At 46.4% G+C, this 51,350-nt stretch overlaps 2 protein-coding genes across 2 annotated transcripts; both read left to right on the plus strand.

Annotated features, from left to right (window-relative positions):
* Positions 1–751: 751 nt before the first annotated feature.
* Positions 752–13,740, plus strand: TBPL2 (TATA-box binding protein like 2). The gene is made up of 7 exons (XM_063118223.1): positions 752–802; positions 2,964–3,355; positions 7,164–7,251; positions 9,787–9,878; positions 10,724–10,891; positions 12,001–12,095; positions 13,661–13,740. Exons 1-7 carry the CDS (start codon positions 752–754, stop codon positions 13,738–13,740), a joined length of 966 nt encoding a protein of 321 aa, XP_062974293.1.
* Positions 13,741–17,621: 3,881 nt separating this feature from the next.
* Positions 17,622–47,643, plus strand: ATG14 (autophagy related 14). Its single transcript, XM_063118504.1, has 10 exons — positions 17,622–17,848; positions 28,335–28,397; positions 29,848–29,890; positions 31,435–31,516; positions 35,692–35,929; positions 38,141–38,370; positions 40,029–40,146; positions 41,052–41,142; positions 41,258–41,343; positions 44,289–47,643. Exons 1-10 carry the CDS (start codon positions 17,622–17,624, stop codon positions 44,593–44,595), a joined length of 1,485 nt encoding a protein of 494 aa, XP_062974574.1. The 3' UTR covers positions 44,596–47,643.
* Positions 47,644–51,350: the final 3,707 nt, after the last annotated feature.

A 51,350-nucleotide genomic window follows, 5' to 3' on the forward strand; every position in this document is an offset into this window, starting at 1 on the left:
CCTGCTGCCATGATCCTGTTTTGCTTTTACTTTTCTCCCTGCTCTATAAGGGGTTGCTTATTATCATACTAATCACTATAGATTAAACTGCTGTTATAGGCAGCTCCTGGAACTCTTAAATATCAACACTCCCAGTTTCAAGCTAGTTTCAAGCCTCTTTTAACTATCTGGCTCCCCTCTGAGGAATGCTGGAAATTGCGGTTCTGTAAGGATACAATTCTTACAAGTCCCAGAATTCCCCAGCCAGCCACAGGGAATGCTGGGACTTTTTTCTGGCTAAATATGCATAGGATTGCATCCTAATAGGGGTTTTAAACAATACCTCCCAGGCTGTACTGGAGAGGACCTTGCCTTTGAATCCTGTTTAACATTAGAGCATACATGTATGACTTTAGTCGATTCCCCACCATCAAATGGAAGTCAGTTGTGTACTGTGGTGTAGGAGCAACACAGATTTTTCTAGAAAATCCTAATGAATGGGTTTTACCTTCTCGCTCTGGTTAACTTTCAAGCATTGTCAGGAGAATCCTCCAGGTGGCTTTTGTTTGCTTCTTACCTAATTAGGTTCTTCAACCAGGTGTATTGATTTACTTTAATACCTCCAGATGGAAAGACGATGTCTGAGTTACAATTTCTAGGTTCTTTCTGCTCCAAAAGGACTTTTGGGGGGGGGATTTGCTTAGCTCAATGACTGAAGTGGAAGCAGTGTCAATGTGTTCTTCTGCTATATTATGAAGCAGAGGACTGCGCCATGGACGGGGAATTCTCGTTGGAAAGTTACCTTGATCAGTGCACAAGCCAGGTAAATTTAAGGATGCTGGATTTAGTCAACTCTGAGAGGGCTTTAGAGAAGTTGGTTTTCTATCTCTAGTGTTGTCAGGAGGACTCAAGGAATAATTGTATGTCCTCCTGATCAGAGCCTCAGCTATCGTGCGGTATCAAAATGCAATAAACACATACATTAAATTAAATACTGCCCTTCGTAATCAGAGTGCTAGCTGCTGTTTACTGTGGAACTCACAAGACTCACAGTTATACTAAAGGAACAGGTTGAGCAAATGTCTTATTGCCGTATTTATTTTGCTTCATTCTGGTTACACTGTTTTCTGTAGCACTTCTGCTTATTATAATGTTTAGCATTTATACAGGCCTAAGTAAGGTGGGTCTGTGTAATTATTCCCAAATTGCAGATGTGAGACTGCAGCTAAGAGATAGTGAGTTTTCGGTCTATGGAGTCAACAGAGAGAGGAGAGATTTGAATTCGTGGCCCACGGCGCCATCATCACACTGACTGCGCGCTTGCTTTCATGAAGGCATGATAGCAGGAGACAGGACAGCACTCTTCAAATACTTGAAAGTATTTGTCATACAGAGGAGGGCCAGGATCTCTTCTCGATCCTCCCAGAGTGCAGGACACGGAATAACGGGCTCAAATTAAAAGGAAGCCAGATTCCAGCTGGACATCAGGAAAAACTTCCTGACTGTTAGAGCAGTACGACAATGGAACCAGTGACCTAGGGAGGTTGTGGGCTCTCCCACACTAGAGGCCTTCAAGAGGCAGCTGGACAACCATCTGTCAGGGATGCTTTAGGGTGGATTCCTGCATTGAGCAGGGGGTTGGACTCGGTGGCCTTGTAGGCCCCTTCCAACTCTGCTATTCTATGATTCTTTCTAATTGTTCCAAGTGTGTTAGGCTTGTCTTTGCTCTTCTCTCCATAATTCTCTGAATTAGGCCATTGGTATTCCTGTTATAAAGATCAGAAAGATGGTGAGGTACCTCCGATCATCAAGTAAATTTCCTGGTTCAGCAATTCATCATATTGCAATCTTAAATCAGTTTACGTGGATGTAAATCCAGCTATGTTCAGTAGGGCTTAGTCCCCAGTAAGCATCAAGCAAGACTTGGCAAGGAGAAGCAAGGTAGAACTCTGGAGATGAGAGCACACGGAAGGCATGAAGCTTGAACCTCAACCTCTAAACAGGATGAGGCAACTTGAGCCTGTAACTTTCTGTAACTTCGAGCCCATTATTCCATGTCTTGCATTCCGGGATGATCGAGAAGAGATCCTGGCCCTCCTCTGTGTGACAACAACTCAGTGAACAGGGAAATTGAACTTTGCATATGTTCAGAAGCACATGTCAGTAATGCTTACTTCAAGTGTTCCAGGGCTAAAGGTGCAATCTTAAGCATGTTTAGACAGAGAAAAGGTCTACAACTCCCAGCATGCCTGAGCCAACCATGTTGGCTCAGGCATGCTGGGAAATGGAGGCGTTTTCTCTGTCTAAACATGCATAGGATTGTACCTTAAACTTCTCCATGGAGCCCCTGCCTGTGACCCGTACTGAGAGTCCACTAGTAAACTGTTTAAAGATGCTGATATTACCATTAAAAAAACCAAGGTTTTTTTGCCGGGGGTGGTGGTAATATTAGATCTCTACTATTCTATACTTCAGCTACTCACTGTTGCAATAAACGGGGCCCTGTGAGAAAGCCGCGTTGTTGCTAGGGTTCTTCTCCGTGAGCCCCTGACAAAGGAAGTGAGGCAGGTGGCTACCAGGAGGAGGGCCTTCTCTGCTGTGGCACCCCGGCTGTGGAATGAGCTCCCTAAGGAAGTTCGCCTGGCACCTACACTATATTCGTTCAGATGCCAGGTGAAGACCTTTTTAGTCTCCCAGTATTTTAACAGTCTATAAATTAATTTTAACTTTGCTGTTTTAAATTTGTATTTTAAAATTGTATTTTTGCATTGCTGCTATTTTGCATTGTGCTTTTATATTGTATTTTTTGTTATGGTTTTATACTGTTGTTTTATACTTTGAATGGTCTTAATTTTGTGAACCGCCCAGAGAGCTTCGGCTATTGGGCGGTATAGAAATGCAATCAATCAATCAATCAATCAATGGGATCCATAAACACTAAGTAACAAATGTTTTTCTCCCCCTGTTTGGCTGTTGTTGTGAAGGATGACTTCCCATCAACCAGCCTGCAAAGGTACACTCCCATGAGTCCCTTTGGGACGGATTTGCCAATTTCCTCAACTCCAGATGCATCATTTAGTTCTCAGCTTGACCAAACAAAAGATTTCTCTTCGGTAGACCTCAGCTTCCTGCCGGATGACTTTTGCCAGGATGACAAAGATGGCGGCAGCGTGCTGGGAGGTCAGCTTGGCTCTCAGCTGGGAACGCAAGACAGCGGAGTGTTCTTTGATGACGGAGACCTGTCCCAACAAAGGGATGAAAATGCAACTGAGCCGTTGCCTGAGTCATCTGGGGCTCGTCCCCCCATGACCCCGATGACTCCTATGACCCCGATAACCCCCTCTTCAGAAGGTTCTGGCATCGTTCCACAGTTACAGTAAGTCAAGCCAAAGGTTGGTTGGTCCGTTGCATTTGAATACCCGGTCCTAAGTCTGTGTCAAGGGGACACTCTCTCTCCCTAGCACAGCCTTCCTCAACCTGGGGCGCTCCAGATGTGTTGGACTGCATCTCCCAGAATGCCCCAGTGAACTGGCTGGGGCATTCTGGGAGTTGTAGTCCAACACATCTGGAGCGCCCCAGGTTGAGGAAGGCTGCCCTAGCACATCTGTTTAAGGGTAATGGAACTTCTAGTACCACATTACTGGAAATGGGGCAAAACAGGTTCATGGAACAGTATCTTTTTCAGCAAGAGAGGAGGGGCCAAGCTGCACATTGAGACTGTAGACCCATGTGTAAATCCTGGAGTGCTGTCATATCAATACCAAAGGACACCATCCTGATCCCAAACGTTATTTCATATCTATATGAAGCCATTGGGAGTGGTCATCAGGAGATTTGGGGCAAGGTGTCACCAGTAGGCTGATGACACCCAGCTCTATTTCTCTGTGACAACTGAATCGGGAGAGGCCGTGCATGTTCTGGATGCAGTTATGCCTTGGATGAGGGCCAATAAACTGAAGTTGAATCCTTGTGGGTTGGTGGTTCCCAGGTCCTGGAATTGGGGTGTTTGCCTGTTCTGGATGGGGTTGCTCTCCCTCTGAAGGAGCAGGTCTATAGTTTGGGGGTGTTCCTGGAGGCCCAGGTGACCTTGGTGGTCTAGAGTACCCATTATCAACTTCGGTTGGTATGCCAACTACAGCCATTCCTGGATAGGGATAGCCTAGCCAAGGTCATTCATGTACTGGTAACCTCACGACTAGACTACTGTAATGCGCTCTACGTGGGGCTACCCATGTGTGTGGTTCGGAAGCTGCAGCTAGTGTGGAACGCAGCAGCTAGGATGCTCACAGGGACACCTAGCTCTGCTCATATAAAACCTGTGTTAAAAGAACCACACTGGCTGCCTGTTAGCTACTGAACCACATGCAAGTTCATGTTGTTATCCTATAAAGCCCTAAACAACTTGGGACCAGCATACGTAGCAGTCCGCCTTCCGTTATATACACCCAGACCGCAGTTACGATCCTCAGAGGAGGTCCTACTGGCCATTCTGAGACGAACGGAATGTCGCCATGATGAAGAACCTCTATGCCGGGGCCTTCTCTGTAGTGGCACCCACCCTCTGGAGAACCTTCCCTCATGCAGTTCGGGAGGCAAAAAATGTAACATCCTTTAAACGCCTCCTGAAAGTGTACCTTTTCACACAGGCTTTCCCTGGGCTGTAAGTTATCAGATTTTATATTGCGTTTGTAAACATTTAACGTTTCAAATTTGTTGTATATTTTATGGCTTTAATTGGGCACTACACAGAGAGCCTCGGCTATTGGGCTGTATAAAAATGTAATAAATAAATAAATTCAGTGGGGTGGGTGAATGGGGGTGCAATTTAAAACACAGCATGGATACCTCACAGGACCACCTAACCCTCCCCCCGCCCACCCGGCTTTGTCCCATTCTCTTCCCCTCTTGTTAAACCAATAAAATGTCCAACCAGGAGCTGCAGCGAGATTTCTAAATGTGAAGGGATGGGACAAAGCAATGGACCCAGCGTTGAAGGGGAGGCAAGGACAGTCTGCATCCATGCACAGTCTTCATCACTTCCCCGAGCACCAAATGTCTAGGATTACTCCACAATTAAAGGACGCAGACAAGCTAGAGCGGGTTCAGAGGAGGGCAACCAGGATGATCTGGAAACAAAGCCCTATGAAGAGAGACTGAAAGAACTGGGCATGTTGAGCCTGGAGAAGAGAAGATGGAGGGGAGACATGATAGCACTCTTCAGATACTTGAAAGGCTGTCACACAGAGGAGGGCCAGGATCTCTTCTTGATCCTCCCAGAGTGCAGGACACTGAATAACGGGCTCAAGTTAAAGCAAGCCAGATTCCAGCTGGACATCAGGAAAAGCTTCCTGACTGTCAGAGCAGTACGACAATGGAATCAGTTACCTAGGGAGGTTGTGGGCTCTTGCACACTAGAGGCCTTCAAGAGGCAGCTGGACAACCCTCTGTCAGGGATGCTTTAGGGTGGATTCCTGCATTGAGCAGGGGGTTGGACTCGATGGCCTTGTAGGCCCCTTCCAACTCTATTGCTATTCTATGATTCTATGAAATCTTCTAACAACCTTCTGGGGCTTAAACACGATTGCCCTGCTTTTCTTTGAACCCCATGCTTCAGATTTTTGCAAACTAGCAATGCTTTGTGAGATTTCACAAAGCCAAATGAATAGGCGGGTGGTCTTGAGGGGGGCAGAAATGAAGCTAAATGCTGGATATTTCTCTCTGCAAGATGAATGCAATGTTTCCTGGGGCTTGTCTTTATGCCTTGTTTACCCCGACATAGTTGCGCATATTCTCATTTTAGGACACACGAGTCAGCCGTCCATTCGCAGTAACATCGCATTTTAACTGTGACAATGTGCATATTTGTATCAGCGATTTACCGTGATTTTTCGATCATGTCCAATTTGCTCTGCATTATGGTTATGTCTCGTTGGGGGAGTTAAACCGCATTTTGACAGGTGGGCGGAGCTTTGAGGGTAGGAGAATGTGATTGGCTGGTTTCCCCTTTTCCCACCTATCAGCTGGCGCTTTTTTCCACGCCGTTTTTAGGTTGAACACTCTGATCCTACGGAGCTCTGCATAAACAAAGAGGCAGAAATGCGCTTCCAGAGAGCTTCGGTTATTGGGCGGTATAAAAATGTAATAAATAAATAAATTCCTCCTCTGCAGCCTCGTTCCTTCCCCCACCCACCCCACTCCGGTTTTGCTGTTATATCAATCTGCGGAGCGCCGCATATAAACTATATCACTTCACTCGTCTCCATAGCATCGCATATCCCATAATGCGACAATGCGCACGTGCGCATTTACAACTGCACTACAAAAAAAAATTACTGGAGATAAATCGTTGTTGCTGCTGCAGTGTGACGCTCGTTACCTAGATTCAAATCAACGAAAAATCAGGTTTATATTTAATGAGGAGCCATCCCGCTGTCGTACAGACGAGGGCCTGAACTTTTTGTAGCTTTCTGACAATTCCAACGCTTGCTGCAATGTTCCCATGACCCTCTTCCAGTGGGAAATAGGGCGGTGTAAATTCTTCCTGTGCCCAAGTACTGAAAGGTACAACAGGCAGCAATGAATCATACTGTGCTCTGTTTTACTTCCGCTGTTGTGCTGCCTCCTCAATGAGATCCCTAAGCGCGTCATATGGCTTGGGTCCAGGTTATTTGAAAGACCGTATTCTCCCTTATAAGCCTGCCCATGCTTTAAGATCTTCTGGAGAAGCCCTTTTTTCAGTTCCACCATCTTCACAGGCATGCTTGGTGGGAACATGGGAGACGGCCTTCTCGGTGGCTGCTCCGGTGCTCTGGAACTCTCTTCCCGGGGAAGCTAGACTGGCTCCCTCCTTGATGGGCTTTCGGAAGCAGGCTAAAACTTGTTTGTTCCAGCAGGCCTTTGGAGAGCAATTTGGTCCTCCATCTATGTTAATGACTTATATTTTTGTAGTGTATTTTAAACTATTATTATTATTATTATTATTATTATTATTATTATTATTATTTTATTTTTACATTTCTTTTCCTATGTTTTAAAATGTATGTTTTAAACTTTGTAATACCGCCTTGAGGCCCAGTATTGAGCAAAAGGCGGGATACAAATAAATATAATAATAATAATAATAATAATAATAATAATAATAATAATAACAATTTTTTAAAAACCCTTTTCTCTTGTTCTCCCAGGAACATAGTGGCCACTGTAAACCTGGCTTGCAAACTGGACCTCAAGAATATTGCTCTTCATGCCAGAAATGCAGAATACAATCCAAAGGTAAGCAGCACTGGCCTTTTCTTTGAGCAGTGTAGCCGCTTATGAAGAGGAAATACATTGCCAAAAAAAAAAAGAAGGCAGAGATTTGAGGGCGCGCCTCTCCCTATATATGCCCGCCTGAAACTTGAGATGTGTTGGAGAAGCCCTCCTCCGCATGCCACCAACGTGAGACATATGCTATGCTGGGACGTGGGAGAGGGCCTTCTCTGTGGTGGCACCCCGGCTGTGGAATGCCCTCCCCTTGGAGGCCCGACCAGCACTGGAGCCTGCCTCATTTCAGCCCCAAGTTAAGACATGGCGTTTTAACAAAGCCTTTGATGGCTCAATTCACCAAGCTTGCCCATAGTTTCACTTGGTTTTACTGCTTTTAAATTCGATACTGATTTTAGCTTGATTCGTGATTTAATTTGTTTTTAGCTGTGTATTTATTGTTTTATGTTTGTTTGATTTGTATCTGTACACCGCCCTGAGATCCCAGTGATATCAAGCGGGATACCAATGTTTTAATAAATATGTGTAGATGGACATCTAGAAATTACTATAATTTAAATAGAAATCCAGTATATTTCACCATTGTGTGGAAGACTGTGACCAGGTGATCAGGAAAAAGTGGACATCAGGAAAAACTTCCTGACTGTTAGAGTAGTACGACAATGGAACCAGTTACCTAGGGAGGTTGCGGGCTCTCCCACACTAGAGGCCTTCAAGAGGCAGCTGGACAACCATCTGTCAGGGATGCTTTAGGGTGGATTCCTGCATTGAGCAGGGGGTTGGACTCGATGGCCTTGTAGACCTGTTCCAACTCTACTATTCTATTATTCTATGATCTGTGTGCCTGCCTCTTCAATCTGCTATTCAGGTGCTCATGGTTGATGGACAACAGTTTTTGTGGTTCTCTATCTTTACATCGGAATTGACTAAAAGAGCCCCCTTAAAACAGAGGAGGACTGTCCTCTGCAAAAGAGGGCACATGGCCATACTGCCTCTAATGAGTTTCCTCCCTTTTTCTGGGCTGCCTCCTTTCAAGATTCTGGTTAGGCCCAGACTTGTAGAACTTTAGACATGGAGCCACCTGAGGTGCCTCTGGGCTGCTGTCTGTTCCAAGAGGGCTACCTCCAAATGTACCTGTTCTAAATAGGCATCATCATCATCATCCCATAGCTGGTGACAACCTTCATTCTGAAGGTGCTTCCACGCTAGATGTTTAGAGCTTCTCCACATGGGGCTTATATCATGTGATCAAGACTGGTTACTCATGGAAGTTTTCAGGTTCTTTAGAATAATAGAATCATAGAATAGCAGAGTTGGAAGGGGCCTACAAGGCCATCGAGTCCAACCCCCTGCTCAATGCAGGAATCCACCCTAAAGCATCCCTGACAGATGGCTGTCCAGCTGCCTCTTGAAGGCCTCTAGTGTGGGAGAGCCCACAACCTCCCTAGGTAACTGGTTCCATTGTTGTACTGCTCTAACAGTCAGGAAGTTTTTCCTGATGTCCAGCCGGAATCTGGCTTCCTTTAACTTGAACCCGTTATTCCGTGTCCTGCACTCTGGGAGGATCGAGAAGAGATCCTGGCCCTCCTCTGTGTGACAACCTTTTAAGTATTTGAAGAGTGCTATCATGTCTCCCCTCCATCTTCTCTTCTCCAGGCTAAACATGCCCAGTTCTTTCAGTCTCTCTTCATAGGGCTTTGTTTCCAGACCCCTGATCATCCTGGTTGCCCTCCACTGAACATGCTCCAGCTTGTCTGTGTCCTTCTTGAACTGTGGAGCCCAGAACTGGACACAATACTCTAGATGAGGCCTAATCAGGGCCAAATAGACGGTGATGACATCGTCAACCTCCGGGGTTGTTCCCACAGTTTATGACCTTTATCCCGCTTTCAAAAAGATTGGAGATAACATGATAAGGGATGTTAATTCCATCTATTGGCTGTGTGGAATGACGGTGTTGCGCTATAATCACAGCACCATCTAGTGGCTGTAAAATGAAACATATCAAACTTGCCAAAGAAGGACTGTCCTTGATTCAAACGAAATGTCCGCCCGTGTAAAGGAGCTCATCTTAATCCCGCAAAGAATCTGGAAGCAGGAAGCCTTGGATAGCTCCTTTAGAGTTCTATTTGATTCTGACTGAAAGACAGAGAGGATTCACGGCCCCACTGTCATCGGAGCCAGCATCCGCTGCCTTCACACTCTATAGTTATATTGACCTTCAATTTCACAATACCTACTCTAAAAATCAGACATTTGCATGAGTGATAATGGATTTTACCCTTGGGAATAATATCTTTAAATAACAACAACACTAAAGTTCATCCATCTTAAAATATTTATGTTTTCTTTCACAAGTGGAGACCCTTGAAAGATGTAAGTTTTTCCCTCGTTGAGAAATTTTCTTGCAGTCCATTGGAAGCCGTTCCAAACTCAAAAAAAATCCAAGAGCTTACATTTGTTGGTTTTAAGAATAAATTGTATATGATCAAAGTTGTTTACTCAAGGTAGTAATCTCTCCCTGCTCCCTCCCATGAACTTTAGAGGTTTGCTGCTGTCATCATGAGAATCAGAGAGCCAAGAACGACAGCCCTTATATTTAGTTCCGGCAAAATGGTCTGCACGGGAGCAAAAAGGTAGGACTACCTGGCATTACTGTGAACCCAGAAAAAATGTAGCACACGGGCCTCTTCCTCCTGATGATCAGGGAGCGGGGAATCGACTTCTATATTGCTAAAAACAAACAAAAAAACCACTTTTGGGAACAAGATTGATCCAGAACAGGCTTACAAGAATGATCAATAGATAATCTGGCTAGATTATCATCAAACCTGGGCTGTTCACACAACATGCTAACCCATGATCAGCAGTTGAGTGTTCATTGCTGTTGGACTGTGGGTTAGTGTGTTGTTTGAGCCCAAGTCATTTTCTGGAGGTTGCCTTGTATTTTATATATTATGGTTTTATACTTTTGTTTTGAATTGTCTTAAATTTGTAAACCGCCCAGAGAGCTTCAGCTAAATGCAATCAATCAATCAATCAAAAAACAAACCATGCAGTGTGACTTGTTAACCACCCTGAACAAACCAACAACAAACCATGGGTTCCCGAGGTGGCTTAATTGAGAAAAATAAGACAGAATGGTTGACAAGTCAGCCTGTGAAAAATGTTCAGAGTTCTGATAACACGATAGCCTGAGGTTCAACAATAACCCACGGTTCAACAACAACCCACAGTTCAACAACAACCCAGAGTCTATGACTGAGTATGGGTTAGTGTGTTGTGTGAATGCGCCCACTGTATGCAGAGTTAGACTGCTTATATCCCATGACTGGTATCCCCTTGAATAGCGGCTAAATTAAGCCACAGTGGGCTGTTGGGTCATGCGAACAGTTCCTATGTTCTGATGTTCCTAATTCATAGCCCTGCTTAACGCTCTGCTGTCTGGCTTTTTGTTCTTACCCTTTGTGCGAATCTGCAGTGAAGAACAGTCACGCCTGGCAGCCAGGAAGTATGCGCGTGTGGTGCAGAAACTCGGGTTCCCTGCGAAATTCCTGGACTTCAAAATACAGAACATGGTGGGCAGTTGTGATGTGAGGTTTCCCATCCGGCTGGAAGGTTTGGTCCTAACGCATCAGCAGTTCAGCAGGTAGGTCTGTCCCCGCCTTAACCGTGGAGGAAATCAAGAGACAGGACACAGCTTTGCCAGATATTAATGGACGAGAACTTCTCATCACCCCTGACCGTTGCTGCTACTGGCAGTGGATGAAGAAAGTTGAAAAGCTCCATCCCACGAGCGTTTTATTGCACGCTCGTTACTGGGCGCTCACGGATTCCTCGCAGGTCGCTCACATGAATTCATCCACCTCTCGTGCCCCTTCTGGCCTTCCTTGCGCTGCAAGAAAAACGACGAAATGTTTTTTAAACCAGAAGTTGCCGCTCTCTCCTGCTGTGTGTGGGAGAAGCCGCGCGTTCACAAACAAGCGACTGAAGGGCTCCCATGCACCTTGTTTACTTCCTGTCTGAAAACCGGAAGTAACTGTGTGTCCACGGAGAAGCGACAGTAGCCAGCGTGTCTTCCAAGGAGTGATAGAGCTTATTGTCTAAGCACACCTGGGGACTCAAGGTTGGGAAAGGCACGCTGCAGGAAATGAAAAGAAGCATTTCCGTTCATAGCGTGGAGACATTTTTAAAATGGCCTTCATTGCTGCTGAATTGTGAAACACTGCGTCCTCTGGTCTCACGGCTAAAAAAACAACCACCAGCTTTCTAGTCTTCAGACGCTTTTTGCCTCTTGTAAGCAAAGATGCAATTAATCAATTGAATTTGCAGCCCTTCTACCATGATTCTGCTACTCAGCTACTGTATAAACTCTCTTGAGATATTCAAATGGTCTAAGAGGGTGAATAATGTCCTCTTTGTATGCAGGGGATCAGACCCATTAAAGGAGCAGAGAATATACAAGCCAAGGTGAAGGGCTACATGTGGTGCTTAAAAGCAGCGTAAGCCCAAAAGCCACACAACAGGCCCCGTTCAGACAACACGCTAAACCACAAAATGGTTAAGGGAATGCATTAACCTTAATGCATTCCCTTAACCATTTTGTGGTTCAGCAGCATGGTTTAGCGTGTTGTCTGAACCAGGCCAAAATGACATTTAAGAAATCCTCTGCGAAAATCACCTGCTAACTTTGCAGCCAATAAACTTTGTGCGTTTCAGTTCTTTGCCAAGCCAGGTAATTTTGTGTTTTAATTGCAGCTATGAACCGGAACTGTTTCCTGGCCTTATTTATAGAATGGTCAAACCGAGGATCGTATTGCTTATTTTTGTGTCTGGAAAAGTTGTATTAACTGGTAAGTGATGGCTTTACTTCGCTGCACAGTCTTTAGCTCTTAAGTCATTCTTTTTTGTGTGAAGAGCTTCGGCTATTGGGTGGTATAAAAATGTAATAAATAAATAAAAATAAAGAAGAAAAAAGACTTCAGTCTGATGGGAACAACTCCAGGGCCAGCCCTGATAAAACACCGGGGATCTCTAAAGCAAATGAAGTCCAACCTCCAGATGTTGCTGGACTCCAACTTCCATCATCCTTGCCCATTGGCTATGCTGGCTGGGGCTGATGGGAATTGGAGTGCAACAACGTCTGGAGGGCACTACCACAAGATGTAGTGATGGCCACCAATCTGGATGGCTTTAAAAAGGGCTTGGATAAATTCCTGGAAGCGAAGGCTCTCCATGGCTACTAGCCCTGATGGTTGTGTGCTATCTCTAGTATTCGAGGCAGTAAACCTGTTTGCACCAGTTGCTGGGGAACATGGGTGGGAGGGTGCTGTTGCACCATGTCCTGCTTGTTCATCCCTGGCCGATGGCTGGTTGGTCCCTGTGTGAACAGAGTGCTGGACTAGATGGACCCTTGGTCTGATCCAGCATCAGGGCTCTTCTTATGTTCAATGCACATTCATGTCTCTGACAGCACAACCCTATACATGTCTACTCAAAAGTAAGTCCCACTTAGGTTTCTCCATTCCCTCTTTAAAACCAACCAATTTGGTGGCCATCACTATATCTTGTGATAGTTTTGGAATTCCATAGATTTGGATTATGGGCATTGCAGTCATAGAATCGTAGAGTCCAACCCCCTGCTCAATGCAGGAATCCACCTTAAAGCATCCCTGGAAGATGGCTGTCCAGCTGCCTCTAAAATGCCTCTAGTGTGGGAGAGCCACAACCTCCCTAGGTAACTGGTTCCATTGTTGTACTGCTCCAAGAGTCAGGAAATTTTTTCTGATGTCCAGCTGGAATCTGGCTTCCTTTAACTTGAGCCCGTTATTCCGTGTCCTGCACTCTGGGCTGATCGAGAAGAGATCCTGGCCCTCCTACATGTGGCAATATTTCAAGTCCTTGAAGAGTGCTGTCATGTCTCCCCTCCATCTTCTCCTCTCCAGGTTCGACATGCCCAGTTCTTTCAGTCTCTCCTCATAGGGCTTTGTCCAAAATATCTGGAGTACACCAGGTTGGGGAAAGCCGTTATAACTTATTGTTCTGATAAGAGAACCTTTCTTTGGCACGCGGGGTGGGGTGGGGGCAGTGACTCTCTTTCTGCCTCTCTTGTACAGAAGTGTTGTGCCAGGTGCAGGTTTTTGGGCAAGGCATGAGTCCATCTTCTCACTGCTACTGATACCAGCTGTTCTTCCTCCTCCTCTTCCTCCTCCTCTTTGCTCCCACTTCCTTGCTTAACAGGCAGAGAGCCATGGAGCAAGCAGGCAGTGGTACCTCCTGCTCCTCACTGTTGTCTGGGTCAGAGCCAGAGGCAAGAAAAGAAGCCGGGAGTCCTTACTTTCGGTGCCAGCCATGCACACACGCCATAAGAACTCTCGTGAATGTTATCAATGCTAATTCTTAAACCATCTTTTCCTAGGTGCCAAAGACCGTTCTGAAATATATGAAGCGTTTGAAAACATCTATCCAATCTTGAAGGGTTTCAAGAAAGCTTCTTAATCTTTGTGTGTGGCAGATTATCGAGATCAGATAGGTGTGTAATGTAAATGTTTCATCACGTCTTAAGCACCAAGTACACATTCTCAGACCTCAAATTGGTGATTGATGGACGCTTTTTGTGTCTCGGTCTGTTTTATCGTATTCTTCTTGTTGTGAATTGTTTAAACAGAGCAGAATTCTTTAAATATATCAGAAGCAGGAAACCAGCTAGGGGGAAGGAGTTGACCATTAGATGACAATGGAGTTAAGGGAATACTAAAGGACGATAGGGAAATTGCAGAGAAGCTGAATGAATTCTTTGCCTCAGTGTTCACTGCAGAAGATACAGGACAGATGCCTGGGCCTGAACTGATGTTTTCAGGAAGGGAGTCTGAGGAACTGAGGCAAATAGTGGTGACAAAATATGAAGTTCTCAACCTTATTGACAAACTGAAAGCAAATCACCAGACCCAGATGGCGTCCATCCTAGAGTTCTCAAAGAACTCAAATATGAAATTGCGGTCCTCCTCACAAAAAATGTGAAACACGTCCCTAAGCTCAGCCTCTGTACCAGAGGACTGGAAGATGGCCAATGTAACACCAATGTTCAAAAAGGGATCCAGGAGGGCATCTGGAAGAAATTTCAAACCGCTTAGCTTGACGTCTGTTCCAGGTAAATTGGTTGAAAGCATTATTAAAGACAAAATTAGTAAGCATATAGAAGGGCAGGTCCTGCTGAAGAAGAATCAGCAAAGGCAAGTCCTGTCTTTCTAATCTACTAGAATTCTCTTAGTGTCAACAAACATGTAGACCAGGGTGATCCGGTGAACATTGTTTACTTGGACTTTCAAAAGGCTTTTGATAAAGTCCCCCACCAAAGACTCCTGAACAAACTTATTAGACATGGAATAAGAGGAGAGGTCCTCTTATGGATCAGTAACTGGTTAGAGAACAGAAAACAGAGTAGGAATAAATGGTCAATTCTCCCGAGGAAGTAAATAGTGGAGTCCCACAGGGATCGGACCAATTCTTTTCAACTTATTCATAAATGATCTGGAATTAGGAGTGAACAGTGAAGTGGCCACGTTTGACGATGACACCAAATTATTTAAGGTTGTTAAAACACAAAGGGATTGTGAAGAGCTACAAAGGGATCTCTCCAAGCAGGGAGAGTGGGCATCCAAATGGCAGATGCGGTTCAATGGAAGCAAGTGTAAGGTGGCGCACGTTGGGGCAAAAAAACCCCCAACTTCAAGTATAACCTGATGGGATCTGAGCTGGTGGTGACCAGACAAGAAAGAGGTCTTCGGATTGTGGTGGACAGATGGATGAAAATGTCCACCCAGTGTGCGGCCGCTGTAAAGAAGGCAAACTCCATGTTAGGCATTATAAGAAAAGGAATTGAGAATGAAACGGCCAGTATCGTACTGCCCTTATACAAATCTATGGTGCGACCACACTTAGAATGCTGTGTACAGTTCTGGTCACCACACCTAAAAAGGATATTATAGAGCTGGGAAAAGTGGAGAAAAGGGCAACTAAAATGATTAAGGGGCTGGAGCATCTCCCCTATGAGGGAAGGTGACATCAACTGGGATTGTTTAGCTTGAAAAAAAGGAGGCTTAAGGGGAGACGTGATAGAAGTGTACAAAATTATGCATGTTATAGAGAATGTGGGCAGGGAGACATTTTTCTCCCTCTCTCAAAATACTAGAACCCAATGGGGTCATCCCATGAAGCTGATTGGTGGGAGATCCAGGACCAATAAAAGGAAGAACTTCTTCACACAGCGCACAGTCAAATTATGGAACTCACCACCAGAAGATGTAGTGATGGCCACCAATTTGGATGGCTTCAAAAGGGGGTTGGATAAATTCCTGGAGGCAAAGGCTCTCAATGGCTACTAGCCTTGATGGTTGTGTGCTATCTCCAGTATTCGAGGCAGTAAGCCTGTGTGCACCAGTTGCTGGGGAACATGGATGGGAGGGTGCTGTTGCACCATGTCCTGCTTGTTGTTCCCTGGCCGATGGCTGGTTGGCCCCTGTGTGAACAGAGTGCTGGACTTGATGGACCCTTGGTCCAATCCAGCATGGCATTTCTTATGTTCTTGATGCGTTTTGAACAGAATTGTTCATATGTGTGAAATACAAAAAACATTCTGTTCAAATATTTTAGGGGTTTAGGTTAGCGTCTTAAGAACATAAGAAGAGCCATGCTGTATCACACTATCTAGTCCAGCACTCTGTTCACACAGTGGCCAGCCAGCCGTCGGCCAGGGGTGAAAAAGCAGGACATGACTGTAACAGCACCCTCCCACCCATGTTCCCCAGCTACTGTATTATTATTATTTATTTATATAGCACCATCAATGTACATGCACAGAGGATCTTGAAATGCTATACAGTAGATTTAAATATTATATGTTCTCAATTCAATAACTTATGTTTGTCTAAAATAGAGAAACTACGCAATTTATAGTTTTTTTAGTGATATTTAGACATGTTGCTGTCTAATTACTTATTGATTTTTAAAAAAAATCATGGACACTGTAATTCTTGTCAGTGCTAGGTTAAGATGTTAAGCCTACTGTTCTATTGCACCTGGTTTGGTTTTGAGTAAATACAGTTAGCATGACAATTTAAAGTGTATATAGAGGCTAAAATTTGAATTACTAATTGCAGGGAACAATATCATGATAGTTTTAGTTTGTTAGAGTCCAAAGTGCCTCTCAATATAGAAGTATTACTTTATGATGAAAAGTGGCCTTTTATATAAAATTATTTTAATGAAAAAGAATTTTTATAACATTTTAACGATAAACAAATTTAAAATTTCATAAATAATATAGTAAAACATAACTTTATGAAGACCTAGCGAGCAAGCCCACTTATGCACAACCCAGTGTGCAAGCTTTTATGTCTAGCAGATCTCCTCTACAGGTTAGTTGCCTTTTCAACAAAGGTTGGGGGGGGCGGGGAGTGAGGAAAGAACAAGGTTGCTGGAGGTGGCGGAGGCGACTCTGGGACACAGTATGTTCTTCAACATCCCCTGAATTGAACAAGAGTTCTGCTGAACTGAAAAGCTTGCTCATTGGTGTGTGTATTTGACCCTATCTTTTCTTGCCCCTGCCTCCCTGCTATTCTTTATCGTAATGACGGTTTCTTTTCCTTTACATTTCCTCGTACTGTCCTCCTTACAAATATTACACACACTCTGTGGAGGCCTTGGACAACAACCTCCATCGCCCCCAGCCAGCATGCTTACAGTGGGTAGAATCAGGCTTTCCACGACTAGGCGCCCGGAGGCGGCCTTGGACTACCACCCCCATCGTCCCCAGCCACCACGCTTTCCACGACTGAGCGCCCTGCGGAGGCCTTGAACTACCATCCCCATCGCCCGCAGCCACCACGCTTCCAACGACTGAGCGCCCTGCGGAGGCCTTGGACTACCACCCCCATCGTCCCCAGCCACCACGCTTCCAACGACTGAGCGCCCTGCGGAGGCCTTGGACTACAACCCCCATCGCCCCCAGGCACCATGCTTTCCACGACTGAGCGCCCTGCGGAGGCCTTGGACTACCACCCCCATCGCCCCCAGCCAGCATGCTTCCAGGCGGTAGAATCAGGCTCCCCCCATCGGGCGCCCTGCGGAGGCCTTGGGCTAACAACCCCCAAGCTGGCTGGGGAGGATGGGGGTTGTAGTCCACGGCCTCCGCAGGGCGCCCGAAAGGCGGCAGTAGAACGCCTGCCCAGGACTGGGCGTGCCCCCTCCAGCCCCGCCCCCTGGCGCGTCACCCCTGGCTTAGCCCCGCCCCTCCGCCCTGCTTGTTGTTTTTCCCATCATGCCCCTGATGGAAAACAAAGTCCCACGTGACAGCCGGGCGCCGCGAGCCCGTCCGCAACATGGCGTCTCCCAGGGGCGGCGGTTGGTCGGGCCCAGGCCGGCGCCGGCCGCCCCCCGGCGCAGTAGCGGCGGTGGCGGCCGAGGGCGCGGAGCCCGCCGGGGCCGAGGGCCTGTACGTGGCCGTGGAGCGCTGCCCGCTCTGCAACACCACGCGCCGCCGCCTCACCTGCGCCAAGTGCGTCCGCGGCGGAGACTTCGTCTTCTTCGACGGCCGCGACTCGGAGCGGTGGGTGCCGGGGGAAGGCGGGCGGGAGGACGGGGGCCGGGCTGAGGCCTTGGGGAAGCTTCCCTTCGTCCCACCGAGGCTCTGAGGCGGGGCTGGGGATCGTTGAACGTTCCCCCAAATGCCCGTGTGGGTGTGTGAGAGAGAGAGAGACTCTGCACATGCTCAGAGGCACACACCACTAGGACCTCCCACGTTTTGGTGCCGACTCCACAAAGGTCCAGGGCTAAACCTGGCTATCCAGGTTTTCCCTCCCTCCCAACGCCTTTTACTTTTGTGTCTTTTTTCTTTTTAGGTTGTAAGCCAGTGGACAGGGACTGCTTTCAGAAATATCTTTGTAAACCGCTTTGAGGTCTTTTTTGGCTAAATGGCTGGATAAAAATGCTGTGATAATAATATCTGGTCCACCTGCTCCCTTACTCTTTTTTGTTATTGTTGGTATCATCATCGTTATTATTACATTTATATCCTGCTTCCCTCTCTCAAAATACTAGAACCCAATGGGGTCATCCCATGAAGCTGATTGGTGGGAGATTCAGGAAAAATAAAAGGAAGGACTTTTTCACACAGCGTATAGTTAAATTATGGAACTCACTGCCACAAGATGCAGTGATGGCCACCAATCTGGATGGCTTTAAAAAGGGGTTGGATAAATTCCTGGAGGTGAAGGCTTTCAATGGCTACTAGCCCTGATGGTTGTGTGCTACCTCCAGTATTTGAGGCAGTAAGCCTGTGTGCACCAGTTGCTGGGGAACATGGGTGAGAGGGTGCTGTTGCATCGTGTCCTGCTTTGTTGGTCTCTGGCCAACGGCTGGTTGGCCACTATGTGAAAGAGTGCTGGACTTGATGGACCCTTGGTCCGATCCAGTCCAGCATGGCATTTATGTTCTCGATGTGTTTTGAACAGAATTGTTCAGACGTGTGAAATACAAAAACATTCTGTTCAAATACTTTAGGGGTTTGGGTTAGCATCTTGAAATGCTATACAGTACGTTTAAGTATTATGTGTTCTCAGTTCAATAATTTATTTTTGTCTAAAATAGAGAAACTACACAATTTATAGTTTAGTGATATTTAGACATGTTGCTATCTAATTACTTATTGACATGAACTCCAGGCAGCTTACATGAACCTCCTTTTCTCCATTTTATCCTCACAACAACCCTGTGAGGTAGGTTAGGTTAAGAGTCAGTGACTGGCCCAAAGTCACCCAGGGTTCTTCATGGCTGAGTGGGTATTAGAACCCGGATCTCCTGAGTCCCAGTCCAACATCCAGTTACACTGCACTGACTGTCTATACCAACAGTTATTAGCTTTAGGGCATAATCCTGTGGCCTTGTTTAGACGGCATGCCCCAGCCAGTCTAAATGTGCATAGAATTGCACCCAAAGTTTGTTTCGGGATAGGTGTTCCTTGGAAAAACCAAAGCTGCAAATGCTAGCACGTGGAGATATAAAAGCATTTTTTAAACCCTGCTGATTTGGAGAGCAGCTTTTATTGTGATTGTATCCTCTTCTGTCTCCATTTGGTTAAGGTTCCCAAATAGAATTTATAACTGATCCGCCATAGGTTACTTCTTCTCCCTGTGTGTTTTGTGGAATATGTGGCCTGATTCATTATTCACGTTCACCCTGCAAAGCTTGGGAATGTGGGCTCTGACTTCTGTTCTCTTTAAGTGTTTCTTCTAGGAGCCAAAATCATCCCCAGCAGAGTCCTCAATGGAAGACTGGGCACCTTTTTCTTTCTCACTATATCAAATACTATGTTCATTATTTGCCTCTGAGTTTAATTAATTTTTTAAGAGTGCAAGCCTATGCATGTTAGGCAGAAATAAGTCCTACATTCTCCCTACATCTGCTGGGGAATGCTGGGATTTGTCAGACTTATTTCTGTCTAAATATACATAGTATTGTATGCTTAAATAAAATGCTTAAATAATATTGTCCATCTTGTAACAGTTACAAGATGGGGAATATTTGGCTCAGCAATACTACAAACGAGAAGGATCTTGGAATTGTTGTAGATCACAAGCTGAATATGAGCCAGCAGGTTTATGTGGCTGCAAAAAAAGCAAATGCTATTTTGGACTGCCTTAATAGAAGTATAGTTTCCAAATCGCGCAAGGTACTGGTTCCCCTTTATTCGGTCCTGGTTAAGCCTCATCTTGAGTATTGCGTCTAGTTCTGGGCTCCACACTTCAAGAAGGATGCAGACAAGCTGGAGCGTGTTCAGAGGAGGGCAACCAGGATGATCAGGGGTCTGGAAACAAAGCCCTATGAAGAGAGACTGAAAGAACTGGGGATGTTTAGCCTGGAGAAGAGAAGATTGAGGGGAGACATGATAGCACTCTTCAAACACTTGAAAGGTTGTCACACAGAGGAGGGCCAGGATCTCTTCTTGATCCACCCAGAGTGCAGGACAAGGAATAAAAGGACAAGGATATCAGGAAAAACTTCCTGACTGTTAGAGCAGTATGTCAATGGAACCAGTTACCTAGGGAGGTGGTGGGCTCTCCCACACTAGAGGCCTTCAAGAGGCAGCTGGACAACCCTCTGTCAGGGATGCTTTAGGGTGGATTCCTGCATTGAGCAGGGGGTTGGACTCGATGGCCTTATAGGCCCGTTCCAACTCTACTATTCTATGACTGGCCCCTTAGCATTGTGACTTGTTGGTACCATCTCCACTGAGATGAAAAATGGTAGGGATTCTATGTCTCAGTAGAGCCTAGTAGCTGTAGTTTGTAAACTTTGCAAATGGCTTTTATTGGGCTTGTTGTGCCCTTTTGCTGGTATTGTGACCCTTCTGCTACTAGATTTTTTGAACAGCTATGTCTAATCCTTTGCATGTTTACTCAGAAATAAGTTGGGGGCAGAGATCAGTTGTAGACGACATGTATTGTATGCAGAAGTTCCCAGGTTCACCCCTAGCATCTCCAGTTAAAAAGATCTAGTAGCACTCTGTCTGAGACCCTGAAAAGACACTACCACTTAGGAGTAGACACTTAGGAGTAGACATCATTGATCTGACATGCCATAAGAACTCAGATGTTCATGGGTTTCATAGTGAGCTCTATGGAGCTTATACCCAAAAAGTATGCATGGGCTTGCTCTTAGTACGTGGTTGTCATTCCTGCTTCTTAACCGTATGCTTCATAGCCCTCCAGGTTGCATGTTCCTTAATAGGATTTAAACGTGTCCTCCTTATTAGTCTCCTAAATTACACTTCATCCTGAAATGCAGTGTGTGCTTCAGTAAATATCCTTCCTATTCCGTGTGTGTGATGAAGTTTGAACTTGGTTAACATTTAATTAGCAATGAATCAGTGTGGCAGGAAGTTCTACAGTCAATAAAAAACAGACGTGTCCTCTTACACTTGATTTGTGCAATGTGTTTTTAGTATTGCAGCATAGTTACGGGAACAACATCAGGGAACTGGGAGAATTATTTCCAGGAGGTAACAAGATGAGTGTTGTGTCATGGCTAAAGAGTGTGAGTAGGGAAGACAAGTTTGCATCAACCAGGAACAGCATAGGTGGCCTTCTGCAGGCCCTCTGCAAAATGGGGTGTGTGATAATACTGAACAAGCTGGAGCATGTTCAGAGGAGGGCAACCAGGATGATCGGGGGTCTGGAAACAAAACCCTATGAAGAGAGACTGAAAGAACTGGGCATGTTTAGCCTGGAGAAGAGAAGATTGAGGGGAGACATGATAGCACTCTTCAAGGACTTGAAAGGTTGTCACACAGAGGAGGGCCAGGATCTCTTCTCGATCCTCCCAGAGTGCAGGACACGGAATAACGGGCTCAAGTTAAAGGAAGCCAGATTCCGGCTGGACATCAGGAAAAACTTCCTGACTGTTAGAGCAGTACGACAATGGAACCAGTTACCTAGGGAGGTTGTGGGCTCTCCCACACTAGAGGCCTTCAAGAGGCAGCTGGACAACCCTCTGTCAGGGATGCTTTAGGGTGGATTCCTGCATTGAGCAGGGGGTTGGACTCGATGGCCTTGTAGGCCCCTTCCAACTCTGCTATTCTATGATTCTATGAAATCTAACAACCTTCTGGGGCTTGTTGAGGTTGTGGGCTCTTGATTCTATGGGCTTTTGATTCTATGATTCTATGAAATCTTCTAACAACCTTCTGGGGCTTCTGGAGGTTGTGGGCTCTTGCACACTAGAGGCCTTCAAGAGGCAGCTGGACAACCCTCTGTCAGGGATGCTTTAGGGTGGATTCCTGCATTGAGCAGGGGGGTTGGACTCCATGGCCTTATAGGTCCCTTCCCACTCTACTCTTCTATGATTCTATGACTTACTTGACTGGGCTTTTGTAAAGCTTACTGTGTTTTGTTTGTTTCACTTGTAACAAATATTTTTTATCTACCTCTCTGGCTGTCCACAGGCCTTCAACACAGCTGACAATAAGTGAAAATTAATACATTGTAACCTAGTGATGTTCTATGAAAGCTTTGTGGTAGATAATGATGGGAAATGTTGGGAGTGGTGGTGCAGGTTGTTTCAGTTTCTGGAACACAGTATCTGTGAACCACTTTGAACACTTGAAGTGTGCTATATAAACACTGCTTATCACTATTAAGAACAACAACAAAATCTTGGCAGTCATTAACTTCTTGGAGATGCATTTCATAAATCCAGTATATCTTTGGTAGCAAGTCTTTAATTTGTACAGGAGGGCTGCCAGAGCTAAGCACCTGGTCAGTATCAGTTTCCTGGAGGGTCACTTTCTGTCCCCCAGAGCAGCCTGCTGGGAAATCCTGTTGGCACAGGTGCCGCTCTCTCCGTGATCCCTTCAAGCTTCTGGGATAACAACGAGAGGGGGGCGGGAAAGCCATCCTTATGGGCCTGCATTTGGCCTAAGGCCTGTTGTTGGGCCACTGCTTATTCTAACCAATGTGCGGCACAGTGCTTTGCACGTTCGGTGGGTCTTATTCCCTACTTCGCATCCTTGGGATTGCAGCCTTAGTTTTTCTACTCCAAGTTCATTAGGCTTGGAAAAGTTGAGATATCAAAATTCAGCTGTTTCTTGTTCGTCTGGTCTCAAACCTTCTACAAATCCTTTGAGAGCCTTTGAGCTCCCCCTGCCCCTTTTTGGAATTGTTTGCTGAAGTCTAATTGTACTGCCTGTACCCTCTTACATACACAGGCAGTTTTTTCATCAAATGCCACTTATACTAAACATATATATATATTCCTTAGTTATGATCATACCCTGCCTTTTCCTGTAAATTGCCTCAAGGTTGCTGAAGCACATTCATAAAACATAACAATTAGCTGTTTCTTTTTCATATTTACTCAGAGGTAAGCACCGCTTTGCTCAATGGGCTTACTCCCAAAAGTGAGCGTGCGTAGGTTTGTGCAATCCTGTGTACATTTATTTGGGAGTGAGACCCGTTGAACATTGTGGAGTTTACTTGCATAGGCTTGGACTGCCCAAAGCATTATAGAAAATTACTACTGTCCTTCGTCATGCAAATTTTTAATAGTAGGTGGTGTGAACAGGTTAAAAATTTCAGCCAGTTAATTATCCTGCTGATCAGAGAGCCTGTGTTGAGGAATGGCAGGGAGGTGTGACCACCTTCAGTAAACAGAAACCCTGCATCATGGCTTTTGCGCAGTTTCTGTGATGGTTGTGTCAGGCATTTGTATGAAAGTCCAGCAAACAAGTGCAGTACCTGTTACGTCACATGTTTTCAATCCATTCTTCTTTCAGACTATATATATTCCTGCTGTTGAGGTAGTGTGGGATTGGTCATTGGGTTAAATCATGCAATAGAGCCAGGAGATTGTCATCACTTTAAAAGACCAGTAAGGGCCCAACCCCATCGATTCCTGTGCCCTGCTGGGCTGAAGTCAGCAGGGTGGGAAGAGCGGCAGAGACAATCTTCGCTCTTCGCTTCCCTGTCCTCCATCTTTGCTGATTTTCACTAGACAAGCTTTTCAGCCCATCTAGAGAGGGTGCTTTGGACTGGGAAGGGAGGAGGCTAGAGGAAGCTCAGGATCCGTTGTATCCTGGCCTTTGGTCTCTTCCCCTCCCCCTGTGACACCCCTTTTTCTCCTCCTCCAGGATCACTTTTCAGACCTTGGGGTTCAGCCAGCACAGCTCTTTCTGCCCTGGCTGTAAGGGGGCGGGGTATGGAGGAACTGAACCTCTGACTCCCCCTTCCAAAGTCAGACCCCTGATATTTTCCCCCCAAGAACGCCTGTGGCCTCTGAGACACTCTCCCATGGACCGTATGGTTGCGCTCTCCACTACTTTGCCTAGGGGGCACTTCTAACATTTGGATGTATATTGGAATTGGAATGATTTCATATGTAGTAGAACCTTTTGTGATTTCCCAAACATCTGAGAGCTGCAGCACAATTTCTTCCTGAATTAAAAATCAAAGCATTCCTTTCTCTTCCACAGTCTAAAATTAAACCTAATTGTGCGTATAAGAGCAGGAATTCCCCACTCCTATATTTTTGCATAACTCACTGTTCTAGACATGCCTTTGAATTGGAAGAAGGCAAGCCTGGAGCAGGGGCTCAGGCAGACCCCTCTGGGAGTTGGGCATTCCTATCGTTCATCTGCCTTAAGTGCAGTTGGACTGTTCCATCAGATCAGATGCAAGGATGCAGCAGACATGACCCATCCGCAGTGAAGGCTGATTGGAAGGAAACAAAGCCAGAGCACTGACTCATGCAGGGACGTAGTAGGCATCCTCTTTTTTGTAGCAGGATTCTTCAGGTTCACAGGAGCACTGAACAATGTAACAGATTATGTTACGTAATGTGTGTGACATTAATGTTTCCCATGTTTTGTTTTATTTATTTATTTATTTATTTATTACATTTCTATACCGCCCAATAGCCGGAGCTCTCTGGGCGGTTCACAAAAATTAAAAACATTCAAAGTATAAAACAAACAGTATAAAACCATAATATAAAATACAATATATTTTCCATGTTTTGGAATTATTTATATTTTCCATGAGATAAGAAGAGCCCTGTTGGATCAAATCAAAGGCTTATCTCGTCCATCATCCTGTTTTTCACAGTGGCCAACCAGATATCTGTAAGAGGCTTACAAGTTGAGGCCATTATACCTCTTAATTCTGGAAGTACTATAGAGCTAATATGACTAGTAACCTTTTACAGCCCAATCCTCCATGAATTTATCCAACCCCCTTTTAAAACCGTCCAAATTGGCAGCCATCACCACATCTTGTGGTAGCGAATTCCGTAGTTTGGATATGCACTGTATGAAGAAGTACTTGTCTCTGAATCTCCCACAACATGGGATGACTCCAGGTTCTGTTATTATGGGACAGGAGAAAAGTGTTTCTCTAGTCCAATGCTGATTTGACTTCCGAACAGTTTTGGGCTTGAAATATATGGATGGAACCCATAAATACTAGTCCAGGGGTACAGAGGGTCGGGGGGAGTTATTGAATACCACTGAATTGGGGAAATTTCGTAGCAAATTAGATAAAGGAAATTAAGCCTATTTTCATATCAAAAAACGCCCACGTGTAATGCTCGAAGTGTCTGATCTTTTATTTGAGTTTTTAAAAGTTGGTTTTGAGGGTTGTTTCCTATTTTACAAGGAAGAAATAACAAAGAGGGCAGAATGAACAAGTGCCCTAAAAATTAATACACAGAACCTCAAGCCCTACAAATTATTTCACTCTTGACCCTTAACAATGAATTCACGAAGCCTAGAGCTGTACCTAAGCCATAAAAACTTATTCACAGGGTCTTGGCCCTTAAAAATTAATTTACAGAGCCTAGAACTGAATCCTAGTGACGCGCACAAAATTTAAAAAACTTTCCTACTTCCTGGCTGAGGCTGCTGTCTGCTGAGGGTCTAGAAGGGTTCAAGTCGGCTGCCAGGTTTGCAGGCTAAACACCCCCCGGACTCACTTACACAGAATTCAGGAACAAAAATTAAACAAGCACACACACAGAGAGAGAGAGAGAGACTGACTTCTTAGCCACTTTTTGTTGCTACCTCAGCTCCAGACTCTGCTCTCTGTGAGTCTGTATCCAGAGTTTGGCTCTGGCTGCATATGCCAGCCATATGATGCAGATGCTGTACTTTGATATGGCCATGCATTCTCCTGACCGCCTGGTGTTTCCAGATGGACGTATGGTCGGAATGGAGTCCTCCAGGAGAAAAGCCTTCATTGTGGTGGCCCCCTTTCTATGGAATTCCCTGGCTTTGGTGGTGTTGTGTTGCTTCCAGCACCTCCTGAAAATATTGTTGTTTCAGGAAGCTTTCCTTGAATGACCAGCCGCGGTTTTATCAGAACTCTGTTCTTTTAAAAATAGTAATTTGTAATGCGGTGTTTTTTATTCTTTTATTTTATTTCTTCATAGAATCATAGAATAGCAGAGTTGGAAGGGGCCTACAAGGCCATCGAGTCCAACCCCCTGCTCAATGCAGGAATCCACCCTAAAGCATCCCTGACAGATGGTTGTCCAGCTGCCTCTTGAAGGCCTCTAGTGTGGGAGAGCCCACAACCTCCCTAGGTAACTGATTCCATTGTCGTACTGCTCTAACAGTCAGGAAGTTTGTCCTGATGTCCAGCTGGAATCTGGCTTCCTTTAACTTGAGCCCGTTATTCCGTGTCCTGCACTCTGGGAGGATCGAGAAGAGATCCTGGCCCTCCTCTGTGTGACAACCTTTTAAGTCTTTGAAGAGTGCTCTCATGTCTCCCCTCAATCTTCTCTTCTCCAGGCTAAACATGCCCAGTTCTTTCAGTCTCTTCATAGGGCTTTGTTTCCAGACCCCTGATCATCCTGGTTGCCCTCCTCTGAACACGCTCCAGCTTGTCTGCATCCTTCTTGAATTGTGGAGCCCAGAACTGGACGCAATACTCTAGATGAGGCCTAACCGGGGCCGAATAGAGAGGAACCAGTACCTCACGTGATTTGGAAGCTATACTTCTATTAATGCAGCCCAAAATAGCATTGTCCTTTCTTGCAGCCATATCGCACTGTTGGCTCCTATTCAGCTTGCGATCTACAACAATTCCAAGGTCTTTCTCGTTTGTAGTATTGTTGAGCCAAGTATCCCCCATCTTGTAACTGTGCATTTAGTTTCTACTTCCTAGATGTAGAACTTGGCATTTATCCCTATTAAATTTAATTCTGTTGTTTTCAGCCTAAAGGCCTGAGGAAGGGTGTGGGCTGCTCTGTCTTCCTCATTGTCTCCAGCTTGCTGAAACCAACGAGGCCACATCGTAATAGCAGCCTTTATAACCTAAATGCTATTCAGCTCAGTATTTTTAAAACAGACATGCCTTTATATCTCTAGCATCAAAATGTTCTCATGGAACCCCTAATCACATCACATGGAACACAGGGGTCCTCCGAACACACTTTGGAAAACACTGCTGTAGTCTGTCCTATGGCTTTTATTTAATGAATTTGTATACTGCTGACCATATTTTAAAATATCTCTAAGCAGATTGCAAGAAAATGAAATACATTAAAATACATTATGCTATACATTAAAAAACATAATTGCTAAAGCATGTATAATTGCTGAAAGACGTATATATAAACATTAAAACAATACAACCCCGTAATTACAAACAAAGTGAGCAGCTGACTCATTCGGGGAAGACTTGGGTAAAGAAATTAGCCTTTAATCGATGCCTAAAGCTTAATAGAGTTGGAGTGTCGCAAATAGCAGCAGAAGTCGTTCTGTAAGGTGGGTGCCACCACAGAGAAGGCCTGCTTCCTGTTGCTACGAGATGGCAATCTTCAGGCCACGGTCTGACGGTCTTAATGATCGCACAGGTCTATATTGGGGAAGGCGATCTGCCAGGCAAAGTGGTCCCAAGCTGTTCAGGGCTTTCTGTGCCAACAGCAAGACCTTGTTCTTGGCTTGGTGGCTAATAGGGAGGCCGTGCAGTGGCTTCAACACCAGCGTAATACGTGCATGGCCAGGCATGCCACTCAGCCTCATGGCTGACACATGCTGTACCAGCTGCAGAATAATACTGGATAATATGAAGCAAGAGGGGCATATTCAGGTTCCCTTAACAGTTAAATCATAAGTAGTAATCTGGGTTCATTGATCCTGGATCTGCGTTCTTGCTCAAGAGCATGAAAAGTACCTGGCTGAAATAGGCGCTGATCAATGTCAGGGACCCATGAATAACCTTCATAGAATAGCAGAGTTGGAAGGAGCCTACAAGGCCATCGAGTCCAACCCCCTGCTCAATTGACTGTTAGAATAAATTGACTGTTAGAGCAGTACGACAATGGAACCAGTGACCTAGGGAGGTTGTGGGCTCTCCCACACTAGAGGCCTTCAAGAGGCAGCTGGACAACCCTCTGTCAGGGATGCTTTAGGGTGGATTCCTGCATTGAGCAGGGGGTTGGACTCGATGGCCTTGTAGGCTCCTTCCAACTCTGCGATTCTATGATTCTATGACTATGTATCAGTCTAGAATATCCAAATTCACAACCTTACTCTTTTGCAGGTTTTCCGAAAAGAAGGAGAGATTAAAGCACCTTAGAAGCAAACAGCATGAATTCCAGTCCCAGTAAGTCCAAGTTCCTTTTTTAAAAATCTTTTTTTGTTTGGTTCAATCACAGGCCTAATCTACGCCAAGCAGGATATTGCAGTATGGAAGCGGTATATAAAAGGCAGGAGCCACACCAAGCACTATGAAAGCGGTATGAAAGTGGTATATGGTCTGTGTCCATGGGCCCCAACAGTTGTCAGTGCATATCAGTACTGCTATAGAGCAGTAGTGTGGCTCCTGCCTTTTACATACTGCTTTCATAGTGCATTTATTTATTTATTTATTTATTACATTTCTCTACCGCCCAATAGCCGGAGCTCTCTGGGTGGTTCACAGAAATTAAAAACATTCAAAGTATAAAACAACAGTATAAAACCATCATATAAAATACAATATAAAAGCTCAACCAGATAAAAACAGCAGCAATGCAAAATTACAAATTTAAAACACCAAGTTAAAATTTATTTATAGACTGTTTATTTATTTATTTATTTATTTTTATTTATTTATTACATTTTTATACCGCCCAATAGCCGAAGCTCTCTGGGCGGTTCACAAAAATTAAAATCATCATAAAACAACCAACAAGTTAAAAATACAAATACAAAATACAATATAAAAAGCACAACCAGGATAAAACCACGCAGCAAAATTGATATAAGGTTAAAATACAGAGTTAAAACAGTATAATTTAAATTTAAGTTAAAATTAAGTGTTAAAATACTGAGTGAATAAAAAGGTCTTCAGCTGGCGACGAAAGGAGTACAGTGTAGGCGCCAGGCGGACCTCTCTGGGGAGCTCATTCCACAACCGGGGTGCCACAGCGGAGAAAGCCCTCCTCCTAGTAGCCACCTGCCTCACTTCCTTTGGCAGGGGCTCACGGAGAAGGGCCCCTGTAGATGATCTTAAGGTCTGGGTAGGTACATATGGGAGGAGGCGTTCCTTCAAATAACCTGGCCCCAAACCGTTTAGGGCTTTAAATGTCAATACCAGCACTTTGAATCGGGCCCGGACCTGGACTGGCAGCCAATGAAGTTGTAAAAGGACTGGCGTAATGTGATCTCGCCAGCCAGTCCCTGTTAGTAAACGGGCTGCCCTGTTTTGTACCAGCTGAAGCTTCCGGACTGTTTTCAAAGGCAGCCCCACGTATAACGCATTGCAGTAATCCAAACGAGAGGTTATCAGAGCATGGATAACTGTAGCTAGGCTATCTGTTAAAATGCTGAGAGAATAAAAAGGTCTTCACCTGGCATCTAAAAGCATATAATGTAGGTGCCAAGCGAACCTCCTCAGGGAGCTCATTCCACAGCCAGGGTGTCACAGCAGAGAAGGCCCTCCTCCTGCAATCCCCTGCTTGGTGTAGATTAGGCCACAGAGAGATAATCTTTGTAACCTCTGATGTTTGCTAGAAGCCTGATTTTGGTTGCCAGATAATCTCCTGTTCCTTTCCCCTCCCTGTTTCTTGTAGGTTGTTAAAAGCTATGGAGGGGAAAAAGATAACTGACCAACTGGTGAGTCCTTTGGAAGGCTTCTAATTTACATTTAACGGGTGCTGCTCTCCCGTTGTGCACCCTTCCCCAACATGGTGCCCTCCGGATGTACTGGACTACAAACCCCATCATGCCCAGCCAGCATGGGTGTGTGCGTGCAACACTCTTAATTGGCCTTGCCCATGTGCCTTTCCTATGCAGTGGCTCCCATGGCAATGCAGATGGCCATGATTTTGCCCAAATCGCACAGGTGCCTCACATGCATTGGGCAAAACATTTATTCTACCTGGGTGAATTGCGTGCTCTACTGCATGAGGAACTATCGCATAGGTGGACGTTGTTCTGGAATATCAGAATACTCCAAAACTCTCTTCGTTAGTGGAATTTTTATTTAACCTTCTATTTCACCTGAATTTAAAGTATCAGGCCCCCTCAGTCTAATAACAGTAACATTTAGCATGTATGCAGCATTTTTTCTAAGGTGTTCAAAGCACAATACATGCATTGTCTTGGTAATCTGCACAACTATCCTGTAAGGTGGATCCCTAAACCTCACTCCGAAATCCATTTTGGGCATTTAAATAAAATAAAATGAATAATAATAATAACAATAATAAAGAGGAGGGAAAATATAAACAGATTTACTGAGTTCAGTGCCTTATAATGAGAGTGTTGAACAGTATTGCAACAATCCTACATTTCAGAAAGGGAGACTGGATACCCTTTAATTGATGGATACCTTGGCCTTGTTAAAAGTGTTGTTTGCTAAGCTTGACATGGAACCTCTATCCAATACAGAGCTTATCAGGTGACGTTCCTGATTTCTAGTGGAATGAAATGATCAGCGCAGCCCAGCCAGTATTTGTTTCTGAGGCAGTGCCCATATACCTGGCAAATAGCCAAGGCCTATGACTTAAGCTAAAGGACAATTTGGTTGGAAGAAAATGGTGGATTCCTGCATTGAGCAGGAGGTTGGACTTGATGGCCTCATAGGCCCCTTCCAACTCTACTATTCTATGATAACTCCGTAGTATAACTTCCTTCCAGAAGGTTGATGACTCATGGGCAAAAGCAAAATGCAGCTTGTTCACTTAACTCTAGCACAGCCTTCCTCAACCTGGGGCGCTCCAGATGTGTTGGACTACAACTCCCAGAATGCCCCAGCCAGCTGGCTGGGGCATTCTGGGAGATGCAGTCCAACACATCTGGAGCGCCCCAGGTTGAGGAAGGCTGCTCTAGCACGACACTAGCCCAAGGAGAAGTCTAAGGCAGCCTTCCCCAATCTGTGCCCTCCAGATGTGTTAGGTTGCACATCTGGAGGGCACCAAATTGGGGAAGGCTGATCAAAGGCACCTTAGCTTTTTAATGCTTGCCTTCTCAGCAGCTCCAGAAACCTCTGGCCGGCTGCTGCTGCTGACAGCCAAATGCGTTTCAAGACACAGTCAGGGGTCTAATAGCCAAGCGTTGCAAGTGGCTGTCATTTGGGGGCCTGAAGCAGAAGAGCTTTTGTGATATTAAGAATGCTGATTGCGGACAGCATCTGCCAGTTACTCGGTTTCTTTCAGAGATGGAAAATAATGTCTTGCAAGATGCGGATTGAGCAACTGAAGCAAACAATTTGCAAAGAAAACGAAGAAATGTCCAGAAGTAAGTGATGGCCATGCGGTCGAAGAATTGGCTTCTCCCAGCAGGGGCCCAGGGGCGTAGGCTTCTCAATTCCCCACGGGCGGGGGCATTTTTCCTCCAAGGAACCCAAGGCAGCATACATAATCCTCCTCCTCTCCATTTTATCCTCACAACAACAACCCTGGGAGGTGGGTTGGGCTGAGAGTCTGTGACTGGCCCAAAGTCACCCACTGGGTTTCCCTGGCCAAGTGGGGACTAGAACCCGGGTCTCCTGACTCCCAGTCCAACACTCTAGCCACTACACCACACTGGCTCTCACTGGCATGGGTCTAAACCTACGAAAGGGGTGGTAGTTGGCTTATTCGTTTACTTTTATGTAGATACCCTATTTCTTCGATTCTAAGACACACTTTCCCCCCCATATAAACATCTCTAAAAACGGGGTGCGTCTTAGAATGGCGGGTGTGTCTTAGGTTTTTTTCCCCTGTTGGTGGTACTGAAATTAGTGTGCGTCTTCCAATCGATGGCGTCTTCCAATCGAAGAAATATGGTACTTCCATTTCTATTTCTGGAAACCGTCCTTCATCAATGGATCCTAGAATGTTTAAAACCACATATTAAAATAACCAGTACTCAACAAAAATACTGCATTTTAATTATCATATTATGATCGTTTACACACTACCCCACCATCCATAGTCCTATCCAGTATACCATCCAGGTTGAAGCCCAAGATAAAAACCAACCAACTCTTTTTATGAATTAAAACACATTTATTATAGCTAACCCGAGGGAGCACTGAAGGGTAGATAACTAAACAGATCACCGCGGAGAAGAAATACGTTCAGGAGACGCGACTGTTGCCAGCCAGGCTGTGAGCTTACTGATGTTACCTGGTTGACCATTGCCCCTCTGGGAAATCTCGGAGGGGGCCTGAACCGTGCCCTCCCCCTCTGTAGTTTACACCACTGGCAGGGGCACGTCTCTTCCCATAGCCGAGACCAGCCCAGTGGATTTGCAACACCTGCGGTGTAACCTTTGCGTTACTCAGAACCTACTTGGGGCTTCTTTGAGAAGAAGATCAGTAATGGTGTGAAAGGGCTGGAAGGACAGATTGTCCTCAATAGCTGATCTTACCCCGGCAATGGACTAGTATTAGGCATATTCTAGGGCAGCCTTCCCCAACCTGGGGCCCTCCAGATGTTTTGGACTTCAGCTCCCATCGGCCCCAGCCAGCATAGCCAACAGTCAGGAACCTTGGGAGTTGTAGTCCAAAGCATCTGGAGGGCACCCAGTTCTAGAGTGTTCTAGAGTGTACTTCCAGTTTGCATAAAATTGATTCCCCCCCCCCCCCCCCAGCCAGCCTGAACCCTCAAACATCTCCCCAGAATCCTCTGCTACAAGGCAGAAGGAGGTTCACGGAGGATTTGAAAACTACTGTTCTGGCCCAAAGAAGAGATTTTGTTGTTTCTGTAGTAAATTTCCAAAATCTGCGCCCTCTTCTTCGTAAGTGAAAAGTTTAGACGTGTATGAGGGTTGTTGTTGTTTTTTACTACAGATTTATTTAGTTATTAATTTTCACCTATCGTTTTGTATTTTAAAAAGAAACGTGGTTTAACGTGAAATCTTAAAGAAACAATTGTCTGTGTGGGGAATCTTCACAGCACGGTCATTCCTATACTGGTTTGATAGTAGGAGCCAGGGATGAGCGCACATGGGGGTGTAGGGGGTGTATCTGTATCTTGCTAGAATCCTCCACTGATCTCACCTTGATGAACTTATACTCCCATTTTATATCCAGCCGCCTAAACTCCGCCATGTGTTCAGCTCTGAAATTATTAATATTTACAAGTCTGCTAACTGATCAGCATAGATCATTCATTTCCGTCTCATATGGAAGACGTTGTTTTGCTTCGTTACTACCATCCTTCGTTTCCGGAAGGTTCTGGACACTTCTTACAGCCCCGTCTTAAGCGTGTTTACTCAGACTTAGATTCCACTCTGTTCAGTAGATCTTATTTCCAAATAAAGGGTGAATAGTATCGAAACCTCAGCCGTCAAGTAAGTCATCCTGCTTTGCATCCTTGCATGGGTACCTGACCTGCCTATAAGCAGATGCAAATCTACACCCCGAAAGGTGTGTGGGTTGCAATGGCCGAAGGTGTGATATTATGCCTTTCGGTTTCCTAAAGCTTCTACTCAGGTGCAAACAAGTATCTCCTAATGGCTAGAATGTGTGTTTGATGAGGAAATAACATGAAATTCAAAAACGGGAGGCTTGATTTTTAATTGCTGATTTAAATTAGCCTTTCTTAGTTTGGTATGTGGAGGGATCCAATAATGGATTAACTCCCCCTGTTGTCTGGAGAGGCAAGGAGCGCTTGACCTAGATTTTTCTCTCTGGGGTTGGTACTAGGAGATCTCCATGTTAGGCATCATTAGAAAAGAAATTGAGAATAAAACTGCCAGTATCATACTGCCTTTATACGAATCTATGGTGAGACCACCCTAACCCTAATACTGCGTGGGAAACTCGTCAGAGGTTCAGTCTCACGACGGGCTTTGTAATTCAAGGTGGGGCTGGAGGTTGGACCCAGGCCTGTCCGCGTGCCAAGCACGCCCTGCCCCCACTGAGCGATGGGCCACCTCCACTGTGTCGGTGTCAAGGTTCAGCCCTAGAGCCTCCCTATGAAGTAGCAATGCCCTATGTCTGGGATTACTACCTATACTGGCATGTTCCTGTGCTCTTCTGCCATCACAGTGAGTCCCAAACCGGGGTGGGTGGAAGGTAACTTCAGCTAGCCTCACAAGCAACACCCTCCCCTCGCCCTGCCACATGCGCACAGCTACACCTGGGAGTGCTAGCCAACTTGCCCACGGAACACGATGCAACCACACTTTGAGTACTGTGTACAGTTCTGGTCACCGGACCTAAAAGAAAGATATTGTAGAGCTGGAAAAAGTGCAGAAAAGGGCCACTGAAATGATCAAGGGGCTGGAGCATCTCCCCTATGAGGGGAGGTTATATCAACTGGGATTGTTTAGCTTGGACAAAAGGAGGCTGAGGGGAGACATGATGGAGGGGTACAAAATGATGCATGGTGTGGAGAAGGTGGAGAGGGAGAGATTTTTCTCCCCTCTCCCATAATACTAGAGCCCAACGAGTTCAACCCATGAAGCTAATTGGTGGGAGATTCAGGACAGATAAAAGGAAGGACTTTTTCACATAGTGCAGAGTTAAACTATGGAACTCACTACCACAAGATGTAGTGATGGCCACCAATTTGGTTGGCTTTAAAAGAGGGTTGGATAAATTCCTGGAGGAGAAGGCTATCCATGGCTACTAGTCCTGCTGGCTATGTGCTACCTCCAGTATCAGAGGCAGTAAAGCTATGTATTCCAGTTGCTGGGGAACATGGGCGGGAGGGTGCTGCTGCACTTTGTCCTGCTTTGTTGGCCCCTGGCCGATGGCTGACTGTCCACTGTGGGAACTGAGTGCTGGACGAGATGGACCCTTGATCTGATCCAGCATCAGGGCTCTTCTGATGTCCTTATGCTGCCAGACGTGGCCTCAGTTCTTTCTCTTGCCGTCGCCCAGGACACATTTCTGCTCTTCAGCTCCTCGTGTTTTACACTCTCTGGTTGCTTCTGTTCATGTAGCTTCTCCTGATTTACCAATGAACCCCTGACAGAAAGGTTTAGGGCTGCCACACAGAACATACCTAGCACCCTCACTAAATTCTACAGATTGTACCCCGCTGCCGAGTGCTAGAGCACATTCTTTCTCCTGCATAGTTTTAGCCACTGTCCCCCTCCCTAGCTTGTGTGCACCCCATTGTTGAACACCTCCCCGCACTAAACTGAGCATGAAACATTGGACACTTACTGGCCCGGTTCGGATGTAACCATGGGTTGTTGGGGCCATGTGGGAGCAAGCGTGCCTCACATGCTGCCTCACATGCTCCCCCTGCTTCTGCTTTGCATGTGGTTCCCCAGACGACCCAAGAGCGCCCCTTCTTGTTGGATTAAAACTCTGGGTTGTTTGTCTCTCACAAACCCAGAGTTCTGGGTTCTGACATCACATCGAACAACCCAGGGTTGGTTCCCCCCCCCCCCCCATAATAACACATTTGAGTAAGCAATAAAACCAGCACTGTTCTGAGGACAATTTTAAGAGGTTGCCTTTTCCGTCCTAGATTCTGAGTGGCTTCTTCGAATTAGAGATGAGAACCAGAAGCTTTACCGCAGGGCGCAGCGCCATCAGGAGAAGAAGGAGAAGATCCAGAGGCACAACCGCAAACTTGGGGAGGTGGTGGAGAAGAGGAACTACGACCTGAGAGGCCAGCACGAGCAACTGGCCAACCTCCGGCGATCACATGTCCTGGAACTGACCTCGATCATCTTCCCGATTGAGGAGGTCAAGATTGGCATGAGGTAGGGATGCCGTGCAGCTGATGTGGGGAACCGCACCCTCGGGAGGCGGTTCGCTATCTTGGTCTGCAAGGTACCAAGAATGAGGTTCATCCCGTGGGGTTGGAGGCAATTACATTTATATCCTGCCTTTTCTCCAAAGGGCTTTGCGGTATTTTGGCCCCAGAACAACCCAGTGAGGTAGGCTAGAGTGAAACTTAAAGATCGGCCTAAAGTCGTCCGGTGGGCGTCACGGCTGAGTGGGGATTTGAACCTGGTTAGCGTTCTCACCACAGTACACCATATTGGTGATAAGTTCAGCAAGCGCCTTGCTAGCAGTGAGCATGGTTAGAATGCAGTTCCTGGCAGAGTTGGGACCAGAGTTGAGAGAGATCAACAGTAGGGTCAGTCCAGAGGCGGTGGGGTCAGCCTAGGACCAAAACTCCTGCTGGAGGAGGAGGATGGAATAGGGATAAATGCCAAGTTCTACATTTAGGAAATAGAAACCAAAGGCTAGGTTTCAATAGGAGCCAACAGTGCGATATGGCTGCAAAAAAGACAAATGCTATTTTGGGCTGCATTAATGGAAGTATAGCTTCCAAATCACGTGAGGTACTGGTTCCTCTCTATTCGGCCCTGCTTAGGCCTCATCTAGAGTATTGCGTCCAGTTCTGGGCTCCACAATTCAAGAAGGATGCAGACAAGCTGGAGCGTGTTCAGAGGAGGGCAACCAGGATGACCAGGGGTCTGGAAACAAAGCCCTATGAAGAGAGACTGAAAGAACTGGGCCTGTTTAGCCTGGAGAAGAGAAGATTGAGGGGAGACATGATAGCACTCTTCAAATACTTAAAAGGTTGTCACACAGAGGAGGGCCAGGATCTCTTCTCCATCCTCCCAGAGTGCAGGACATAGAATAACGGGCTCAAGTTAAAGGAAGCCAGATTCCAGCTGGACATCAAGAAAAACTTCCCGACTGTTAGAGCAGTACGACAATGGAACCAGTGACCTAGGGAGGTTGTGGGCTCTCCCACACTAGAGGCATTCAAGAGGCAGCTGGACAACCATCTGTCAGGGATGCTTCAGGGTGGATTCCTACATTGAGCAGGGGGTTGGACTCGATGGCCTTGTAGGCCCCTTCCAACTCTGCTATTCTATGATTCTATGATGGTGATTCGGAACAAGGAGGCAGGTAAACATATAGAAAAGGTGGCAGACTGGGGAGAGAGCAGCTGGAGGACAGAGGAGGAACAGGCAGGCAGAGACAGAGAGATCAGATGAGGGAGCACCCAAGGATGGCCAGAACCTGACCTCGAAACATTCATGGCTGTGCCAAGAAGAGAAAAAGAGTCGACCAGCTCTGGTGCTGTGAAATGTCAAAAGAGTTATCTCTATTTTTCTTATCTGAAATATTAAAAATGTTCAAAAAAACTTTAAACCAAACTTGTACAACGCTCAGCGTTTCGGATCTGGGGATCCTTCGTCAAGACTGTACAACGAAGTGAATTACTTTTTAAAGCAATTATAAACTTGAAACCTTACAGATATTTTTTACAAGACCACAGTCGACTTTGCCACCCGATGCTTCTCTTGCTGCCTCTGCCGTACAACTGTCTTTCTGTGAAGCTGGAAAGATCATTTCATAGAATTATAGAATAGCAGAGTTGGAAGGGGCCTACAAGGCCATCTAGTCCAACCCCCTGCTCCATGCAGGAATCCACCCTAAAGCATCCCTGACAGATGGCTGTCCAGCTGCCTCTTGAAGGCCTCTAGTGTGGGAGAGCCCACAACCTCCCTAGGTAACTGATTCCATTGTTGTACTGCTCTAACAGTCAGGAAGTTTTTCCTGATGTCCAGCTGGAATCTGGCTTCCTTTAACTGGAGCCCGTTATTCCGTGTCCTGCACTCTGGGAGGATCGAGAAGAGATCCTGGCCCTCCTCTGTGGGACAACACAGTTCATCCAGATCTCCTACAGCTTCATTGGCTGGTTTGCTCTTCCCTCTTAGTCTCTGAAGATCCTATTTAATTTTCTTTACTCTCACTTGACGTACCCCACTGGACTTTTACAGAAGGGGCTGTACCTGCTGTACCTCTAGATAAAAATCCACAGAGCCCCTTCTTCCTCGCCTCTGTGGTGGTCCACAGGTCGAATTCTTGTCCATCCTTGTGCGAAAAAAGCCGCTGGGCCTGGCACGTGCCTGGCTTTCAGAGACTCTGCCCTTGTGCCTTTCCCCCAGGGACCCCGCGGACGTGTCCTCCGAGAGCGACAGCGCCATGACTTCGAGTACCGTGAGCAAGCTTGCGGAAGCGAGGCGGACCACCTACCTGTCCGGGCGATGGGTGTGCGACGACCACAACGGCGACACCAGCATCGGCATCACTGGGCCTTGGATAACGCTCCCCAACAACGGCGATTATTCCGCCTACTACAACTGGGTGGAAGAGAAGAAAACCACTCAAGGGCCAGGTGAAAGGCGGCGTACCACGCGACCTTGCTGCAGCTGGTCCTTAGGGTGCAGCGGGCTTGGGAGCCAGCCAGCCTCCCCCACCCCCACCCCATGCGCAGAATGTATTGTGTGCACGCAAATGCGGAAGGCGTAATAGAGTCTGAATCCAGTGCGCTGGAGTGCCAGGGAAGAAGTTACAGGAGAGCTACAGGCCGGGCTCTGTGTAGGCTGTGATTCTGCAGGAGGACATGGGGAGGTGGGGGCGTGGCTCAGCGGTAGAGCCCCTGCTCTGCGTGCCAAAGGTCCCAGGTTCGACCCCCAGCATCTCCAGGTACAGTTAGGAAAGGAATCCTGCATGAAACCCTGGAGAGCCGCTGCTGCCAGTCAGTGTTGGCAATACTGGGCTAGAGAAACCAGTGGTCGATCTCGGTGTGTTCCTACGGTACTAGCCACAGAATTCAGCTTTCTTAGTGTCTTAGCCTCCCTGCCGCCCGACTGCATAAAAGCCATTTTCTAGACCTCATGGCTATGAAGATATGCTTGCCAAGGGCATGGCGTTGCCTGCAGAAATCTCAGAAGCTGCAAGGTTAGCGAAAAGTTGTGTCGGGGGTTGCCTTCAGCGCCTTACATAGCTCCAGGCCTTTCCTCCTGGCTAGCGGCACTTTAATATTGCAGAATAAGTCAGGGATTATGCCATTTGCCCTGTTTTGTGCAATTCATACAGGGGTTGGAAAATTTTCAGTACTCCTCGGCACAGAATTTTAATTTAATTTTCTTTTCAACGTTGGAGGACTTTCGGGTCTGTGCGTGGGGTGGGCTGGGGGGAGAAAGCAAAAGAAGTGAGGGGCCCTGGGATGGCCTTCAGCTCCTGCCTCCACCGTGGACAAAGCAGGGATGGATGGGGGCACTCGACAGGCCGCACATGTCTCCACTTCAGTCTGACGATACTCAAGACAGGCGAAACCAGCCTGCTTCTTGAGGTCGCTGCTGAAGGAATAGTAGAACTTCTGTGCAGGTCAGGAAGACAACGATGAGGCTCCTTTGTGTATTTTTATTTATTTATTTATTTATTTGTTACATTTATATGAGTACCCAGCTAGCTGGGGGAAAGGGAATAACGGCCGGGGAAGGCAACGGCAAACCACCCCGCTATAAGGCCTGCCAAGAAAATGTCAGCGAAAGCTGGCGTCCCTCCAAGAGTCAGTAATGACTCAGTGCTTGCATGAGAGGTTCCTTTCCTTTCCTTTCTTACATTTATATACCGCCCCTGGGCGGTTTACAAACGTTAAATACAGTAAACATTAAAAGTATACAAAATTTGAAAACATAAAAACAACAGTCTCCATTTGAAAACAACAGTTCTGGGGGTCCGTTAAAAAACAAACTTAGCGTTGTTAAATGGTGTTAAATGCCTGGGAGAAGAGAAAAGTCTTGACCTGGCGCCTGAAAGATAACCGTGTTGGCGCCGGGCGAGCCTCACCGGGGAGATCATTCCACAGTCGGGGGGCCACCACCGGAAAGGCCCTCTCCCTTGTTGCCATCCTCCGAGCTTCCCTCGGAGTAGGCATTCGGAGGAGGGCCTTAGATGTTGAGCGCAGGGTACGGGAGATGTGAACGGCTGCTACTCCCCAGGAGTCCTTTTGCCGCCTGACAATGGTGTTTCTCGCTTCTGTTCCAGACATGGAGCATAACAACCCTGCGTACACCATCAGCGCTGCTCTGTGCTATGCAACTCAGCTTGTCAACATTTTATCGCATATACTTGATGTAAACCTGCCTAAGAAGCTGTCCAACAGGTACGAGAAAACCCGTCTACTTGCCAAGGTGCTGTTTCGGAATTTGGTCCAGAGGAAATCTAATCCCAGTTACAATGTAGCATTTGTATGTATGTGGGCAAGATTTTGAGAGCCCTTTGGAGGGCACTTGAAGCTTGGGGAAAGTTGCCAATTCACTACTGGGATAGGTTTAAGGTTCTTCTACAAGTATACAAAGCTCTAAACAACTTGGGACCAGGATACCCGGTCACCGAGGTCATCTGAGAGCCTGCTCCTGTCGACCAGAGGAAGAGCCTTCAGCGTGGTGGCCCCCTTCCTGTGGAACTCCCTGCCTCTGGAGGTCAGGCAGGCGCCAACTTTGTATTCCTTTCGGCGCCTCCTGAAAACATCGTCTTTCCAGGAAGCCTTCCCTTGATGACCAGCCGCGGTTCATTTTGCTTTTTTAAAAAATCTATTTTAATGTGCTTTTATTCTGTTTTTATTGGATCCTGTCCACCGCTCCAAAATTTTGAATGGGGAGCATTATATAAATATTGTAAATAAAATAAATAAAATAAGCCATTTATTCAGTAGGGCTACTCACCAGGGCTATATTACAGTCGACCCCAATGTGGGATCCCGCCCCACCTTCCCTTTGCCCCCCACGCTGTGTTCACAGAGACACGGGCTGGTGTGATCCCCCTTCTCCTCTCCACTGTGTTCACTACACAAAGATTCACATATGAACAGTGCTGTTGTGTTGCCTTCTCCCAGAAAGGGCAAATAGAGTGAGGTGAACTGGGCTCTTTTCTGCTGGCTGGCCCAGCCACCCCACCCCCCAAATCCCCTCCCACTTTTACCCAGCATAGTTTGTTAGCGGCATGAAATGGGATCTGCTGCTCACCTTGAGTTTGTGCATCATGCCTTTGTCTTAATGTGTTTTGCAGTGAGTTCTGCGGGGAAAACCTCAGCCGGCGGAAGTTTACGTGGGCAGTGAAAAAACTGAACGCCAACATCCTTTACCTTTGCTTTTCCCAGGTATGCGGAGCGAGCCCTCTGGGCTGTTCTCCTTGGGCAACTTAACATTTGCACCTCCTTATCTTTGCAAGCCTTGCCTGATTGATATTCTGCTTTCTTCCTCTTGCTGTTACAGCATGTCCACTTAGACCTCCTGCACCCTCTGCATACACTCAGGAACCTGATGTACCTGGTCAGCCCCGAGACAGAACACTTGGGAAGGTAAGAAATCACTTTCGGCTTCCCCTCCCCCTTCGTCGTCTTCTCGCTGTGTCTCTCTTTTGCCTATCACAGCCCTCCGCACTGCTCCGCCCCCCGGGCCACCTCCCTGTCCTCCATCCACACCTGCTTCTCTAACACACCTTTGCCTGAACCACAGCATTGATGCAGGGACCTTGAGGAGTACATTGAAGATGTTCCCGGGAAGCCAGGCCTGGCCATGAAACAGCCTAATTTATTTATTTATTGCATTTTTATACCGCCCAATAGCCAGAGCTCTCTGGGCAGTTCACACAAATTATACTGCTCCACCTAACTCAATAGCGTCCGCTCTAACCGGCAGACTCTCTCCAAGCTTTTGCCAGTGGGGTTGGGGGAGTGTTCCTAGTCCTGCAATCTGTGGTGGACTTTCTACATGTCAAAGATGTGTTCTGTGGCCTTCTCAATGCTGCAGCAGCAGCAGTCGAAAGAGAATTCCTGGTTTCAGGCACCAGCTTGTTTTCAAGATTTTCCTTCTCCACGATGAAGGATAGAAACTTGCTCCATGTTGAATGGTATTATTTCCGAGCGAACTGCAGGAGCCCACACGGATACGACCTTCTAGGTTCCTTGTGGGCTTTGCTGTAGGGTTTTGGTTTTTTTTTTTGGCTCTTTCCCTCAAATCTGTTGTTCTTCTGCTGCTCCTTTTAGAAGGAGTGGTAGAAAGTTTTTATATTGTATTTTCTATTTATGTTTTTAAATTGTTGGTTGTTTTATTATGCTCTTCATGGTTTTAATTTTTGTGAACCGCCCAGAGAGCTTCGGCTATTGGGCGGTATAGAAATGAAATAAATAAATAAATAAAATAAGTTCGACGAAAGTGTCAGCCCAGAGTGCAGCTGCTGTAGCAGAGGCAAACTCCCATGTTAAGCCTTATAAGAAAAGTAATTGAGAATAATACGGCCAGTATCCTACTGCCCTTATACAAATCTATGGTGCGACCACACTTAACTGTGTACAGTTCTGGTCAGCACATCTGAAAAAGGATATTATGGCGCTAGAAAAAGTGCAGAAAAGGGCAACCAAAATGATGAAGGGGATGGAGCATGTCCCCTAGGAGGGAAGGTCACAACAGCTGGGATTGTTTAGCTAGGAAAAAAGGAGGCTGAGGGGAGACATGATAGAGGTGTGCAAAATTATGCTTGATGTGGAGAATGGGGATAGGGGACATTTCTCTCTCCCTCTCCATTATTATTATTATTATTATTATTATTATTATTATTATTATTATTATCCTTTTATTTATTTATTTATTGCATTTTTATACCGCCCAATAGCCGAAGCTCTCTGGGCGGTTCACAAAAATTAAAACCATAATAAAACAACCAACAGGTTAAAAACACAAATACAAAATACAGTATAAAAAGCACAACCAGGATAAAAACCACGCGGCAAAATTGATATAAGACTAAAATACAGAGTTAGAACTGTCAAATTTAAATTGAAGTTAAAATTAAGTGTTAAAATACTGAGAGAATAAAAAGGTCAGTTGGCGACGAAAGGAGTACAGTGTAGGCGGCAGGCGGACCTCTCTGGGGAGCTCATTCCACAGCCGGGGTGCCACAGCGGAGAAGGCCCTCCTTTTGCCCAATACTGGGCCTCAAGGCGGCCTTACAAAGTTTAAAACATACATTGAAAAGGAAAAAAAGATGTTTAAAATACACACCAAAATTATAAGTCAATTAACATAGATGGAGGGCCAGATTATTCTCCAAAGGCCTGCTGGAAAAAACAAGTTTTAGCCTGCTTCCGAAAGCCCATCAAATACCCAACATACTAGTACCCAATGGGGTCATCCCATGAAGTTGATTGGTGGGAGATTCAGGACAGATAATAGGAAGGACTTTTTCACACAGCACATAGTTAAACTATAGAACTCATTACCACAAGATGTGGTGATGGCCACCCATTTGGATGACTTTAAAAGGGGGTTGGATAAATTCCTGTAAGTGAAGGCTATCGATGGCTACTAGCCCTGATGGCTAAGTGCAACCTTCAGTATCAGACGCAGTAAGCCTGTATACACTAGTTGCTGGGGAACATGGATTGGGAGGGTGCTATTGTGAACAGACTGCTTATTTTATTTATTTATTTATTTATTTATTTATTTATTTATTTATTACACTTGTATACCGCCACCATAGCCAGAGCTCTCTGGGCGGTTTACAGAAATTCTAAAATTGAGATAAAAAACAAGTATACAAAATTTAAAATTCTAAAACACAGAACATACACACATAAGAGGCAGCTGGACAGCCATCTGTCAGGGATGCTTTAGGGTGGATTCCTGCATTGAGCAGGGGGTTGGACTTGATGGCCTTGTAGGCCCCTTCCAACTCTGCTATTCTATGACTCTAAAGCATTAAAAACCGTTAAAACTAAACATGTGGGTGATTAAGATGTGCCACCATATGCCTGGGCAAAGAGGAAAGTCTTAACCTGAAAGATAGCAGCATTGGCGCCAGGCGAGCCTCGTCAGGGAGATCGTTCCACAGTCTGGGGGCCACCACCGAAAAGGCCCCGTCCCTCGTTGCCACACTCCGAGCCTCTCTCGGAGTAGGCACCCGGAGGAGGACCTTAGATGTTGAACGTAGTGACCGGGTATATTCACGTCGGGAGAGGCGTTCCGTCAGGTATTGTGGTCCCAAGCTTGACTAGATGGACCCTTGGTGGGGTCTTCTTCCGTTCTTAAACCCTTCCTTCCCCAACCAGGGTTTGCTCTGGGATTCTGCTTTCTGACGCCTTGATTTCATTACATCACTCGGCTGAGACATCGGACCTCTTTTAACAAGCTGCGATCCTTGGCTTTGGCAGCTCTAATCGCAGCCTGACACACTTAATACTTCTCCCCACCCACCCATTTGGCCACAAAGGCTCAGTCCAAAGCACTTTTTTGTTTACCCTCCCAGGTCCGGGCCGTTCGAGATCAGCGCTGATCTGGAAGACTCCATGGAGTTTGTGGATCCCAGCGGCGCCAGCGAAACGGACGAGAGCGGGGACGAGCGCATCAGCGACGAAGAGACGGACCTGGGGACGGACTGGGAGAACCTGCCCAGCCCGCGCTTCTGCGACATCCCTTCCCAGCCGCTGGAAATGCTGCAGAGCCAGAGCACCCAAGCTTCGCAGCCCATTGCCAGCAGCAGCGCCGGCGGCATGATCTCCTCCGCGGCGGCCTCCGTGACCTCTTGGTTCAAGGCGTACACCGGGCACCGCTAAGGAACGGTTGGACCTTCCTGGGTGGGGGAGCGCTCCCTTCCCACGACCCGCCATCACTGTAGTAGGCCTGACCTATTCAGTTAAGCAAGTAGTGCCTGGAGCAAGAAGGGTCAGACCCCCCTCGTTGCATACGCCCCTGGACGCTCTCGATTCGCCCCAGCGGACGGCATCGGCCGTGTTTTGTAAACGCCTCTTGCCATACATTTCAAACACCTGGAACGGAACTCGGCACCTGTGAGTCCCGTCTGTTTTGCTGGGGAGAGGAAGGAGGAGGAGCAGCATCCCGTCTGTGGGTTTTGTTTTATTTTATTTTTAGTTTAGCCTTTAAAAAAGGAAACGGGCTGCAGGTACGTGACCTGGCCATCGCTTGAAGCACGAAGGCTGAAGGAGAACCGGGAAAGGAAAGCCATTTCACCGCCCCGCCAATGCCCAATGCATCCGGTCAGTTCCTAACCGGGTTCTTGGGTCTCTTTGTCTTTTAAGTTTGCGTCCCTCACAAAGGCACAGGTAAATTCTGCAGCGCAAATGCACATTTCGAGAGCCTTCCGGCGAGATGGGCACAGGACGCATTTTTATGTGGTTTCTAATCTCTTGTTGCCATAATTTTAATACAGAAAATCTCGGTTCCGCAAACTCAATAGATCTTTTTTTCCTCCTTTTTTTCCTTTTCTTTAAAGAAGAAAAGAATTGGTGGTAGGTTATGCCTTTTTTGCCTCTGTGTGTGTGCGTGCGTGCGTGCATGCGCGCACGCTGTGTTCTTTCAGTAGTAGATTCGTCTGAACGTTTTCCACTTCGAGGCTCCCTAGTCTGGCTAACACACACACCAAAGAAAGACTGGACCGTAATAACTTGCCAATACAGAACAAACCTTTGGCTCTCCCTACGGTTTGTCCCTTCTCACAAATTCTCTCGTGTGAAGAGGAGCCACAATTCTTTTGCCATTTCGTTGCGCGTGCTCCTTGCCCCTTGTGCTTCTGGAAAGGCAATACTTCCGGGACAGGAGTGTGAGGATTGTTTCCTCCTGTTCCCCGTCCCCACTCGGTTAAAATCTCAAGAGACCCTTCCCCTCCTCCTCCGTCCAGTTAGGCGTCTTGTTGGATGTAGCGTCTTGGACGTCAGCCCCTTTTTCTAAGCAGGCAGGCTTGCCCTTGCGAATTCCTTGGCCTATCCCGGCGAGGGTCCCTCCTGCCCGTTCAGCTCTCTTTAGGAAGTCCACGCTTCGGCTAGGTCCGGCTCAGACGCCAGGGAAGTCAGTTCACGGGACGAAGCGCTCGTGCTCCCAAGCCAAGGTGTGCTGTGACCGCTCCGCCCCAAGGCCCCCTGCGTGGGTGGGTGCGGGGGGCAGTTTCACATCCCCCTTCCCAACAAAAAGCGTACGTGTTGGGTGGGGAGGCACGTGTCCAGAGTTTGATCCGGAGCTGAACTAGGACAACATACGCAGAACTCGTATGTCCACATTCAAGGACAGCCTTCCCTTCCTGTTCTTCTTCTTTAACATTTCGGCTGACGTTTCCTCTCCCCAATGGCTGAAAACATTGGCTTCGCATCTACGGAGGCCTGTCTTGAAAGACTCCTCCCCCCACCCCACCCCACTCTTGACAGCGCCAGTCTTGGGCCGCTTTTCTGCCCTGGTGCCAAATCATACTTGCAGCAGGGCGTGTGGCGCCGTAGCATGGGAGATCCTTTCTGTCGAAGAACCCCCCACCCCTGCCCCAATTAAAAACCTTGCCGAGCAAAAAGCTGCCGAGGTGGAGATTTCCACCCCGGGACCCACGTTCACCTGACGAGTCTCCTTCAAGCTGCTGCGTCACCTTCGATTTGGCCGTCGTCAGACCGTGTCCCACGGCTCACTTGCATTCAATTCCTTCGATAGATTGCCCCGATTTGGCCTGGCTGGGGCGCAAGGGCATGCGTGAGGAGGATCGAAGCAACTTTAATTAGCAGGTCGGCGGCGTCCCCACTCGGGCAGGCGGGAATCCGTTGGGGGAGGCTTTTGTTCTACGAATTTCTGTTACTAAACCAAAGATCCCTTCTAGTTCTGTGTTCTGCTTTAAAAAATCCATCGGGTGACATTTCTCAGTCCACGGACTCGTTTGGAAGAGTATATTCCAGCCTGCGTCATTTCAGGCTCCTGTTAAGCCACCAGAGACCGATCAAGGCTTTGCCTCTCCTGTCTCTAAAAATGAAGCGGGAGGGGAAGGTTCTTAGAAGAAAAGCACTTTATTAGTTGCAGATGACATGGGCTGCTTAACGTCGGGGCTCACACCTGCTAGCAGCGTGACTCCTGCGCACCAGCCCTTTCCCCATGTAAATATTTTTACATCTCCCCTTTTCTTCCCCTTTTTTTGGTTGTGTATGGACCTTTGCTGCTTATTTATGGTTCGGTTGAAAAAAAGAAAGAAAGAAACCCTCCTAATATACATGCTAGGAAGCCATTTTCCAATTCACCCCAGCAAACAGCCGGTAAGCCACGACCCCTTCGTCCCCATCTTAAAAGGACGGCTCCTTTCTGCAATAGTGTAGCACTCGTTCGGAGTTCACGAAGGGATTTACTTCCCCGGGGTTGTAATAGGATAGAGTGTCGCATCCTTTCAAGTAGATCCTTTTGTAATGCCTTTTTTTCTCTTTTCCTCCGGGGTGTGTGCGTGTTTTTAAACAAAAGAAATGTTTTTACACACATATAGGCGATCTAGAGAAACTGGGAGTGTGTGTGTGTGTATGTGTCCAAAACTTAGTGCAATTAAGAAAAGTTGGTTGTTCTGCTTCATATGGCAGGGAGAAGACCGCCATGAACAGATATCCCGGGTAAAGACGGACAGTTAAGCGTTTTGTGTGATCCTGATTGTAATGTTGCAAAGGCAGCGTTGCAGATTTAGGGCGAAGACTCTCAAAGACGGCGAGTGGAGCATCTTTTTGAGAGATCTTGGTCTCGCAGTGCCAGTTTAAAACTAGTAGGGTTCTAACTAAACACAGATATGTGGGGTTTTTTTTAAAAAAAGAAATAGTTATTGTATTACTGCAATAAATCTTTAACTGGAGTTTTTCTAAGCTTGGGTGGCTTGATTTTTATTCCATCTTTTCGTATTACTTAGAGATTTCTTAATGTGTGAATCGTGTGTGTGTGTGTGTGTTTTAAACTGAGGGGGGGGGAAAGTGTATTTTCATGCATTTCCAGGGCCTAGTGTCTTCCACTCCCATGGATGTCCCTGAAGGGAACCTAACCTTTTCAGGAGACTTTAATTTAATAATCATAGAATCATAGCAGAGTTGGAAGGGGCCTACAAGGCCATCGAGCCCAACCCCCTGCTCAATGCAGGAATCCACCCTAAAGCATACTGGACAGATGGTTGTCCAGCTGCCTCTTGAATGCCTCTAGTGCGGGAGAGCCCACAACCTCCCTAGGTAACTGGTTCCATTGTCGTACTGCTCTAACAGTCAGGAAGTTTTTCCTGATGTCCAGCTGGAATCTGGCTTCCTGTAACTTGAGCCCGTTATTCCGTGTCCTGCACTCTGGGAGGATCGAGAAGAGATCCTGGCCCTCCTCTGTGTGACAACCTTCCAAGTCCTTGAGGAGTGCTCTCATGTCTCCCCTCCATCTTCTCTTCTCCAGGCTAAACATGCCCAGTTCTTTCAGTCTCTCTTCATAGGGCTTTGTTTCCATTAATAGCAAGACCTGACTGCTAAGGTAAATTCCGCTGCACTGGTGTAAGGGATGTCTAGCACCACAGCAATAGTGCTAGCTGACACAACAGATTTTCTGGGAAATGCCTTTGCACCAGCTACTGTGATTGGCATTGTGCCAGAGGCCCTTTACGCGAAGCACAACTTTATTAACATTAATGCTCATGCATTGGGTTCTGTCTCTAGTTTGCCAAGACATGTGGCTAATTTTGGGACTCCACAATGCACAGAAAGTGGGGAAGAAGCAGAAATGCCTCCACTGGTGCCACAAATGTTTGTTGAACACCCTGGTTGGGCCGCAAGCCTCTCACACACGCACTGAGTAACTTCTAAAAGCTGCTTGGTGCTGATCTCTTCAAGGATGGTTTTCAGGTCCCCCTAGCAAGCAGCAATGCTAGTGTCTTTCTTCAAGCTTGCAGTGGCTGCGTGGGAATCTCCTACAGGTACTGTTAATCGTATAGCCCCAGACATTCATTCATATGTAGTATTTTGAGAATGCTCTTGCTCTGAAGAGCTCAGGGAAGTGTGTGGTTCCTCCAGTAGTCAATGTTAGAGCATTTACTTTCCATTCAGAACGTCGTAGGTTCAATCCCAGTATGGAGAGAGACTGAAAGAACTGGGCATGTTTAGCCTGGAGAAGAGAAGATGGAGGGGAGACATGATAGCACTCTTCAAAGACTTTAAAGGTTGTCACACAGAGGAGGGCCAGGATCTCTTCTCGATCCTCCCAGAGTGCAGGACACAGAATAACGGGTTCAAGTTAAAGGAAGCCAGATTCTGGCTGAACATCAGGAAAAACTTCCTGACTGTTAGAGCAGTACGACAATGGAATCAGTTACCTAGGGAGGTCGTGGGCTCTCCCACACTTGAGGCCTTCAAGAGGCAGCTGGACAACCATCTGCCAGGGATGCTTTAGGGTGGATTCCTGCATTGAGCAGGGGGTTGGACTCGATGGCCTTGGAGGCCCCTTCCAACTCTGCTGTTCTATGATTCTATGTAGAACGGATGGATAAAGGCGTCCACTCACAGGGCTTGGAGATGGTATGGAGCTCTTTCAGTATCGTCATAGTCTTACTTGTATCCTCACAACAACCTTGGAGGTAGGATAGGTTGCAAAAACCACTGGACCCAGTGAGCTTTCATGTCTGAATTGGAATTTGAACCCAGGTTCTGTCCAGTGTGCCATTCCAGCTCTTTCCCATTTATTACGCACTGCATTTTGCACACACAAAACCATTTCTGTTCACGTACAAACTTGAAAGAAACATAGAATCATAGAATAGCAGAGTTGGAAGGGGCCTACAAGGCCATCGAGTCCAACCCCAAGCTCAATGCAGGAATCCACCCTAAAGCATCCCTGACAGATGGTTGTCCAGCTGCCTCTTGAAGGTGTCTACGGTGGGAGAGCCTACAACCTCCCTAGGTCACTGATTCCATTGTTGTACTGCTCTAACAGTCAATTTATTCAAAGATACTAGACTTGTATCTTGCTTAATCCCCAACTAGAGCAAAATGCCAGGCTTAAGCAAGCCACTAAGAAAATTATTATTATTATTTATTTATTTATTTATTTATTTAGCACCATCAATGTACATGGTGCTGTACAGAGTAAAACAGTAAATAGCAAGACCCTGCCGCATAGGCTTACAATCTAATAAAATCATAGTAAAGCAATAAGGAGGGGAAGAGAATGCAAACAAGCACAGGGTAGGGTGAGCAGGCACAGGGTAGGGTAAAACTAACAGTATAAAGTCAGAACAAAATCAAGTTTTAAAAGCTTTAAGAAAAAGAAAAGTTTTTAGTTGAGCTTTAAAAGCTGCGGTTGAACTTGTAGTTCTCAAATGTTCTGGAAGAGCGTTCCAGGCGTAAGGGGCAGCAGAAGAAAATGGACGAAGCCGAGCAAGGGAAGTAGAGACCCTTGGGCAGGCGAGAAACATGGCATCAGAGGAGCGAAGAGCACGAGCGGGGCAATAGTGCGAGATGAGAGAGGAGAGATAGGAAGGAGCTAGACCGTAAAAAGCTTTGAAGGTTAACAGGAGAAGTTTATATTGGATTCTGAAGTGAATTGGAAGCCAATGAAGAGATTTCAGAAGCGGAGTAACATGGTCAGAGAGGCAAGCCAAGAAGATGATCTTAGCGGCAGAGTGGTGGACAGAAACCAACGGACTGATGTGAGAAGAAGGAAGGCCAGAGAGGAGAAGGTTGCAGTAGTCCAACCGAGAAATAACCAGTGCATGAACAAGCGTCTTGGCAGAAGAGACAGACAAAAATGATCGAATCCTGGCAATATTATACAGGAAAAAACGACAGGATTTAGCTACTGCCTCAACATGAGGAATAAATGAGAGCGAGGAATCAAATATAAAGCCAAGACTACGAGCTTCCTTGACCGGAGTAAGCGTAACATCATTGACAGTAAGAGAGAATGAGAGATGAGGAGAAGGTTTAGGAGGAAAAACAAGCAATTCAGTCTTTACCATATTAAGTTTCAAACGACGATGAAGCAGCCAAGCTGAGATATCTGAAAGACATGCCGAGATACGATCGTGAACATCAGGAGAAAGTTCCGGAGATGAAAGATATAATTGTGTATCATCGGCATACAGATGATATTGGAGGCCATGAGATTGAATAAGCTTACCCAAGGGCAACATGTATAAAGAAAACAACAACGGGCCAAGCACCGAGCCTTGCGGAACCCCTACTGAAAGGGGAAAAGAAGAAGACGAGCTGCCATTAGCCAACACGCTGAAAGAGCGACCCGCTAGATAGGAGGCAAACCAGTTATAGACAGCCACAAAGTCCAAGGTCATGAAGGGAATCTAAGAGAAGATCATGATCAACCGTGTCAAAGGCTGCAGTTAGATCAAGGAGAATAAGAACGGAATAAAGGCCTTTAGACTTGGCAGTAAGAAGATCATTGGTGATCTTAGTAAGGGCTGTTTCAGTGGAATGCAAAGGACGGAATCTAGATTAAAAAGGGTCCAGAGCAGAGTTACTAGAAAGAAAGTCAAGACAACGAGAGTAGACCACACGCTCCAGGATCTTTGAAACAAAAGGCAGCAAAGAGACTG

This window comes from Elgaria multicarinata, chromosome 2 (assembly GCF_023053635.1).
Source record: "Elgaria multicarinata webbii isolate HBS135686 ecotype San Diego chromosome 2, rElgMul1.1.pri, whole genome shotgun sequence".
NCBI classification, from domain to species: domain Eukaryota; kingdom Metazoa; phylum Chordata; class Lepidosauria; order Squamata; family Anguidae; genus Elgaria; species Elgaria multicarinata.

What these genes read in the sequence shown, in the direction of transcription:
- TBPL2 (XM_063118223.1), top strand. Translation starts at nt 752, where the DNA reads ATGGACGGGGAATTCTCGTTGGAAAGTTACCTTGATCAGTGCACAAGC. An exon ending in ACGCATCAGCAGTTCAGCAG is followed by an intron (nt 10,892 to 12,000) that starts GTAGGTCTGTCC and finishes TTTTAATTGCAG; the next exon opens with CTATGAACCGGAACTGTTTC. An exon ending in TGGAAAAGTTGTATTAACTG is followed by an intron (nt 12,096 to 13,660) that starts GTAAGTGATGGC and finishes ATCTTTTCCTAG; the next exon opens with GTGCCAAAGACCGTTCTGAA.
- ATG14 (XM_063118504.1), top strand. Translation starts at nt 17,622, where the DNA reads ATGGCGTCTCCCAGGGGCGGCGGTTGGTCGGGCCCAGGCCGGCGCCGG. An exon ending in AAACGAAGAAATGTCCAGAA is followed by an intron (nt 31,517 to 35,691) that starts GTAAGTGATGGC and finishes TTTCCGTCCTAG; the next exon opens with ATTCTGAGTGGCTTCTTCGA. An exon ending in GAGACAGAACACTTGGGAAG is followed by an intron (nt 41,344 to 44,288) that starts GTAAGAAATCAC and finishes TTACCCTCCCAG; the next exon opens with GTCCGGGCCGTTCGAGATCA.